The 68909-nt window shown below is 47.3% G+C and overlaps 7 protein-coding genes across 13 annotated transcripts; all 7 read left to right on the plus strand.

The window, feature by feature from the left end:
* The first annotated feature begins 9380 nt into the window (after positions 1 to 9380).
* LOC149913101 (uncharacterized) lies at positions 9381 to 10794 on the plus strand. Its single transcript, XM_090131032.1, has 2 exons — positions 9381 to 9593; positions 9892 to 10794. Exon 2 carries the CDS (start codon positions 9935 to 9937, stop codon positions 10475 to 10477), a length of 543 nt encoding a protein of 180 aa, XP_089987158.1. The 5' UTR covers positions 9381 to 9593; positions 9892 to 9934; the 3' UTR covers positions 10478 to 10794.
* Positions 10795 to 13607: 2813 nt separating this feature from the next.
* On the plus strand, positions 13608 to 16940 carry LOC116239106 (uncharacterized). Of its 2 annotated transcripts, none has more exons than XM_090131024.1 (2): positions 13608 to 13775; positions 16038 to 16940. In XM_090131024.1, the coding sequence occupies exon 2, from the start codon at positions 16081 to 16083 to the stop codon at positions 16621 to 16623; it is 543 nt and encodes a 180-aa protein (XP_089987150.1). In that variant the 5' UTR covers positions 13608 to 13775; positions 16038 to 16080; the 3' UTR covers positions 16624 to 16940. The 2 variants fall into 2 exon arrangements, with proteins under 2 accessions (XP_089987150.1, XP_031464977.1); XM_031609117.2 differs by lacking the exon at positions 13608 to 13775 and adding an exon at positions 15527 to 15739.
* A 2813-nt stretch (positions 16941 to 19753) lies between these two features.
* LOC149913102 (uncharacterized) lies at positions 19754 to 23086 on the plus strand. Of its 2 annotated transcripts, none has more exons than XM_090131025.1 (2): positions 19754 to 19921; positions 22184 to 23086. In XM_090131025.1, exon 2 carries the CDS (start codon positions 22227 to 22229, stop codon positions 22767 to 22769), a length of 543 nt encoding a protein of 180 aa, XP_089987151.1. In that variant the 5' UTR covers positions 19754 to 19921; positions 22184 to 22226; the 3' UTR covers positions 22770 to 23086. The 2 variants fall into 2 exon arrangements, with proteins under 2 accessions (XP_089987151.1, XP_089987152.1); XM_090131026.1 differs by lacking the exon at positions 19754 to 19921 and adding an exon at positions 21673 to 21885.
* A 2961-nt stretch (positions 23087 to 26047) lies between these two features.
* On the plus strand, positions 26048 to 29248 carry LOC149913103 (uncharacterized). 2 transcript variants are annotated; one of them, XM_090131030.1, is made up of 2 exons: positions 26048 to 26083; positions 28346 to 29248. In XM_090131030.1, exon 2 carries the CDS (start codon positions 28389 to 28391, stop codon positions 28929 to 28931), a length of 543 nt encoding a protein of 180 aa, XP_089987156.1. In that variant the 5' UTR covers positions 26048 to 26083; positions 28346 to 28388; the 3' UTR covers positions 28932 to 29248. The 2 variants fall into 2 exon arrangements, with proteins under 2 accessions (XP_089987156.1, XP_089987155.1); XM_090131029.1 differs by lacking the exon at positions 26048 to 26083 and adding an exon at positions 27835 to 28047.
* A 2947-nt stretch (positions 29249 to 32195) lies between these two features.
* LOC149913104 (uncharacterized) lies at positions 32196 to 35410 on the plus strand. Of its 2 annotated transcripts, none has more exons than XM_090131034.1 (2): positions 32196 to 32245; positions 34508 to 35410. In XM_090131034.1, the coding sequence occupies exon 2, from the start codon at positions 34551 to 34553 to the stop codon at positions 35091 to 35093; it is 543 nt and encodes a 180-aa protein (XP_089987160.1). In that variant the 5' UTR covers positions 32196 to 32245; positions 34508 to 34550; the 3' UTR covers positions 35094 to 35410. The 2 variants fall into 2 exon arrangements, with proteins under 2 accessions (XP_089987160.1, XP_089987159.1); XM_090131033.1 differs by lacking the exon at positions 32196 to 32245 and adding an exon at positions 33997 to 34209.
* Positions 35411 to 38223: 2813 nt separating this feature from the next.
* LOC149913105 (uncharacterized) lies at positions 38224 to 41556 on the plus strand. 2 transcript variants are annotated; one of them, XM_090131022.1, is made up of 2 exons: positions 38224 to 38391; positions 40654 to 41556. In XM_090131022.1, exon 2 carries the CDS (start codon positions 40697 to 40699, stop codon positions 41237 to 41239), a length of 543 nt encoding a protein of 180 aa, XP_089987148.1. In that variant the 5' UTR covers positions 38224 to 38391; positions 40654 to 40696; the 3' UTR covers positions 41240 to 41556. The 2 variants fall into 2 exon arrangements, with proteins under 2 accessions (XP_089987148.1, XP_089987149.1); XM_090131023.1 differs by lacking the exon at positions 38224 to 38391 and adding an exon at positions 40143 to 40355.
* Positions 41557 to 44503: 2947 nt separating this feature from the next.
* Positions 44504 to 47718, plus strand: LOC149913106 (uncharacterized). Of its 2 annotated transcripts, none has more exons than XM_090131028.1 (2): positions 44504 to 44553; positions 46816 to 47718. In XM_090131028.1, the coding sequence occupies exon 2, from the start codon at positions 46859 to 46861 to the stop codon at positions 47399 to 47401; it is 543 nt and encodes a 180-aa protein (XP_089987154.1). In that variant the 5' UTR covers positions 44504 to 44553; positions 46816 to 46858; the 3' UTR covers positions 47402 to 47718. The 2 variants fall into 2 exon arrangements, with proteins under 2 accessions (XP_089987154.1, XP_089987153.1); XM_090131027.1 differs by lacking the exon at positions 44504 to 44553 and adding an exon at positions 46305 to 46517.
* Positions 47719 to 68909: the final 21191 nt, after the last annotated feature.

Raw genomic sequence — 68909 nt, forward strand, 5'->3', positions numbered from 1 at the left:
AGCATTAGAATAATAAAAATATTATTATACAAACTGTAAGGGCATACACATTAGTTGACTATGAAGCTGTAGAAAAATCAAAGATCCACTTAGAATAAATTAAGTTAGACATATTCATGAAAGGTAAGGAAGTATGACAATGTTAGGGAAAAGGAAACAAACAAAAAAATGTTTCATATTCTCATTATTATTGGGAGATACAGGAGAAAAAGTCCAAAAAGAACTGTCCATCCTGAAACACTATTCCTTGTTAGGGTTATAACTGATCTTATACATGCTTAGCAGGTTTTGAGGGATGATACCTGCAGCACAAATGCCTCTCAAAAGCTGGACTTTTGCCATATAACAACAGTTGTGTGAGTTAATTAAGACTATTATACTATGTGTAATTCAGTTCAAGTCACTAGAACAAAAACTGTAAATTTTGTAGACAAGATAATAGTTAAACTGACATGTTCTAGAAGGTTGGAAAATATTTTGTGATAGTTAGCCAATACTAAAATCTCTAAATTTCTAGTAAGAAGTTTTAACAAATATAGATTAATTTATCCTCTGAAAAAAGCCCGAAGATTGCATGTGATTCTGCATTTCATGTTGATAAATGTAGTTAGGTATTGTAATAGCACAAGAGAAAAAGGCCAACTGATCACTGAATCACAGAATCATAGAATCCCAGAATTGCAGGGGTTGGAAAGGGACATCAAGAGATCATCAAATCCAGCCTCCCTACCAAAGCAGGTACCCTACAGGTCACACAAGTAGGCATCCAGACAGGTCTTAAATATCTCCATAGAAGATTCCACAACCTCTCTGGGAAATCTGTTCCAATGCTTTCTTACTCTTACCATAAAGAGTAGAATCATAGAATCATAGAATCATAGAATCATAGAGTAGATCAGTTGGAAAAGACCTACAAGATCATCAAATTCAATCACAACCTAACCATACTGCCCTAACTCGAACAACCCATCACTAAGTCATGTCCCTGAGCACCACATCCAAATGGTTTTTAAACATATTCAGGGATGGTGACTCAACCACCTCCCTGGGGAGCCTATTCCAGTGCATAACAACCCTTTCTATAAAAAAGTTTTTCCTGATATCCAACCTAAGCTTCCGCTGGTGAAAGTTGAGGCCATTTCCCCTTGTCCTGTCACATATCACCGGTGAGAAGAGATCAACCCTGCTCTCACTGCAGTCACCATTCAGGTATTTTAAGAGAGCAGCAAGGTCTCCCCTCAGCCTCCTCTTCCCCAGACTAAACAGCCCCAGTTCCTTTAGTTTCTCCTCTTAAGGCATATTCTCCAAGTCCTTCACAAGCTTTGTTGCCCTTCTATGGACCTACTCCAGCACCTCAATGTCCTTTCTGCACTGAGATGCCCAAAACTGAACACAGTACTCGAGGTGAGGCCTCACCAGTGCTGAGTACAGGGGGAGAATTATTTCCCAAGTCCTGCTCTCCACACCATTTCTCATACCAGCCAGGATGCCATTGGCCTTCTTGGCCTCCTGCGCACACTTCTGGCTCATATTCAGCCTACTGTCCATCAATACACCAGGGTTCCTTTCCATCAGGCCGCTTTCTAGCCACTACATCCCCAGCCTGTAGGGTTGCCTGGGGTTGTTGTGAACAAAATGCAGGACCTGACAATTGTCGCTATTGAATCTCATGCAGTTTTTCTTGGCCTACTGATCCAGTATATCCTCTGTAGTGCCTTTCTACCCTCTGGCAGATCAACACTCCCTCCCATGAAGTTATTCCATGTGTTGGTATAGAACTGCCTATGGTCAAGTTTTAGGCCATTACTCCTTGTCCTATCACTACGCACCACCAAGAAGATCTTGGCCTCATCCATTTGCCTCCCACCTCTCTTTAGATATTTATAAACACTTCTCAGATGCCCTTTCAGTCTTCTTTTCCCCAGGCTGAACAGAACTAGGTAACTCAATCTTTCCTCACACAGGAGATGCTTGAGGCCCTTAACATTGTTGTGGCATTTAGCTGGACTCACTCAAGGAGATCCTTGTCTTTTTTAAACTGAGAAGCCCAGAAATGGGCTTATTCTAAATATGGCCTTACCAGGACAGAGCAGAGGGGGAGGATCACCTCCCTTGACCTGCTGGGCATGTTCTTTTCAATGCCCCACAGGATGCCACTGGCCTACTTGCCCAATGACATATCACAGGTTCCTGCAAAGTTTGTCTTTTTATTCTGGGCCAGTTGGGCTATCTTGCATGCATCACATAGAGCATGTCCTAAAGAAACTTGGAATACTCATGTATACTTTAGTTATCATAAATGAATACACATGTATATTAAATGTATATACTGGAGGGGCACCTTTTATCAAGGTTGGATTGTCAGGTAATCTTGACATCTAACAGCACAAGCCTCTACTTTTTTGAATAAGTAGCAGGCTCTAGGAATTCAAGTGCAGAACAAGGCACTTCAGTTCACAGACACCACAAGAAGTTGGAAAAGCTGTTGATAGATGGGTTCTACACAACAGACATGCCTCCAGGTGAAGAGGTTCTCAGATAATGATGGACAGCTGCAACTGCCCTCTTTATATGCCCTCCACAGATAATAGAAACCCCCTAGAAGCTCACTTGCTTCAGTCATGCAGTAGAACTCATTCAGTGACTCATATCACCTATGAAACATAGGAAGTGTTACATTCAGAGAATTAACTCAATGGGTAAGCAGAATAAAGAACAAAGAATAAATTCTCCAGTGGTTCCACTCTATAAATAGTTCCCATTAATTCTCTCTAACCTTGAGAGAATCAAATGTTTTGATTGTTTGAATCTGTGTTTTGCTTTTTTGTTGTTAGAGTGCTTCTGAATACATAAATCATATTTCCTTCACTGTTGTTTTCCTGTTTATCCTTGTATTTCCATTTGAATCATAGAATCACAGAATCATAGAATGGTGTGGGTAGACCATCTAATTCTAACTTCCTGCTAAGAGCAGGGCTGTCCTCCACTGGATCAGGCTGCCCCAGAGCCCCATCCAACCTGAACTTAAACACCTCCAAAGATGGGGCATCCACAGCGTCTCAGGGCAATCAGTTCCAGTGTTCTACCAATCTCTAAGTCAAATTTTTTCTCCTAATATCTGATCTAAATCTATGCTCTTTTAGGATGAGGGGAAATGGTTTTAAACTATTACTACCTACTTAGGAAAAAAGTCTGTCTCCCTCCTGTCTACTGTCACTAATTATGCAGGAGAAGAGGCTGACCTCCACCTCACCACAACCTCTTTTCAGATATTTGTGGAGATCAATAATGTCTCTCTTGTGCCTCCACTTCTCTACTTCCAGTTCCCTCTGCCACTTCTCATAAGACTTGTGTTCCAGATCTCTCACCAGCTTCCCTGCCCTTCTCTGGACATGCTTCATGGCCTTGATCTCCTTGTAATGAGCAGCCCGAAACTGAACACAGTACTCAAGATGTGGCCTCACTCTTAAAGAGGGGCAATCGCCCCCTGCTCCTAATGGCAACACTATTTCTGATCCAGGCTGGGATGCCATTGGTGTTCTCGGCCACCTAAGGACACTGCTGGCTTATGTTTACCTGAGCATTGGTAACATCCATTTCTTCAGCATCCATTTCTTCCACAGTTTTTCAGCCACTTTACCCCAACCCTGTAGCATTGCCTGGGGGGTTGCTGTGAGCAGTGTGCAGAACCCGGCACCTGGTCTTGTTGAACTTCATCCCATTGGCCTCAGCCTAGCAATCCAGTCTGTCCAGATCCTTCTGTAGAGTGTTCCTACCCCCCAGATCAACACTTTGTCCCAGCTTGGAGTCACCTGCAAACTTCCTGAGCATGCACTCAATTCTGTTGTCCAGGTCATCAATGAAGATATTAAACAGGACAGGGCCCAGTACCGACCCCTGAGAAACATCACTCATGACCAGTCACCAAGTATCTCCCAGGAGGATGACCTTCTCAGGCTTCTTCCTAGCAAGGACCGCTGGCCAGTAGTTCCCCAAATCTTTTTTCCTGTAGTTCCCCAGATGTTTTTCTTTCTCCACTCACTGAGGACTTCACATGATAGCCACGAACTGTCAAATATGAAAGAGAGCAGTATGGCAATTCCACCAGCTTTTTCCTTCAGACTCTGGGATAGACATACCATAGACTTATACACATTCAGTCTCATCAGGTGGTCTCAAAATTGCTCTTTGCTTACAGTGGTAGGGATTTTGTTCCCCTAACTCCCACCTAGATGTTCAGGAACATGAGATATTTGGGAAGCCTGACTGCTAATGAAGTGTCCTGCAAACAACTTGTTGAGTACCTCAGCGTTCTCTTTGCCTGTTGTTGCTAATTCGTTGCATTCTCATTTATGAGAGGGAAACACTCTCCTTGGCCTTTCTATTCTGACTAATGTACACACAGAATCTCTTCCTGTTATTTTTTACATTGCTTGCCAAGTTCAGTTCCATCTGTTCTTTGGCTTTCCAGATTCCATCTCTGCACATCCAAACGATATCCCTCTATTTTTCCCAGGCCACATGCTCCTGATTCCACTGCCTGCACATTTCCTTTCTAACAGTTTTACCATCAGATTCTTGCTCAGTCAAGCCAGTTTCCTGCCTCCTCTGTCTTATTTCTTACATGTAGGAAATAGAGAACTCTTGTGCTTCAAGAAAAGCATCCTTGAGGATTTGCTAGATCTGCTCCATTTCTTTGTCCATAAGAGCAGCTTCCCAGCAGATCTCATCCACTAATTCTTTAAACAGCTGGAAGTCATTTCTTCTGAATTTCAGCATCCTGACTTTGATCTTTGCCAGGCCCATACTCCTCAAGATCACAAACTCAACTACAGCATGGTCACTACATCCCAAACTGTATCCACTCTTAACCTCTTTAATCTGCACTGGTGAGCATCAGGTCCAGTAACGCTTCACCTCTGGTTGTTTTTTTCTAATATTTGGACAAGGAAGTTATTTTCAACGCACTCTGGGAGTCTCCTGGATTGCTTACAGCCTGTCACATTACTCTCCAGCAGACAGCTGAGTGGTTGAAATCTCCCATTAGGATGAGAGCCTATGAGTGCAGTGCTTTTTGTAGCTGAAGAAAGAAGGCTTTGTCAACTGGTTCCTGCTGGTCAGGCTGTCTGTAACAGGCCCCAGCCATCAGATATCCTTAATTGATCTGGTCCTTAATTTTTAACCGCAATCTCTCAACCTATTTATTCTGTTTCTCAGAGGCAGTTCTTTGCAGTCTATCAATTTCTTATGCAGAATGCAAAACCTCCACCCTTCTTTCCCTTCTCATGTCTTCTGAAAGGCCTGTAGTCCTCAATTGTAGTCTTCCGGTTGTGTGATTTGTCCCATTATATTTCTGTGATAGCAGTTAGGTCATAGTGCCTTCCACCTCCTCCTGCTTACTTCCCATGCAGTGTCCATTGGTGTAGAGGTATTTCGCTGGCATTATTGTCACATCATCTTCTTAGGAGCAGTGGTGAGATATATAAATGTGGTATAACAGCCACTAACAGTCACTATCACGCAGTCAGCCCAAGTGCTGACACATTCTGAAGCAGAACAGGAGATCATGGTATGTAGTGGAATTCCTGCAACAGAGGAGACCTTAGGATGAGGAGAGAGTTGACAGGAGATTTCAGGAGCTTCGAGCCTTCAAGAGAGCAGTTGAGGAGGCATGGACATGTCCAGGAGCAGAGGCAACCACTTCAGCCTGCACTAAGGCAGTGCCAGTTACCAGTAACACAGTTACCAGGGCAGGCCAGCAGGGTGTGCACAGCATGCTGGTTTGCATGGGAGGGCCACTTTCTTCCTTTTTAGAGCAGCAGGCAGCCTCACTCTATTAAAACAGACTTGGTGACCACCTGCATAATGTTGGACTGAGGTTGAAATCCAGGCTGGGGGGCCATATTTACACTCAGAGGACCTCTCAAGTAACAGAGCTGCCAAACCTTTTTATGCAGAGAACTCCAGAATCTGGAAATCCTCCAAAGGCCTGAAAGCAAAGAGTACTATGGCTGCAAGCTTGCCCAGCTCGATGAACTTTTTGTGCAGGTGGTCAGAATCACAAAAATCACAGTGAGTGCATGAGGATATCACCAAGCAGCATTGCATCTGTAAATCTGAGATTGATAAGTGGTGTTGTGCAGTGACACAGACAGCCCTGTCTTAAGTAAGTTCCTGCAAAAGGAAGGTAAGTCAGCTTGTAGCCCTGATGTGACAGATTGCAATGGTATACAAGATAAAGGAGACTGGATCCTTCCCTCTTCTTGGAGCAGGAGGAAGAGTCTTCTCCTTGCTCCTGAAGTGCACCTCTACAACAGATAGGAGGCTTTGGGTATGTGAGCAGATTACATACTCAAAGTTTGACCAATCCCAATTAAAACACAGAAAAAAAAAACTGTTGAGAAAAAGCCCAGTTTAGGTATATATATATGTCAGTATCTGAAACATGATCCTCGTTATCCTTTAACTTTTGCAATGTACAAAGGCAGATCTGAAAGTAATGCCTTCTATTTTATTATGATGGTTCACAACATCAGAGACAGATGTGGTGGTATACAGCAGTACAGGTTGAATCTTCCCAGCAGCATTCTTTACCTTTTGTTGCCATGTAAAAGATAGCAGCAGACAGGCAGTCCAACAAAATGTCATCTTACATGGAAGTGCAGATGAAGCAAAGATGTGTCACTGAATCCCTCCATGCAGAAAAATGGCACTCACTGACATTCACTGATGCTTGCTGAATGTTCACAGAGATCAAACAATGAGCATAAGTGAGGGTGAGTGATATGTTTCAGGAGTGGTGACAATTATGGTGGTTACTTCTGCTGGTGCAGATATTGAAGAGCATGGCATAAAGGCTTCTGCTCATTACTGACATAGTTAATGGTGAAGACTATATTGAAAAAGAGTGTTTTGTAGCTGACAACTTGCTTTATCAAATAGTATGATTGTGTTCTGTGTATCTGTTATAGCAAAATGTTCAGGAACTTCCTGAAACCAAACCTCAACTGCCACATTTTTAGGCAGGCACACACTCTGAATTGTCCCATATTTCTTGCCAGATCTTTCTACCTAGAAGAGAACACTGTTAGATTTGTTGTCGGGGAGGAAGCCAACAGTTGTCTCGGTATCCAGAGCGAAAAGAGATACTGTTCCTGCATGCCGGACCTGGGAGAACTACCTGCAAGAACAGCCGTGACATTCCCTGTCTGCCAGCGCAGTCCACATGGCTCCTTAGCAGCACGTTTCGAACATGAAGATGGTGGTCCCGCAGCTCCAGCTGGTGGCAGCCTCCTGAAGACAGGATCAAATTAATATATTCCAGAACCAGAATAACATAGTCAACAGACCAGGCTGGTGAAAGCCCATGCACCTCTCCTTTGGACATTCCCCAGGACACACTGGGACGGCCTTTGCACTTCTCCTCAAGCTCCACAACATCTATGAAAGCCCAGATGCTCTCACCTTGAAAGGAGCATCTTCAGCCCTCACGCATTTCTGCGGCTGGACTATCTCACAGAATCACAGAATCACACAGAATCACAGAATCGTAGGGGTTGGAAGGGACCTCCAGAGATCATCGAGTCCAACCCCCCTGCCAAAGCAGGCTCCCTACACCAGGTTGCACAGGTAGGCGTCCAGGCGGGTCTTGAATATCTCCAGAGAAGGAAAGTCCACAACCTCCCTGGGCAGCCTGTTCCAGTGCTCCGTCACCCTCACCGTAAAGAAGTTCTTGCGCACATTGGTGCGGAACTTCCTATGCTCCAGCTTCTGGCCATTTCCCCTTGTCCTGTCTCCGCACACTGCTGAAAAGAGTCTGGCCTCGCCACTTTGCCCCCCACACCTTAGATATTTATAGACCTGGATCAGGTCCCCTCTCCGTCTTCTCTTCTCAAGGCTAAACAGACCCAGATCACTTAGCCTTTCTTCATAGGGGAGATGCTCCAGGCCCTTCACCATCTTTGTGGCTCTCTGCTGGACTCTTTCCAAGAGATCCCTGTCTTTTTTGTACTGGGGAGCCCAGAACTGGACACAGAAAGAAAAAGATCCGGGTTTGCCACCCAGGGGGAACACTCAGGGTGTATCTCAATGTCTACACATCTCCAAAGGGAGGCTGTGAAGAATAGTGAGCTGGGCTCTTTCCAGCAGTAGCCAGTGACAAGAGGCAGCGCGCATAAGAAGAAACACAGGAGGTTCCTCTTGAACATCAGGAATTATATGACAGGCCCTTCACCCTGGCATCAGTTACCTGGAGAGGGTGTGGGGTTTCCTCCACTGGAGGTCTTTGACAGATAAAACCTGTCTGGGCATGGTTTGGGACAGCACTAGAGCAGGCTGGCCCTGCTCCAGGGGGGAGGTGGAAGGGCTGGACAAGGCGCTCGCCAGGGGTCCCTTTCAACCTCTGCTATCTCTGGGGTCTCTGGGGCTTTCCCACTGGTGACGAGATACCAGTTCTTCTCCTCAGTCAGGCCTCTGAGCAGTTGAGCCACGGCACTCTGCTGGCACCGAGGGAGGAGGCCGCCACGGTTCCCCTGCATCCTCTGCTCTGCTGCCCAGCACCGGGCCCATGTGCTCAGGGACACCAGGCTGGTGACAAGCAGAAACCACATGGCCAGCAAGGACGCGTGAAGCACCCTTTGCCCCTCTGGGGCACTTGCCTACCACTTGCCTAACGGTCTACGGGCTGGTTCGGCCAGGTTCCGTGACTGATGGGGCAGGGGGACCCATGGACCCTGGGAAAGGAAAAAGTGAAAAAGTGGGAAGGGCGGGGAAATGGGCCTAAAACAAAACACTGGCAGTGATCCGAGGAGGAAAGGTAATTCACTAAATAAGGTATGGGAATGCAAGATAACACAGTGCAAAACAATATAATTGTAGTTGAAGGCAACCAATCAAATAAAGTGAGAAAGTGTCCAAAACCAGAAAGCCTTACTCTAATGCTGAAGGTGAGGCGGCTAGGGAGCAAGACGGCGCAGAGACGAGCGGAAAAGGAAAAAGAGGCGTCTTGTGACCTGCCAAGAGTTTTATCTTTATCTCTCCTCTGAAAGGAAGACAGAAACAGAGCATTGAACAGTCCTTTGGTATATGTAGTTCTTCTGCTTGTCTGAGACAGGTATACCCACAACTGGAGCAATAACTCTTTAACTCCCAGTGCACTCCATGATGTTATGCCATGATGTTACACCCATAACCAAGATCATCAAACCATGGCGCTCACTTGGTGGTCCTCCTGGCCCCTGTGATGTCAGAATGCAGTGACTGTGACTGCCCACGGCCTCACCACTCTGCACCACTCCCCGGGTCCCTCCCCGCACAGTTGGGCCACTGCTCCTACGGGTGCACAGGCACAGTGTACAGGTCGGAGCAGGACCGTGGGCAAGCGCTGAGGCTTGGCTTTCTGGAGAGCAGCAGCTCTGTTGGCTGAGCTAAGGCAGTTTCTGGTGGCGTGGCTCAGTCCTCTGCTGAGCTGTGAGGCGCCACAGGTCCTACAGGGCATCTGTCCTGGGGACACGGGCAAGAGGAGGTGCTGGAGCTGTTGGCACCTCTGAAGACTTTCCAAGAGTTTGTCTGTCTTCCTTGAGCACCTCCTTCAGGTACTCTCTTGACCAAATGGAGTCCTGCTGCTTGTCTGAGAGATAACGCAAGGGTCTGGTTAGTCTGGGCCTGGGGGCAGCCAAGGGACCAGGCATGGAGGGAGGTGAGCCCTTGGGTCTGCCTGGCCCAAGGGCTGCTGCTTCTGTCAGCCCTCAAGGAGATGCTTTGGAAGGTTCTCCCCTTTCCTCCCCTCCCCTCTCTCAGTACTTTCTTGGGTTTTCTTCGCTTTCCACTTTGGAGCATGAGGCAAGGCTCAGGCCATTGGCACCTCTTTATTTTCTTTTTTTCTTCCCACAGATTAGGTTCTGAGGAATCTCTGGAGGAGAGGGGCAGTGTTGCAATGGCCAGCAGGAGCCATCTGCAGAAGGAAGACCCATCGGAGGCACCAGAAGACTATCGCTGCGCCATCTGCCTGGACAACATCAGCAACATGGCGTGCGTGGACCCGTGCTTCCATCGCTTCTGTTCTGGCTGCATCCAGCGGTGGGCTACCATGAGAGCTGTGTGCCCACTCTGCAGGCAGCCTATTGACCGTGTCCTGCACACGGTGAGAGCAGATGATGACTACCAGGAGTACGTAGTCAGCTCATCCTCCCGTAGGCAGAGAAGAAGAGCCAGGGAGAGGACCAGGAGCAGGTCCCCGCTGCGGCACAGGCAGTCCAGGAACAGTGGCTTCCCAATGAGGAGGAGCTCCGTAGGCAGCGGCCAAGTCTCACGGGGTGACGCAGCTCCAAGTGCTCCTGCAGCGAGCACTTCTGGGGAGCAAAGCCCACCGAGCAGAGCAGAGCGCATCGTCAGCCCTGGTGACGGAGCGTACGTCCGCATTGGCGCGCTGCAGCTGCCACCTCTGCGGATCCAGGTCCCCAGTCGGAGAGCCCAGTAAACATCTGGATGCTTTGCAGGGCGGGGGTTTTACCAAACCAAAGAACAATCCCATGCAAGGAATACTTTCCAGCGTTGTCTCAAGGGCACGGGAAATCAAGAGGGAGGACCTCCTGGAGCGTGCATTTAATGGCAGTGCTGCAACTGGGAATATTTCACTCCCTCAGCCCCAGCAGCCTGAGCCCTTCCATCATGCTTCTCTACAACACCAGGAGCCTGTGATTGTGGCTGGGAGGCAGAAGGAGGCCGATCATCTCCTCACTGACCAGGAGACTGGGGATGATAATGATGATGACGATTAAAGAATACAGGAAACAAGTAGCGTGCAGCGTAGTTGTTCCACACCCACCCGGGCGATACCCAGCCAGTTCCCAGGCAGCAGTCCCTGCCACCAGCAGGTTCAGTTCTCTCCCGCCTTCTTGTGAACTGCCAGCCTCTCTCAGGCAGGGCAAGTCCTTGAGTGTAAGCACCTGTTGGCAAGAAGTAACACACTGGGGCATGATCAACGGTATTCTCATCCTAAACCCAAATCGCAGCACCATGCCAGCTGCTGGGATGAAAGCTAACTCTATCCCAGCCAAAACCAGGACAATGCCCTCCCCTCATTTTATATCATCTCCAGCATGCTCAGGTCCCATACGTTCCAAGTCATCCAAATCACCATCAGATTTCCTGTCTTTTGATACAAACACAGAGACAGCATTCCCATAGTCTATGGGTTATCACTCAGAAATGTCCATGGGGTTCATTTAGCCGTGGTCAAAGAGTCAAAGGTCACACACCTCCAAGGCCTTGAAGGAGCTACTCCCAGCATGCTCCTGCATCTTTCACTCTCTGAGTGCGAGGCCTGTCTAGCATAGGGAAGTTCCTGGTCTGCTCTTGTGACAGAGCAGACACATGCATCAGCATGCTGGAGCTGCCTCCTCTACGGTCTAGCTACAGACATCTAGCCAGTACTTTCTATCCAATGAGTCCCCAGCAAGTTCCATAATAAGTGTTCTGTTTTCAAAGCTTCGGGTTCTTCAAACAGCAGCTCCCACCAGGCTCCTGCACTCAGCCCTTTTAGGATCAGAATTCATCTGACCACAGGGGAGCACCTCTTCAGGTGCATCCTGATCTACGTGTTGGTTGTTCTGTCCAGCAGCAACTCATGAAGATGGCTAACATGTGATGTACACTCGGTCGCCGTGGTTCATTTGCCTTCATCTCTTTCTGCAGGGCCTTTCTCAGGGTAGGGTCAGGTACGAGGCCTATCTGTGGCTTTTCAGAAGCTGTAGGATTTGGCACACTGTTCATAGAAGTAGTCAGACCTATCACAGGGCTTTGTAGCATTTGCGATATTTGAGAAATGAGCTGGAGCTTTGGAAAGGCCTGCCAGTGGTTGAGAAGCTGCAGTGCTGTCCAAAGCCACTTGAAACTCTGCTGGGCCTCAGGGTTTGCAGAAGCTGCTGGACCTGTCAGTGGGCTTTGAGCAGCTGCAGGGCCAGTCACAGGCATTGTAGTAGCTGGAGGGCCTGTCAGAGGCACTGGAAATGTTGCATGGCCTGTGGTACACTTTGTAAAAGCTGCAGGGCTTGTCACAGGTATTAGAGCAGCTGCAGAGGCTGTCACAAGGTTTGGATCAGCTGCAGGGCCTGTTACAGGTGCTGGAGCAGCTGCAGGGCCCCTCAGGGGGGCTTAGGTAGCTTCAGCTACTATCACAGGTGTTGGAGTAGCTGCAGATTCTGTGGCAAGGGTAGATCTGCCTGAATCTTCTTTAAAGGATACCAGGATCAAAGACTGCTAATTTACAGTGTCAAGACCTTGAGCTGGCTCTTGGTTGAGGACGGATATTTTAGATATTCTATATCTTTCCCAAATAGTATGAGCAGCTCAAAAGGAGCAAAGTTGTAGGGTAGGTTGTTTCTCAAAAGGGCAGTGGAATTTCCCATTTTTTTTCCAGTTTCCACATAAACTTGGACAAACCAATGCAAAAAGCTTCCAGGAGTGTCTACTTCCCCAGTGTATCCTTTCAAGATGTGAACAAAGAAATAAGACGGATGTGTCCATTGCAACTGTAAAGACAGTTTTTATCAGAACTAAAGCTAGAATAATGGTGTTTTAAAACATTAATGATGAAGTGGAACTTAAAAGTGCTATTATTTTTTTTATTGCATTTATGTTGGTAAGCTGAACCCACTCTTGTTTCCAGACTAGCAGCCATCAGAGACAGATGTGGTGGTATACAGCAGTACAGGTTGAATCTTCCCAGCAGCATTCTTTACCTTTTGTTGCCATGTAAAAGATAGCAGCAGACAGGCAGTCCAACAAAATGTCATCTTACATGGAAGTGCAGATGAAGCAAAGATGTGTCACTGAATCCCTCCATGCAGAAAAATGGCACTCACTGACATTCACTGATGCTTGCTGAATGTTCACAGAGATCAAACAATGAGCATAAGTGAGGGTGAGTGATATGTTTCAGGAGTGGTGACAATTATGGTGGTTACTTCTGCTGGTGCAGATATTGAAGAGCATGGCATAAAGGCTTCTGCTCATTACTGACATAGTTAATGGTGAAGACTATATTGAAAAAGAGTGTTTTGTAGCTGACAACTTGCTTTATCAAATAGTATGATTGTGTTCTGTGTATCTGTTATAGCAAAATGTTCAGGAACTTCCTGAAACCAAACCTCAACTGCCACATTTTTAGGCAGGCACACACTCTGAATTGTCCCATATTTCTTGCCAGATCTTTCTACCTAGAAGAGAACACTGTTAGATTTGTTGTCGGGGAGGAAGCCAACAGTTGTCTCGGTATCCAGAGCGAAAAGAGATACTGTTCCTGCATGCCGGACCTGGGAGAACTACCTGCAAGAACAGCCGTGACATTCCCTGTCTGCCAGTGCAGTCCACATGGCTCCTTAGCAGCACGTTTCGAACATGAAGATGGTGGTCCCGCAGCTCCAGCTGGTGGCAGCCTCCTGAAGACAGGATCAAATTAATATATTCCAGAACCAGAATAACATAGTCAACAGACCAGGCTGGTGAAAGCCCATGCACCTCTCCTTTGGACATTCCCCAGGACACACTGGGACGGCCTTTGCACTTCTCCTCAAGCTCCACAACATCTATGAAAGCCCAGATGCTCTCACCCTGAAAGGAGCATCTTCAGCCCTCACGCATTTCTGCGGCTGGACTATCTCACAGAATCACAGAATCACACAGAATCACAGAATCGTAGGGGTTGGAAGGGACCTCCAGAGATCATCGAGTCCAACCCCCCTGCCAAAGCAGGCTCCCTACACCAGGTTGCACAGGTAGGCGTCCAGGCGGGTCTTGAATATCTCCAGAGAAGGAAAGTCCACAACCTCCCTGGGCAGCCTGTTCCAGTGCTCCGTCACCCTCACCGTAAAGAAGTTCTTGCGCACATTGGTGCGGAACTTCCTATGCTCCAGCTTCTGGCCATTTCCCCTTGTCCTGTCTCCGCACACTGCTGAAAAGAGTCTGGCCTCGCCACTTTGCCCCCCACACCTTAGATATTTATAGACCTGGATCAGGTCCCCTCTCCGTCTTCTCTTCTCAAGGCTAAACAGACCCAGATCACTTAGCCTTTCTTCATAGGGGAGATGCTCCAGGCCCTTCACCATCTTTGTGGCTCTCTGCTGGACTCTTTCCAAGAGATCCCTGTCTTTTTTGTACTGGGGAGCCCAGAACTGGACACAGAAAGAAAAAGATCCGGGTTTGCCACCCAGGGGGAACACTCAGGGTGTATCTCAATGTCTACACATCTCCAAAGGGAGGCTGTGAAGAATAGTGAGCTGGGCTCTTTCCAGCAGTAGCCAGTGACAAGAGGCAGCGCGCATAAGAAGAAACACAGGAGGTTCCTCTTGAACATCAGGAATTATATGACAGGCCCTTCACCCTGGCATCAGTTACCTGGAGAGGGTGTGGGGTTTCCTCCACTGGAGGTCTTTGACAGATAAAACCTGTCTGGGCATGGTTTGGGACAGCACTAGAGCAGGCTGGCCCTGCTCCAGGGGGGAGGTGGAAGGGCTGGACAAGGCGCTCGCCAGGGGTCCCTTTCAACCTCTGCTATCTCTGGGGTCTCTGGGGCTTTCCCACTGGTGACGAGATACCAGTTCTTCTCCTCAGTCAGGCCTCTGAGCAGTTGAGCCACGGCACTCTGCTGGCACCGAGGGAGGAGGCCGCCACGGTTCCCCTGCATCCTCTGCTCTGCTGCCCAGCACCGGGCCCATGTGCTCAGGGACACCAGGCTGGTGACAAGCAGAAACCACATGGCCAGCAAGGACGCGTGAAGCACCCTTTGCCCCTCTGGGGCACTTGCCTACCACTTGCCTAACGGTCTACGGGCTGGTTCGGCCAGGTTCCGTGACTGATGGGGCAGGGGGACCCATGGACCCTGGGAAAGGAAAAAGTGAAAAAGTGGGAAGGGCGGGGAAATGGGCCTAAAACAAAACACTGGCAGTGATCCGAGGAGGAAAGGTAATTCACTAAATAAGGTATGGGAATGCAAGATAACACAGTGCAAAACAATATAATTGTAGTTGAAGGCAACCAATCAAATAAAGTGAGAAAGTGTCCAAAACCAGAAAGCCTTACTCTAATGCTGAAGGTGAGGCGGCTAGGGAGCAAGACGGCGCAGAGACGAGCGGAAAAGGAAAAAGAGGCGTCTTGTGACCTGCCAAGAGTTTTATCTTTATCTCTCCTCTGAAAGGAAGACAGAAACAGAGCATTGAACAGTCCTTTGGTATATGTAGTTCTTCTGCTTGTCTGAGACAGGTATACCCACAACTGGAGCAATAACTCTTTAACTCCCAGTGCACTCCATGATGTTATGCCATGATGTTACACCCATAACCAAGATCATCAAACCATGGCGCTCACTTGGTGGTCCTCCTGGCCCCTGTGATGTCAGAATGCAGTGACTGTGACTGCCCACGGCCTCACCACTCTGCACCACTCCCCGGGTCCCTCCCCGCACAGTTGGGCCACTGCTCCTACGGGTGCACAGGCACAGTGTACAGGTCGGAGCAGGACCGTGGGCAAGCGCTGAGGCTTGGCTTTCTGGAGAGCAGCAGCTCTGTTGGCTGAGCTAAGGCAGTTTCTGGTGGCGTGGCTCAGTCCTCTGCTGAGCTGTGAGGCGCCACAGGTCCTACAGGGCATCTGTCCTGGGGACACGGGCAAGAGGAGGTGCTGGAGCTGTTGGCACCTCTGAAGACTTTCCAAGAGTTTGTCTGTCTTCCTTGAGCACCTCCTTCAGGTACTCTCTTGACCAAATGGAGTCCTGCTGCTTGTCTGAGAGATAACGCAAGGGTCTGGTTAGTCTGGGCCTGGGGGCAGCCAAGGGACCAGGCATGGAGGGAGGTGAGCCCTTGGGTCTGCCTGGCCCAAGGGCTGCTGCTTCTGTCAGCCCTCAAGGAGATGCTTTGGAAGGTTCTCCCCTTTCCTCCCCTCCCCTCTCTCAGTACTTTCTTGGGTTTTCTTCGCTTTCCACTTTGGAGCATGAGGCAAGGCTCAGGCCATTGGCACCTCTTTATTTTCTTTTTTTCTTCCCACAGATTAGGTTCTGAGGAATCTCTGGAGGAGAGGGGCAGTGTTGCAATGGCCAGCAGGAGCCATCTGCAGAAGGAAGACCCATCGGAGGCACCAGAAGACTATCGCTGCGCCATCTGCCTGGACAACATCAGCAACATGGCGTGCGTGGACCCGTGCTTCCATCGCTTCTGTTCTGGCTGCATCCAGCGGTGGGCTACCATGAGAGCTGTGTGCCCACTCTGCAGGCAGCCTATTGACCGTGTCCTGCACACGGTGAGAGCAGATGATGACTACCAGGAGTACGTAGTCAGCTCATCCTCCCGTAGGCAGAGAAGAAGAGCCAGGGAGAGGACCAGGAGCAGGTCCCCGCTGCGGCACAGGCAGTCCAGGAACAGTGGCTTCCCAATGAGGAGGAGCTCCGTAGGCAGCGGCCAAGTCTCACGGGGTGACGCAGCTCCAAGTGCTCCTGCAGCGAGCACTTCTGGGGAGCAAAGCCCACCGAGCAGAGCAGAGCGCATCGTCAGCCCTGGTGACGGAGCGTACGTCCGCATTGGCGCGCTGCAGCTGCCACCTCTGCGGATCCAGGTCCCCAGTCGGAGAGCCCAGTAAACATCTGGATGCTTTGCAGGGCGGGGGTTTTACCAAACCAAAGAACAATCCCATGCAAGGAATACTTTCCAGCGTTGTCTCAAGGGCACGGGAAATCAAGAGGGAGGACCTCCTGGAGCGTGCATTTAATGGCAGTGCTGCAACTGGGAATATTTCACTCCCTCAGCCCCAGCAGCCTGAGCCCTTCCATCATGCTTCTCTACAACACCAGGAGCCTGTGATTGTGGCTGGGAGGCAGAAGGAGGCCGATCATCTCCTCACTGACCAGGAGACTGGGGATGATAATGATGATGACGATTAAAGAATACAGGAAACAAGTAGCGTGCAGCGTAGTTGTTCCACACCCACCCGGGCGATACCCAGCCAGTTCCCAGGCAGCAGTCCCTGCCACCAGCAGGTTCAGTTCTCTCCCGCCTTCTTGTGAACTGCCAGCCTCTCTCAGGCAGGGCAAGTCCTTGAGTGTAAGCACCTGTTGGCAAGAAGTAACACACTGGGGCATGATCAACGGTATTCTCATCCTAAACCCAAATCGCAGCACCATGCCAGCTGCTGGGATGAAAGCTAACTCTATCCCAGCCAAAACCAGGACAATGCCCTCCCCTCATTTTATATCATCTCCAGCATGCTCAGGTCCCATACGTTCCAAGTCATCCAAATCACCATCAGATTTCCTGTCTTTTGATACAAACACAGAGACAGCATTCCCATAGTCTATGGGTTATCACTCAGAAATGTCCATGGGGTTCATTTAGCCGTGGTCAAAGAGTCAAAGGTCACACACCTCCAAGGCCTTGAAGGAGCTACTCCCAGCATGCTCCTGCATCTTTCACTCTCTGAGTGCGAGGCCTGTCTAGCATAGGGAAGTTCCTGGTCTGCTCTTGTGACAGAGCAGACACATGCATCAGCATGCTGGAGCTGCCTCCTCTACGGTCTAGCTACAGACATCTAGCCAGTACTTTCTATCCAATGAGTCCCCAGCAAGTTCCATAATAAGTGTTCTGTTTTCAAAGCTTCGGGTTCTTCAAACAGCAGCTCCCACCAGGCTCCTGCACTCAGCCCTTTTAGGATCAGAATTCATCTGACCACAGGGGAGCACCTCTTCAGGTGCATCCTGATCTACGTGTTGGTTGTTCTGTCCAGCAGCAACTCATGAAGATGGCTAACATGTGATGTACACTCGGTCGCCGTGGTTCATTTGCCTTCATCTCTTTCTGCAGGGCCTTTCTCAGGGTAGGGTCAGGTACGAGGCCTATCTGTGGCTTTTCAGAAGCTGTAGGATTTGGCACACTGTTCATAGAAGTAGTCAGACCTATCACAGGGCTTTGTAGCATTTGCGATATTTGAGAAATGAGCTGGAGCTTTGGAAAGGCCTGCCAGTGGTTGAGAAGCTGCAGTGCTGTCCAAAGCCACTTGAAACTCTGCTGGGCCTCAGGGTTTGCAGAAGCTGCTGGACCTGTCAGTGGGCTTTGAGCAGCTGCAGGGCCAGTCACAGGCATTGTAGTAGCTGGAGGGCCTGTCAGAGGCACTGGAAATGTTGCATGGCCTGTGGTACACTTTGTAAAAGCTGCAGGGCTTGTCACAGGTATTAGAGCAGCTGCAGAGGCTGTCACAAGGTTTGGATCAGCTGCAGGGCCTGTTACAGGTGCTGGAGCAGCTGCAGGGCCCCTCAGGGGGGCTTAGGTAGCTTCAGCTACTATCACAGGTGTTGGAGTAGCTGCAGATTCTGTGGCAAGGGTAGATCTGCCTGAATCTTCTTTAAAGGATACCAGGATCAAAGACTGCTAATTTACAGTGTCAAGACCTTGAGCTGGCTCTTGGTTGAGGACGGATATTTTAGATATTCTATATCTTTCCCAAATAGTATGAGCAGCTCAAAAGGAGCAAAGTTGTAGGGTAGGTTGTTTCTCAAAAGGGCAGTGGAATTTCCCATTTTTTTTCCAGTTTCCACATAAACTTGGACAAACCAATGCAAAAAGCTTCCAGGAGTGTCTACTTCCCCAGTGTATCCTTTCAAGATGTGAACAAAGAAATAAGACGGATGTGTCCATTGCAACTGTAAAGACAGTTTTTATCAGAACTAAAGCTAGAATAATGGTGTTTTAAAACATTAATGATGAAGTGGAACTTAAAAGTGCTATTATTTTTTTTATTGCATTTATGTTGGTAAGCTGAACCCACTCTTGTTTCCAGACTAGCAGCCATCAGAGACAGATGTGGTGGTATACAGCAGTACAGGTTGAATCTTCCCAGCAGCATTCTTTACCTTTTGTTGCCATGTAAAAGATAGCAGCAGACAGGCAGTCCAACAAAATGTCATCTTACATGGAAGTGCAGATGAAGCAAAGATGTGTCACTGAATCCCTCCATGCAGAAAAATGGCACTCACTGACATTCACTGATGCTTGCTGAATGTTCACAGAGATCAAACAATGAGCATAAGTGAGGGTGAGTGATATGTTTCAGGAGTGGTGACAATTATGGTGGTTACTTCTGCTGGTGCAGATATTGAAGAGCATGGCATAAAGGCTTCTGCTCATTACTGACATAGTTAATGGTGAAGACTATATTGAAAAAGAGTGTTTTGTAGCTGACAACTTGCTTTATCAAATAGTATGATTGTGTTCTGTGTATCTGTTATAGCAAAATGTTCAGGAACTTCCTGAAACCAAACCTCAACTGCCACATTTTTAGGCAGGCACACACTCTGAATTGTCCCATATTTCTTGCCAGATCTTTCTACCTAGAAGAGAACACTGTTAGATTTGTTGTCGGGGAGGAAGCCAACAGTTGTCTCGGTATCCAGAGCGAAAAGAGATACTGTTCCTGCATGCCGGACCTGGGAGAACTACCTGCAAGAACAGCCGTGACATTCCCTGTCTGCCAGTGCAGTCCACATGGCTCCTTAGCAGCACGTTTCGAACATGAAGATGGTGGTCCCGCAGCTCCAGCTGGTGGCAGCCTCCTGAAGACAGGATCAAATTAATATATTCCAGAACCAGAATAACATAGTCAACAGACCAGGCTGGTGAAAGCCCATGCACCTCTCCTTTGGACATTCCCCAGGACACACTGGGACGGCCTTTGCACTTCTCCTCAAGCTCCACAACATCTATGAAAGCCCAGATGCTCTCACCCTGAAAGGAGCATCTTCAGCCCTCACGCATTTCTGCGGCTGGACTATCTCACAGAATCACAGAATCACACAGAATCACAGAATCGTAGGGGTTGGAAGGGACCTCCAGAGATCATCGAGTCCAACCCCCCTGCCAAAGCAGGCTCCCTACACCAGGTTGCACAGGTAGGCGTCCAGGCGGGTCTTGAATATCTCCAGAGAAGGAAAGTCCACAACCTCCCTGGGCAGCCTGTTCCAGTGCTCCGTCACCCTCACCGTAAAGAAGTTCTTGCGCACATTGGTGCGGAACTTCCTATGCTCCAGCTTCTGGCCATTTCCCCTTGTCCTGTCTCCGCACACTGCTGAAAAGAGTCTGGCCTCGCCACTTTGCCCCCCACACCTTAGATATTTATAGACCTGGATCAGGTCCCCTCTCCGTCTTCTCTTCTCAAGGCTAAACAGACCCAGATCACTTAGCCTTTCTTCATAGGGGAGATGCTCCAGGCCCTTCACCATCTTTGTGGCTCTCTGCTGGACTCTTTCCAAGAGATCCCTGTCTTTTTTGTACTGGGGAGCCCAGAACTGGACACAGAAAGAAAAAGATCCGGGTTTGCCACCCAGGGGGAACACTCAGGGTGTATCTCAATGTCTACACATCTCCAAAGGGAGGCTGTGAAGAATAGTGAGCTGGGCTCTTTCCAGCAGTAGCCAGTGACAAGAGGCAGCGCGCATAAGAAGAAACACAGGAGGTTCCTCTTGAACATCAGGAATTATATGACAGGCCCTTCACCCTGGCATCAGTTACCTGGAGAGGGTGTGGGGTTTCCTCCACTGGAGGTCTTTGACAGATAAAACCTGTCTGGGCATGGTTTGGGACAGCACTAGAGCAGGCTGGCCCTGCTCCAGGGGGGAGGTGGAAGGGCTGGACAAGGCGCTCGCCAGGGGTCCCTTTCAACCTCTGCTATCTCTGGGGTCTCTGGGGCTTTCCCACTGGTGACGAGATACCAGTTCTTCTCCTCAGTCAGGCCTCTGAGCAGTTGAGCCACGGCACTCTGCTGGCACCGAGGGAGGAGGCCGCCACGGTTCCCCTGCATCCTCTGCTCTGCTGCCCAGCACCGGGCCCATGTGCTCAGGGACACCAGGCTGGTGACAAGCAGAAACCACATGGCCAGCAAGGACGCGTGAAGCACCCTTTGCCCCTCTGGGGCACTTGCCTACCACTTGCCTAACGGTCTACGGGCTGGTTCGGCCAGGTTCCGTGACTGATGGGGCAGGGGGACCCATGGACCCTGGGAAAGGAAAAAGTGAAAAAGTGGGAAGGGCGGGGAAATGGGCCTAAAACAAAACACTGGCAGTGATCCGAGGAGGAAAGGTAATTCACTAAATAAGGTATGGGAATGCAAGATAACACAGTGCAAAACAATATAATTGTAGTTGAAGGCAACCAATCAAATAAAGTGAGAAAGTGTCCAAAACCAGAAAGCCTTACTCTAATGCTGAAGGTGAGGCGGCTAGGGAGCAAGACGGCGCAGAGACGAGCGGAAAAGGAAAAAGAGGCGTCTTGTGACCTGCCAAGAGTTTTATCTTTATCTCTCCTCTGAAAGGAAGACAGAAACAGAGCATTGAACAGTCCTTTGGTATATGTAGTTCTTCTGCTTGTCTGAGACAGGTATACCCACAACTGGAGCAATAACTCTTTAACTCCCAGTGCACTCCATGATGTTATGCCATGATGTTACACCCATAACCAAGATCATCAAACCATGGCGCTCACTTGGTGGTCCTCCTGGCCCCTGTGATGTCAGAATGCAGTGACTGTGACTGCCCACGGCCTCACCACTCTGCACCACTCCCCGGGTCCCTCCCCGCACAGTTGGGCCACTGCTCCTACGGGTGCACAGGCACAGTGTACAGGTCGGAGCAGGACCGTGGGCAAGCGCTGAGGCTTGGCTTTCTGGAGAGCAGCAGCTCTGTTGGCTGAGCTAAGGCAGTTTCTGGTGGCGTGGCTCAGTCCTCTGCTGAGCTGTGAGGCGCCACAGGTCCTACAGGGCATCTGTCCTGGGGACACGGGCAAGAGGAGGTGCTGGAGCTGTTGGCACCTCTGAAGACTTTCCAAGAGTTTGTCTGTCTTCCTTGAGCACCTCCTTCAGGTACTCTCTTGACCAAATGGAGTCCTGCTGCTTGTCTGAGAGATAACGCAAGGGTCTGGTTAGTCTGGGCCTGGGGGCAGCCAAGGGACCAGGCATGGAGGGAGGTGAGCCCTTGGGTCTGCCTGGCCCAAGGGCTGCTGCTTCTGTCAGCCCTCAAGGAGATGCTTTGGAAGGTTCTCCCCTTTCCTCCCCTCCCCTCTCTCAGTACTTTCTTGGGTTTTCTTCGCTTTCCACTTTGGAGCATGAGGCAAGGCTCAGGCCATTGGCACCTCTTTATTTTCTTTTTTTCTTCCCACAGATTAGGTTCTGAGGAATCTCTGGAGGAGAGGGGCAGTGTTGCAATGGCCAGCAGGAGCCATCTGCAGAAGGAAGACCCATCGGAGGCACCAGAAGACTATCGCTGCGCCATCTGCCTGGACAACATCAGCAACATGGCGTGCGTGGACCCGTGCTTCCATCGCTTCTGTTCTGGCTGCATCCAGCGGTGGGCTACCATGAGAGCTGTGTGCCCACTCTGCAGGCAGCCTATTGACCGTGTCCTGCACACGGTGAGAGCAGATGATGACTACCAGGAGTACGTAGTCAGCTCATCCTCCCGTAGGCAGAGAAGAAGAGCCAGGGAGAGGACCAGGAGCAGGTCCCCGCTGCGGCACAGGCAGTCCAGGAACAGTGGCTTCCCAATGAGGAGGAGCTCCGTAGGCAGCGGCCAAGTCTCACGGGGTGACGCAGCTCCAAGTGCTCCTGCAGCGAGCACTTCTGGGGAGCAAAGCCCACCGAGCAGAGCAGAGCGCATCGTCAGCCCTGGTGACGGAGCGTACGTCCGCATTGGCGCGCTGCAGCTGCCACCTCTGCGGATCCAGGTCCCCAGTCGGAGAGCCCAGTAAACATCTGGATGCTTTGCAGGGCGGGGGTTTTACCAAACCAAAGAACAATCCCATGCAAGGAATACTTTCCAGCGTTGTCTCAAGGGCACGGGAAATCAAGAGGGAGGACCTCCTGGAGCGTGCATTTAATGGCAGTGCTGCAACTGGGAATATTTCACTCCCTCAGCCCCAGCAGCCTGAGCCCTTCCATCATGCTTCTCTACAACACCAGGAGCCTGTGATTGTGGCTGGGAGGCAGAAGGAGGCCGATCATCTCCTCACTGACCAGGAGACTGGGGATGATAATGATGATGACGATTAAAGAATACAGGAAACAAGTAGCGTGCAGCGTAGTTGTTCCACACCCACCCGGGCGATACCCAGCCAGTTCCCAGGCAGCAGTCCCTGCCACCAGCAGGTTCAGTTCTCTCCCGCCTTCTTGTGAACTGCCAGCCTCTCTCAGGCAGGGCAAGTCCTTGAGTGTAAGCACCTGTTGGCAAGAAGTAACACACTGGGGCATGATCAACGGTATTCTCATCCTAAACCCAAATCGCAGCACCATGCCAGCTGCTGGGATGAAAGCTAACTCTATCCCAGCCAAAACCAGGACAATGCCCTCCCCTCATTTTATATCATCTCCAGCATGCTCAGGTCCCATACGTTCCAAGTCATCCAAATCACCATCAGATTTCCTGTCTTTTGATACAAACACAGAGACAGCATTCCCATAGTCTATGGGTTATCACTCAGAAATGTCCATGGGGTTCATTTAGCCGTGGTCAAAGAGTCAAAGGTCACACACCTCCAAGGCCTTGAAGGAGCTACTCCCAGCATGCTCCTGCATCTTTCACTCTCTGAGTGCGAGGCCTGTCTAGCATAGGGAAGTTCCTGGTCTGCTCTTGTGACAGAGCAGACACATGCATCAGCATGCTGGAGCTGCCTCCTCTACGGTCTAGCTACAGACATCTAGCCAGTACTTTCTATCCAATGAGTCCCCAGCAAGTTCCATAATAAGTGTTCTGTTTTCAAAGCTTCGGGTTCTTCAAACAGCAGCTCCCACCAGGCTCCTGCACTCAGCCCTTTTAGGATCAGAATTCATCTGACCACAGGGGAGCACCTCTTCAGGTGCATCCTGATCTACGTGTTGGTTGTTCTGTCCAGCAGCAACTCATGAAGATGGCTAACATGTGATGTACACTCGGTCGCCGTGGTTCATTTGCCTTCATCTCTTTCTGCAGGGCCTTTCTCAGGGTAGGGTCAGGTACGAGGCCTATCTGTGGCTTTTCAGAAGCTGTAGGATTTGGCACACTGTTCATAGAAGTAGTCAGACCTATCACAGGGCTTTGTAGCATTTGCGATATTTGAGAAATGAGCTGGAGCTTTGGAAAGGCCTGCCAGTGGTTGAGAAGCTGCAGTGCTGTCCAAAGCCACTTGAAACTCTGCTGGGCCTCAGGGTTTGCAGAAGCTGCTGGACCTGTCAGTGGGCTTTGAGCAGCTGCAGGGCCAGTCACAGGCATTGTAGTAGCTGGAGGGCCTGTCAGAGGCACTGGAAATGTTGCATGGCCTGTGGTACACTTTGTAAAAGCTGCAGGGCTTGTCACAGGTATTAGAGCAGCCGCAGAGGCTGTCACAAGGTTTGGATCAGCTGCAGGGCCTGTTACAGGTGCTGGAGCAGCTGCAGGGCCCCTCAGGGGGGCTTAGGTAGCTTCAGCTACTATCACAGGTGTTGGAGTAGCTGCAGATTCTGTGGCAAGGGTAGATCTGCCTGAATCTTCTTTAAAGGATACCAGGATCAAAGACTGCTAATTTACAGTGTCAAGACCTTGAGCTGGCTCTTGGTTGAGGACGGATATTTTAGATATTCTATATCTTTCCCAAATAGTATGAGCAGCTCAAAAGGAGCAAAGTTGTAGGGTAGGTTGTTTCTCAAAAGGGCAGTGGAATTTCCCATTTTTTTTCCAGTTTCCACATAAACTTGGACAAACCAATGCAAAAAGCTTCCAGGAGTGTCTACTTCCCCAGTGTATCCTTTCAAGATGTGAACAAAGAAATAAGACGGATGTGTCCATTGCAACTGTAAAGACAGTTTTTATCAGAACTAAAGCTAGAATAATGGTGTTTTAAAACATTAATGATGAAGTGGAACTTAAAAGTGCTATTATTTTTTTTATTGCATTTATGTTGGTAAGCTGAACCCACTCTTGTTTCCAGACTAGCAGCCATCAGAGACAGATGTGGTGGTATACAGCAGTACAGGTTGAATCTTCCCAGCAGCATTCTTTACCTTTTGTTGCCATGTAAAAGATAGCAGCAGACAGGCAGTCCAACAAAATGTCATCTTACATGGAAGTGCAGATGAAGCAAAGATGTGTCACTGAATCCCTCCATGCAGAAAAATGGCACTCACTGACATTCACTGATGCTTGCTGAATGTTCACAGAGATCAAACAATGAGCATAAGTGAGGGTGAGTGATATGTTTCAGGAGTGGTGACAATTATGGTGGTTACTTCTGCTGGTGCAGATATTGAAGAGCATGGCATAAAGGCTTCTGCTCATTACTGACATAGTTAATGGTGAAGACTATATTGAAAAAGAGTGTTTTGTAGCTGACAACTTGCTTTATCAAATAGTATGATTGTGTTCTGTGTATCTGTTATAGCAAAATGTTCAGGAACTTCCTGAAACCAAACCTCAACTGCCACATTTTTAGGCAGGCACACACTCTGAATTGTCCCATATTTCTTGCCAGATCTTTCTACCTAGAAGAGAACACTGTTAGATTTGTTGTCGGGGAGGAAGCCAACAGTTGTCTCGGTATCCAGAGCGAAAAGAGATACTGTTCCTGCATGCCGGACCTGGGAGAACTACCTGCAAGAACAGCCGTGACATTCCCTGTCTGCCAGTGCAGTCCACATGGCTCCTTAGCAGCACGTTTCGAACATGAAGATGGTGGTCCCGCAGCTCCAGCTGGTGGCAGCCTCCTGAAGACAGGATCAAATTAATATATTCCAGAACCAGAATAACATAGTCAACAGACCAGGCTGGTGAAAGCCCATGCACCTCTCCTTTGGACATTCCCCAGGACACACTGGGACGGCCTTTGCACTTCTCCTCAAGCTCCAGAATAGCATCCCCTCAGAACATCTATGAAAGCCCAGATGCTCTCACCCTGAAAGGAGCATCTTCAGCCCTCACGCATTTCTGCGGCTGGACTATCTCACAGAATCACAGAATCACACAGAATCACAGAATCGTAGGGGTTGGAAGGGACCTCCAGAGATCATCGAGTCCAACCCCCCTGCCAAAGCAGGCTCCCTACACCAGGTTGCACAGGTAGGCGTCCAGGCGGGTCTTGAATATCTCCAGAGAAGGAAAGTCCACAACCTCCCTGGGCAGCCTGTTCCAGTGCTCCGTCACCCTCACCGTAAAGAAGTTCTTGCGCACATTGGTGCGGAACTTCCTATGCTCCAGCTTCTGGCCATTTCCCCTTGTCCTGTCTCCGCACACTGCTGAAAAGAGTCTGGCCTCGCCACTTTGCCCCCCACACCTTAGATATTTATAGACCTGGATCAGGTCCCCTCTCCGTCTTCTCTTCTCAAGGCTAAACAGACCCAGATCACTTAGCCTTTCTTCATAGGGGAGATGCTCCAGGCCCTTCACCATCTTTGTGGCTCTCTGCTGGACTCTTTCCAAGAGATCCCTGTCTTTTTTGTACTGGGGAGCCCAGAACTGGACACAGAAAGAAAAAGATCCGGGTTTGCCACCCAGGGGGAACACTCAGGGTGTATCTCAATGTCTACACATCTCCAAAGGGAGGCTGTGAAGAATAGTGAGCTGGGCTCTTTCCAGCAGTAGCCAGTGACAAGAGGCAGCGCGCATAAGAAGAAACACAGGAGGTTCCTCTTGAACATCAGGAATTATATGACAGGCCCTTCACCCTGGCATCAGTTACCTGGAGAGGGTGTGGGGTTTCCTCCACTGGAGGTCTTTGACAGATAAAACCTGTCTGGGCATGGTTTGGGACAGCACTAGAGCAGGCTGGCCCTGCTCCAGGGGGGAGGTGGAAGGGCTGGACAAGGCGCTCGCCAGGGGTCCCTTTCAACCTCTGCTATCTCTGGGGTCTCTGGGGCTTTCCCACTGGTGACGAGATACCAGTTCTTCTCCTCAGTCAGGCCTCTGAGCAGTTGAGCCACGGCACTCTGCTGGCACCGAGGGAGGAGGCCGCCACGGTTCCCCTGCATCCTCTGCTCTGCTGCCCAGCACCGGGCCCATGTGCTCAGGGACACCAGGCTGGTGACAAGCAGAAACCACATGGCCAGCAAGGACGCGTGAAGCACCCTTTGCCCCTCTGGGGCACTTGCCTACCACTTGCCTAACGGTCTACGGGCTGGTTCGGCCAGGTTCCGTGACTGATGGGGCAGGGGGACCCATGGACCCTGGGAAAGGAAAAAGTGAAAAAGTGGGAAGGGCGGGGAAATGGGCCTAAAACAAAACACTGGCAGTGATCCGAGGAGGAAAGGTAATTCACTAAATAAGGTATGGGAATGCAAGATAACACAGTGCAAAACAATATAATTGTAGTTGAAGGCAACCAATCAAATAAAGTGAGAAAGTGTCCAAAACCAGAAAGCCTTACTCTAATGCTGAAGGTGAGGCGGCTAGGGAGCAAGACGGCGCAGAGACGAGCGGAAAAGGAAAAAGAGGCGTCTTGTGACCTGCCAAGAGTTTTATCTTTATCTCTCCTCTGAAAGGAAGACAGAAACAGAGCATTGAACAGTCCTTTGGTATATGTAGTTCTTCTGCTTGTCTGAGACAGGTATACCCACAACTGGAGCAATAACTCTTTAACTCCCAGTGCACTCCATGATGTTATGCCATGATGTTACACCCATAACCAAGATCATCAAACCATGGCGCTCACTTGGTGGTCCTCCTGGCCCCTGTGATGTCAGAATGCAGTGACTGTGACTGCCCACGGCCTCACCACTCTGCACCACTCCCCGGGTCCCTCCCCGCACAGTTGGGCCACTGCTCCTACGGGTGCACAGGCACAGTGTACAGGTCGGAGCAGGACCGTGGGCAAGCGCTGAGGCTTGGCTTTCTGGAGAGCAGCAGCTCTGTTGGCTGAGCTAAGGCAGTTTCTGGTGGCGTGGCTCAGTCCTCTGCTGAGCTGTGAGGCGCCACAGGTCCTACAGGGCATCTGTCCTGGGGACACGGGCAAGAGGAGGTGCTGGAGCTGTTGGCACCTCTGAAGACTTTCCAAGAGTTTGTCTGTCTTCCTTGAGCACCTCCTTCAGGTACTCTCTTGACCAAATGGAGTCCTGCTGCTTGTCTGAGAGATAACGCAAGGGTCTGGTTAGTCTGGGCCTGGGGGCAGCCAAGGGACCAGGCATGGAGGGAGGTGAGCCCTTGGGTCTGCCTGGCCCAAGGGCTGCTGCTTCTGTCAGCCCTCAAGGAGATGCTTTGGAAGGTTCTCCCCTTTCCTCCCCTCCCCTCTCTCAGTACTTTCTTGGGTTTTCTTCGCTTTCCACTTTGGAGCATGAGGCAAGGCTCAGGCCATTGGCACCTCTTTATTTTCTTTTTTTCTTCCCACAGATTAGGTTCTGAGGAATCTCTGGAGGAGAGGGGCAGTGTTGCAATGGCCAGCAGGAGCCATCTGCAGAAGGAAGACCCATCGGAGGCACCAGAAGACTATCGCTGCGCCATCTGCCTGGACAACATCAGCAACATGGCGTGCGTGGACCCGTGCTTCCATCGCTTCTGTTCTGGCTGCATCCAGCGGTGGGCTACCATGAGAGCTGTGTGCCCACTCTGCAGGCAGCCTATTGACCGTGTCCTGCACACGGTGAGAGCAGATGATGACTACCAGGAGTACGTAGTCAGCTCATCCTCCCGTAGGCAGAGAAGAAGAGCCAGGGAGAGGACCAGGAGCAGGTCCCCGCTGCGGCACAGGCAGTCCAGGAACAGTGGCTTCCCAATGAGGAGGAGCTCCGTAGGCAGCGGCCAAGTCTCACGGGGTGACGCAGCTCCAAGTGCTCCTGCAGCGAGCACTTCTGGGGAGCAAAGCCCACCGAGCAGAGCAGAGCGCATCGTCAGCCCTGGTGACGGAGCGTACGTCCGCATTGGCGCGCTGCAGCTGCCACCTCTGCGGATCCAGGTCCCCAGTCGGAGAGCCCAGTAAACATCTGGATGCTTTGCAGGGCGGGGGTTTTACCAAACCAAAGAACAATCCCATGCAAGGAATACTTTCCAGCGTTGTCTCAAGGGCACGGGAAATCAAGAGGGAGGACCTCCTGGAGCGTGCATTTAATGGCAGTGCTGCAACTGGGAATATTTCACTCCCTCAGCCCCAGCAGCCTGAGCCCTTCCATCATGCTTCTCTACAACACCAGGAGCCTGTGATTGTGGCTGGGAGGCAGAAGGAGGCCGATCATCTCCTCACTGACCAGGAGACTGGGGATGATAATGATGATGACGATTAAAGAATACAGGAAACAAGTAGCGTGCAGCGTAGTTGTTCCACACCCACCCGGGCGATACCCAGCCAGTTCCCAGGCAGCAGTCCCTGCCACCAGCAGGTTCAGTTCTCTCCCGCCTTCTTGTGAACTGCCAGCCTCTCTCAGGCAGGGCAAGTCCTTGAGTGTAAGCACCTGTTGGCAAGAAGTAACACACTGGGGCATGATCAACGGTATTCTCATCCTAAACCCAAATCGCAGCACCATGCCAGCTGCTGGGATGAAAGCTAACTCTATCCCAGCCAAAACCAGGACAATGCCCTCCCCTCATTTTATATCATCTCCAGCATGCTCAGGTCCCATACGTTCCAAGTCATCCAAATCACCATCAGATTTCCTGTCTTTTGATACAAACACAGAGACAGCATTCCCATAGTCTATGGGTTATCACTCAGAAATGTCCATGGGGTTCATTTAGCCGTGGTCAAAGAGTCAAAGGTCACACACCTCCAAGGCCTTGAAGGAGCTACTCCCAGCATGCTCCTGCATCTTTCACTCTCTGAGTGCGAGGCCTGTCTAGCATAGGGAAGTTCCTGGTCTGCTCTTGTGACAGAGCAGACACATGCATCAGCATGCTGGAGCTGCCTCCTCTACGGTCTAGCTACAGACATCTAGCCAGTACTTTCTATCCAATGAGTCCCCAGCAAGTTCCATAATAAGTGTTCTGTTTTCAAAGCTTCGGGTTCTTCAAACAGCAGCTCCCACCAGGCTCCTGCACTCAGCCCTTTTAGGATCAGAATTCATCTGACCACAGGGGAGCACCTCTTCAGGTGCATCCTGATCTACGTGTTGGTTGTTCTGTCCAGCAGCAACTCATGAAGATGGCTAACATGTGATGTACACTCGGTCGCCGTGGTTCATTTGCCTTCATCTCTTTCTGCAGGGCCTTTCTCAGGGTAGGGTCAGGTACGAGGCCTATCTGTGGCTTTTCAGAAGCTGTAGGATTTGGCACACTGTTCATAGAAGTAGTCAGACCTATCACAGGGCTTTGTAGCATTTGCGATATTTGAGAAATGAGCTGGAGCTTTGGAAAGGCCTGCCAGTGGTTGAGAAGCTGCAGTGCTGTCCAAAGCCACTTGAAACTCTGCTGGGCCTCAGGGTTTGCAGAAGCTGCTGGACCTGTCAGTGGGCTTTGAGCAGCTGCAGGGCCAGTCACAGGCATTGTAGTAGCTGGAGGGCCTGTCAGAGGCACTGGAAATGTTGCATGGCCTGTGGTACACTTTGTAAAAGCTGCAGGGCTTGTCACAGGTATTAGAGCAGCCGCAGAGGCTGTCACAAGGTTTGGATCAGCTGCAGGGCCTGTTACAGGTGCTGGAGCAGCTGCAGGGCCCCTCAGGGGGGCTTAGGTAGCTTCAGCTACTATCACAGGTGTTGGAGTAGCTGCAGATTCTGTGGCAAGGGTAGATCTGCCTGAATCTTCTTTAAAGGATACCAGGATCAAAGACTGCTAATTTACAGTGTCAAGACCTTGAGCTGGCTCTTGGTTGAGGACGGATATTTTAGATATTCTATATCTTTCCCAAATAGTATGAGCAGCTCAAAAGGAGCAAAGTTGTAGGGTAGGTTGTTTCTCAAAAGGGCAGTGGAATTTCCCATTTTTTTTCCAGTTTCCACATAAACTTGGACAAACCAATGCAAAAAGCTTCCAGGAGTGTCTACTTCCCCAGTGTATCCTTTCAAGATGTGAACAAAGAAATAAGACGGATGTGTCCATTGCAACTGTAAAGACAGTTTTTATCAGAACTAAAGCTAGAATAATGGTGTTTTAAAACATTAATGATGAAGTGGAACTTAAAAGTGCTATTATTTTTTTTATTGCATTTATGTTGGTAAGCTGAACCCACTCTTGTTTCCAGACTAGCAGCCATCAGAGACAGATGTGGTGGTATACAGCAGTACAGGTTGAATCTTCCCAGCAGCATTCTTTACCTTTTGTTGCCATGTAAAAGATAGCAGCAGACAGGCAGTCCAACAAAATGTCATCTTACATGGAAGTGCAGATGAAGCAAAGATGTGTCACTGAATCCCTCCATGCAGAAAAATGGCACTCACTGACATTCACTGATGCTTGCTGAATGTTCACAGAGATCAAACAATGAGCATAAGTGAGGGTGAGTGATATGTTTCAGGAGTGGTGACAATTATGGTGGTTACTTCTGCTGGTGCAGATATTGAAGAGCATGGCATAAAGGCTTCTGCTCATTACTGACATAGTTAATGGTGAAGACTATATTGAAAAAGAGTGTTTTGTAGCTGACAACTTGCTTTATCAAATAGTATGATTGTGTTCTGTGTATCTGTTATAGCAAAATGTTCAGGAACTTCCTGAAACCAAACCTCAACTGCCACATTTTTAGGCAGGCACACACTCTGAATTGTCCCATATTTCTTGCCAGATCTTTCTACCTAGAAGAGAACACTGTTAGATTTGTTGTCGGGGAGGAAGCCAACAGTTGTCTCGGTATCCAGAGCGAAAAGAGATACTGTTCCTGCATGCCGGACCTGGGAGAACTACCTGCAAGAACAGCCGTGACATTCCCTGTCTGCCAGTGCAGTCCACATGGCTCCTTAGCAGCACGTTTCGAACATGAAGATGGTGGTCCCGCAGCTCCAGCTGGTGGCAGCCTCCTGAAGACAGGATCAAATTAATATATTCCAGAACCAGAATAACATAGTCAACAGACCAGGCTGGTGAAAGCCCATGCACCTCTCCTTTGGACATTCCCCAGGACACACTGGGACGGCCTTTGCACTTCTCCTCAAGCTCCAGAATAGCATCCCCTCAGAACATCTATGAAAGCCCAGATGCTCTCACCCTGAAAGGAGCATCTTCAGCCCTCACGCATTTCTGCGGCTGGACTATCTCACAGAATCACAGAATCACACAGAATCACAGAATCGTAGGGGTTGGAAGGGACCTCCAGAGATCATCGAGTCCAACCCCCCTGCCAAAGCAGGCTCCCTACACCAGGTTGCACAGGTAGGCGTCCAGGCGGGTCTTGAATATCTCCAGAGAAGGAAAGTCCACAACCTCCCTGGGCAGCCTGTTCCAGTGCTCCGTCACCCTCACCGTAAAGAAGTTCTTGCGCACATTGGTGCGGAACTTCCTATGCTCCAGCTTCTGGCCATTTCCCCTTGTCCTGTCTCCGCACACTGCTGAAAAGAGTCTGGCCTCGCCACTTTGCCCCCCACACCTTAGATATTTATAGACCTGGATCAGGTCCCCTCTCCGTCTTCTCTTCTCAAGGCTAAACAGACCCAGATCACTTAGCCTTTCTTCATAGGGGAGATGCTCCAGGCCCTTCACCATCTTTGTGGCTCTCTGCTGGACTCTTTCCAAGAGATCCCTGTCTTTTTTGTACTGGGGAGCCCAGAACTGGACACAGAAAGAAAAAGATCCGGGTTTGCCACCCAGGGGGAACACTCAGGGTGTATCTCAATGTCTACACATCTCCAAAGGGAGGCTGTGAAGAATAGTGAGCTGGGCTCTTTCCAGCAGTAGCCAGTGACAAGAGGCAGCGCGCATAAGAAGAAACACAGGAGGTTCCTCTTGAACATCAGGAATTATATGACAGGCCCTTCACCCTGGCATCAGTTACCTGGAGAGGGTGTGGGGTTTCCTCCACTGGAGGTCTTTGACAGATAAAACCTGTCTGGGCATGGTTTGGGACAGCACTAGAGCAGGCTGGCCCTGCTCCAGGGGGGAGGTGGAAGGGCTGGACAAGGCGCTCGCCAGGGGTCCCTTTCAACCTCTGCTATCTCTGGGGTCTCTGGGGCTTTCCCACTGGTGACAAGATACCAGTTCTTCTCCTCAGTCAGGCCTCTGAGCAGTTGAGCCACGGCACTCTGCTGGCACCGAGGGAGGAGGCCGCCACGGTTCCCCTGCATCCTCTGCTCTGCTGCCCAGCACCGGGCCCATGTGCTCAGGGACACCAGGCTGGTGACAAGCAGAAACCACATGGCCAGCAAGGACGCGTGAAGCACCCTTTGCCCCTCTGGGGCACTTGCCTACCACTTGCCTAACGGTCTACGGGCTGGTTCGGCCAGGTTCCGTGACTGATGGGGCAGGGGGACCCATGGACCCTGGGAAAGGAAAAAGTGAAAAAGTGGGAAGGGCGGGGAAATGGGCCTAAAACAAAACACTGGCAGTGATCCGAGGAGGAAAGGTAATTCACTAAATAAGGTATGGGAATGCAAGATAACACAGTGCAAAACAATATAATTGTAGTTGAAGGCAACCAATCAAATAAAGTGAGAAAGTGTCCAAAACCAGAAAGCCTTACTCTAATGCTGAAGGTGAGGCGGCTAGGGAGCAAGACGGCGCAGAGACGAGCGGAAAAGGAAAAAGAGGCGTCTTGTGACCTGCCAAGAGTTTTATCTTTATCTCTCCTCTGAAAGGAAGACAGAAACAGAGCATTGAACAGTCCTTTGGTATATGTAGTTCTTCTGCTTGTCTGAGACAGGTATACCCACAACTGGAGCAATAACTCTTTAACTCCCAGTGCACTCCATGATGTTATGCCATGATGTTACACCCATAACCAAGATCATCAAACCATGGCGCTCACTTGGTGGTCCTCCTGGCCCCTGTGATGTCAGAATGCAGTGACTGTGACTGCCCACGGCCTCACCACTCTGCACCACTCCCCGGGTCCCTCCCCGCACAGTTGGGCCACTGCTCCTACGGGTGCACAGGCACAGTGTACAGGTCGGAGCAGGACCGTGGGCAAGCGCTGAGGCTTGGCTTTCTGGAGAGCAGCAGCTCTGTTGGCTGAGCTAAGGCAGTTTCTGGTGGCGTGGCTCAGTCCTCTGCTGAGCTGTGAGGCGCCACAGGTCCTACAGGGCATCTGTCCTGGGGACACGGGCAAGAGGAGGTGCTGGAGCTGTTGGCACCTCTGAAGACTTTCCAAGAGTTTGTCTGTCTTCCTTGAGCACCTCCTTCAGGTACTCTCTTGACCAAATGGAGTCCTGCTGCTTGTCTGAGAGATAACGCAAGGGTCTGGTTAGTCTGGGCCTGGGGGCAGCCAAGGGACCAGGCATGGAGGGAGGTGAGCCCTTGGGTCTGCCTGGCCCAAGGGCTGCTGCTTCTGTCAGCCCTCAAGGAGATGCTTTGGAAGGTTCTCCCCTTTCCTCCCCTCCCCTCTCTCAGTACTTTCTTGGGTTTTCTTCGCTTTCCACTTTGGAGCATGAGGCAAGGCTCAGGCCATTGGCACCTCTTTATTTTCTTTTTTTCTTCCCACAGATTAGGTTCTGAGGAATCTCTGGAGGAGAGGGGCAGTGTTGCAATGGCCAGCAGGAGCCATCTGCAGAAGGAAGACCCATCGGAGGCACCAGAAGACTATCGCTGCGCCATCTGCCTGGACAACATCAGCAACATGGCGTGCGTGGACCCGTGCTTCCATCGCTTCTGTTCTGGCTGCATCCAGCGGTGGGCTACCATGAGAGCTGTGTGCCCACTCTGCAGGCAGCCTATTGACCGTGTCCTGCACACGGTGAGAGCAGATGATGACTACCAGGAGTACGTAGTCAGCTCATCCTCCCGTAGGCAGAGAAGAAGAGCCAGGGAGAGGACCAGGAGCAGGTCCCCGCTGCGGCACAGGCAGTCCAGGAACAGTGGCTTCCCAATGAGGAGGAGCTCCGTAGGCAGCGGCCAAGTCTCACGGGGTGACGCAGCTCCAAGTGCTCCTGCAGCGAGCACTTCTGGGGAGCAAAGCCCACCGAGCAGAGCAGAGCGCATCATCAGCCCTGGTGACGGAGCGTACGTCCGCATTGGCGCGCTGCAGCTGCCACCTCTGCGGATCCAGGTCCCCAGTCGGAGAGCCCAGTAAACATCTGGATGCTTTGCAGGGCGGGGGTTTTACCAAACCAAAGAACAATCCCATGCAAGGAATACTTTCCAGCGTTGTCTCAAGGGCACGGGAAATCAAGAGGGAGGACCTCCTGGAGCGTGCATTTAATGGCAGTGCTGCAACTGGGAATATTTCACTCCCTCAGCCCCAGCAGCCTGAGCCCTTCCATCATGCTTCTCTACAACACCAGGAGCCTGTGATTGTGGCTGGGAGGCAGAAGGAGGCCGATCATCTCCTCACTGACCAGGAGACTGGGGATGATAATGATGATGACGATTAAAGAATACAGGAAACAAGTAGCGTGCAGCGTAGTTGTTCCACACCCACCCGGGCGATACCCAGCCAGTTCCCAGGCAGCAGTCCCTGCCACCAGCAGGTTCAGTTCTCTCCCGCCTTCTTGTGAACTGCCAGCCTCTCTCAGGCAGGGCAAGTCCTTGAGTGTAAGCACCTGTTGGCAAGAAGTAACACACTGGGGCATGATCAACGGTATTCTCATCCTAAACCCAAATCGCAGCACCATGCCAGCTGCTGGGATGAAAGCTAACTCTATCCCAGCCAAAACCAGGACAATGCCCTCCCCTCATTTTATATCATCTCCAGCATGCTCAGGTCCCATACGTTCCAAGTCATCCAAATCACCATCAGATTTCCTGTCTTTTGATACAAACACAGAGACAGCATTCCCATAGTCTATGGGTTATCACTCAGAAATGTCCATGGGGTTCATTTAGCCGTGGTCAAAGAGTCAAAGGTCACACACCTCCAAGGCCTTGAAGGAGCTACTCCCAGCATGCTCCTGCATCTTTCACTCTCTGAGTGCGAGGCCTGTCTAGCATAGGGAAGTTCCTGGTCTGCTCTTGTGACAGAGCAGACACATGCATCAGCATGCTGGAGCTGCCTCCTCTACGGTCTAGCTACAGACATCTAGCCAGTACTTTCTATCCAATGAGTCCCCAGCAAGTTCCATAATAAGTGTTCTGTTTTCAAAGCTTCGGGTTCTTCAAACAGCAGCTCCCACCAGGCTCCTGCACTCAGCCCTTTTAGGATCAGAATTCATCTGACCACAGGGGAGCACCTCTTCAGGTGCATCCTGATCTACGTGTTGGTTGTTCTGTCCAGCAGCAACTCATGAAGATGGCTAACATGTGATGTACACTCGGTCGCCGTGGTTCATTTGCCTTCATCTCTTTCTGCAGGGCCTTTCTCAGGGTAGGGTCAGGTACGAGGCCTATCTGTGGCTTTTCAGAAGCTGTAGGATTTGGCACACTGTTCATAGAAGTAGTCAGACCTATCACAGGGCTTTGTAGCATTTGCGATATTTGAGAAATGAGCTGGAGCTTTGGAAAGGCCTGCCAGTGGTTGAGAAGCTGCAGTGCTGTCCAAAGCCACTTGAAACTCTGCTGGGCCTCAGGGTTTGCAGAAGCTGCTGGACCTGTCAGTGGGCTTTGAGCAGCTGCAGGGCCAGTCACAGGCATTGTAGTAGCTGGAGGGCCTGTCAGAGGCACTGGAAATGTTGCATGGCCTGTGGTACACTTTGTAAAAGCTGCAGGGCTTGTCACAGGTATTAGAGCAGCTGCAGAGGCTGTCACAAGGTTTGGATCAGCTGCAGGGCCTGTTACAGGTGCTGGAGCAGCTGCAGGGCCCCTCAGGGGGGCTTAGGTAGCTTCAGCTACTATCACAGGTGTTGGAGTAGCTGCAGATTCTGTGGCAAGGGTAGATCTGCCTGAATCTTCTTTAAAGGATACCAGGATCAAAGACTGCTAATTTACAGTGTCAAGACCTTGAGCTGGCTCTTGGTTGAGGACGGATATTTTAGATATTCTATATCTTTCCCAAATAGTATGAGCAGCTCAAAAGGAGCAAAGTTGTAGGGTAGGTTGTTTCTCAAAAGGGCAGTGGAATTTCCCATTTTTTTTCCAGTTTCCACATAAACTTGGACAAACCAATGCAAAAAGCTTCCAGGAGTGTCTACTTCCCCAGTGTATCCTTTCAAGATGTGAACAAAGAAATAAGACGGATGTGTCCATTGCAACTGTAAAGACAGTTTTTATCAGAACTAAAGCTAGAATAATGGTGTTTTAAAACATTAATGATGAAGTGGAACTTAAAAGTGCTATTATTTTTTTTATTGCATTTATGTTGGTAAGCTGAACCCACTCTTGTTTCCAGACTAGCAGCCATCAGAGACAGATGTGGTGGTATACAGCAGTACAGGTTGAATCTTCCCAGCAGCATTCTTTACCTTTTGTTGCCATGTAAAAGATAGCAGCAGACAGGCAGTCCAACAAAATGTCATCTTACATGGAAGTGCAGATGAAGCAAAGATGTGTCACTGAATCCCTCCATGCAGAAAAATGGCACTCACTGACATTCACTGATGCTTGCTGAATGTTCACAGAGATCAAACAATGAGCATAAGTGAGGGTGAGTGATATGTTTCAGGAGTGGTGACAATTATGGTGGTTACTTCTGCTGGTGCAGATATTGAAGAGCATGGCATAAAGGCTTCTGCTCATTACTGACATAGTTAATGGTGAAGACTATATTGAAAAAGAGTGTTTTGTAGCTGACAACTTGCTTTATCAAATAGTATGATTGTGTTCTGTGTATCTGTTATAGCAAAATGTTCAGGAACTTCCTGAAACCAAACCTCAACTGCCACATTTTTAGGCAGGCACACACTCTGAATTGTCCCATATTTCTTGCCAGATCTTTCTACCTAGAAGAGAACACTGTTAGATTTGTTGTCGGGGAGGAAGCCAACAGTTGTCTCGGTATCCAGAGCGAAAAGAGATACTGTTCCTGCATGCCGGACCTGGGAGAACTACCTGCAAGAACAGCCGTGACATTCCCTGTCTGCCAGTGCAGTCCACATGGCTCCTTAGCAGCACGTTTCGAACATGAAGATGGTGGTCCCGCAGCTCCAGCTGGTGGCAGCCTCCTGAAGACAGGATCAAATTAATATATTCCAGAACCAGAATAACATAGTCAACAGACCAGGCTGGTGAAAGCCCATGCACCTCTCCTTTGGACATTCCCCAGGACACACTGGGACGGCCTTTGCACTTCTCCTCAAGCTCCACAACATCTATGAAAGCCCAGATGCTCTCACCCTGAAAGGAGCATCTTCAGCCCTCACGCATTTCTGCGGCTGGACTATCTCACAGAATCACAGAATCACACAGAATCACAGAATCGTAGGGGTTGGAAGGGACCTCCAGAGATCATCGAGTCCAACCCCCCTGCCAAAGCAGGCTCCCTACACCAGGTTGCACAGGTAGGCGTCCAGGCGGGTCTTGAATATCTCCAGAGAAGGAAAGTCCACAACCTCCCTGGGCAGCCTGTTCCAGTGCTCCGTCACCCTCACCGTAAAGAAGTTCTTGCGCACATTGGTGCGGAACTTCCTATGCTCCAGCTTCTGGCCATTTCCCCTTGTCCTGTCTCCGCACACTGCTGAAAAGAGTCTGGCCTCGCCACTTTGCCCCCCACACCTTAGATATTTATAGACCTGGATCAGGTCCCCTCTCCGTCTTCTCTTCTCAAGGCTAAACAGACCCAGATCACTTAGCCTTTCTTCATAGGGGAGATGCTCCAGGCCCTTCACCATCTTTGTGGCTCTCTGCTGGACTCTTTCCAAGAGATCCCTGTCTTTTTTGTACTGGGGAGCCCAGAACTGGACACAGAAAGAAAAAGATCCGGGTTTGCCACCCAGGGGGAACACTCAGGGTGTATCTCAATGTCTACACATCTCCAAAGGGAGGCTGTGAAGAATAGTGAGCTGGGCTCTTTCCAGCAGTAGCCAGTGACAAGAGGCAGCGCGCATAAGAAGAAACACAGGAGGTTCCTCTTGAACATCAGGAATTATATGACAGGCCCTTCACCCTGGCATCAGTTACCTGGAGAGGGTGTGGGGTTTCCTCCACTGGAGGTCTTTGACAGATAAAACCTGTCTGGGCATGGTTTGGGACAGCACTAGAGCAGGCTGGCCCTGCTCCAGGGGGGAGGTGGAAGGGCTGGACAAGGCGCTCGCCAGGGGTCCCTTTCAACCTCTGCTATCTCTGGGGTCTCTGGGGCTTTCCCACTGGTGACGAGATACCAGTTCTTCTCCTCAGTCAGGCCTCTGAGCAGTTGAGCCACGGCACTCTGCTGGCACCGAGGGAGGAGGCCGCCACGGTTCCCCTGCATCCTCTGCTCTGCTGCCCAGCACCGGGCCCATGTGCTCAGGGACACCAGGCTGGTGACAAGCAGAAACCACATGGCCAGCAAGGACGCGTGAAGCACCCTTTGCCCCTCTGGGGCACTTGCCTACCACTTGCCTAACGGTCTACGGGCTGGTTCGGCCAGGTTCCGTGACTGATGGGGCAGGGGGACCCATGGACCCTGGGAAAGGAAAAAGTGAAAAAGTGGGAAGGGCGGGGAAATGGGCCTAAAACAAAACACTGGCAGTGATCCGAGGAGGAAAGGTAATTCACTAAATAAGGTATGGGAATGCAAGATAACACAGTGCAAAACAATATAATTGTAGTTGAAGGCAACCAATCAAATAAAGTGAGAAAGTGTCCAAAACCAGAAAGCCTTACTCTAATGCTGAAGGTGAGGCGGCTAGGGAGCAAGACGGCGCAGAGACGAGCGGAAAAGGAAAAAGAGGCGTCTTGTGACCTGCCAAGAGTTTTATCTTTATCTCTCCTCTGAAAGGAAGACAGAAACAGAGCATTGAACAGTCCTTTGGTATATGTAGTTCTTCTGCTTGTCTGAGACAGGTATACCCACAACTGGAGCAATAACTCTTTAACTCCCAGTGCACTCCATGATGTTATGCCATGATGTTACACCCATAACCAAGATCATCAAACCATGGCGCTCACTTGGTGGTCCTCCTGGCCCCTGTGATGTCAGAATGCAGTGACTGTGACTGCCCACGGCCTCACCACTCTGCACCACTCCCCGGGTCCCTCCCCGCACAGTTGGGCCACTGCTCCTACGGGTGCACAGGCACAGTGTACAGGTCGGAGCAGGACCGTGGGCAAGCGCTGAGGCTTGGCTTTCTGGAGAGCAGCAGCTCTGTTGGCTGAGCTAAGGCAGTTTCTGGTGGCGTGGCTCAGTCCTCTGCTGAGCTGTGAGGCGCCACAGGTCCTACAGGGCATCTGTCCTGGGGACACGGGCAAGAGGAGGTGCTGGAGCTGTTGGCACCTCTGAAGACTTTCCAAGAGTTTGTCTGTCTTCCTTGAGCACCTCCTTCAGGTACTCTCTTGACCAAATGGAGTCCTGCTGCTTGTCTGAGAGATAACGCAAGGGTCTGGTTAGTCTGGGCCTGGGGGCAGCCAAGGGACCAGGCATGGAGGGAGGTGAGCCCTTGGGTCTGCCTGGCCCAAGGGCTGCTGCTTCTGTCAGCCCTCAAGGAGATGCTTTGGAAGGTTCTCCCCTTTCCTCCCCTCCCCTCTCTCAGTACTTTCTTGGGTTTTCTTCGCTTTCCACTTTGGAGCATGAGGCAAGGCTCAGGCCATTGGCACCTCTTTATTTTCTTTTTTTCTTCCCACAGATTAGGTTCTGAGGAATCTCTGGAGGAGAGGGGCAGTGTTGCAATGGCCAGCAGGAGCCATCTGCAGAAGGAAGACCCATCGGAGGCACCAGAAGACTATCGCTGCGCCATCTGCCTGGACAACATCAGCAACATGGCGTGCGTGGACCCGTGCTTCCATCGCTTCTGTTCTGGCTGCATCCAGCGGTGGGCTACCATGAGAGCTGTGTGCCCACTCTGCAGGCAGCCTATTGACCGTGTCCTGCACACGGTGAGAGCAGATGATGACTACCAGGAGTACGTAGTCAGCTCATCCTCCCGTAGGCAGAGAAGAAGAGCCAGGGAGAGGACCAGGAGCAGGTCCCCGCTGCGGCACAGGCAGTCCAGGAACAGTGGCTTCCCAATGAGGAGGAGCTCCGTAGGCAGCGGCCAAGTCTCACGGGGTGACGCAGCTCCAAGTGCTCCTGCAGCGAGCACTTCTGGGGAGCAAAGCCCACCGAGCAGAGCAGAGCGCATCGTCAGCCCTGGTGACGGAGCGTACGTCCGCATTGGCGCGCTGCAGCTGCCACCTCTGCGGATCCAGGTCCCCAGTCGGAGAGCCCAGTAAACATCTGGATGCTTTGCAGGGCGGGGGTTTTACCAAACCAAAGAACAATCCCATGCAAGGAATACTTTCCAGCGTTGTCTCAAGGGCACGGGAAATCAAGAGGGAGGACCTCCTGGAGCGTGCATTTAATGGCAGTGCTGCAACTGGGAATATTTCACTCCCTCAGCCCCAGCAGCCTGAGCCCTTCCATCATGCTTCTCTACAACACCAGGAGCCTGTGATTGTGGCTGGGAGGCAGAAGGAGGCCGATCATCTCCTCACTGACCAGGAGACTGGGGATGATAATGATGATGACGATTAAAGAATACAGGAAACAAGTAGCGTGCAGCGTAGTTGTTCCACACCCACCCGGGCGATACCCAGCCAGTTCCCAGGCAGCAGTCCCTGCCACCAGCAGGTTCAGTTCTCTCCCGCCTTCTTGTGAACTGCCAGCCTCTCTCAGGCAGGGCAAGTCCTTGAGTGTAAGCACCTGTTGGCAAGAAGTAACACACTGGGGCATGATCAACGGTATTCTCATCCTAAACCCAAATCGCAGCACCATGCCAGCTGCTGGGATGAAAGCTAACTCTATCCCAGCCAAAACCAGGACAATGCCCTCCCCTCATTTTATATCATCTCCAGCATGCTCAGGTCCCATACGTTCCAAGTCATCCAAATCACCATCAGATTTCCTGTCTTTTGATACAAACACAGAGACAGCATTCCCATAGTCTATGGGTTATCACTCAGAAATGTCCATGGGGTTCATTTAGCCGTGGTCAAAGAGTCAAAGGTCACACACCTCCAAGGCCTTGAAGGAGCTACTCCCAGCATGCTCCTGCATCTTTCACTCTCTGAGTGCGAGGCCTGTCTAGCATAGGGAAGTTCCTGGTCTGCTCTTGTGACAGAGCAGACACATGCATCAGCATGCTGGAGCTGCCTCCTCTACGGTCTAGCTACAGACATCTAGCCAGTACTTTCTATCCAATGAGTCCCCAGCAAGTTCCATAATAAGTGTTCTGTTTTCAAAGCTTCGGGTTCTTCAAACAGCAGCTCCCACCAGGCTCCTGCACTCAGCCCTTTTAGGATCAGAATTCATCTGACCACAGGGGAGCACCTCTTCAGGTGCATCCTGATCTACGTGTTGGTTGTTCTGTCCAGCAGCAACTCATGAAGATGGCTAACATGTGATGTACACTCGGTCGCCGTGGTTCATTTGCCTTCATCTCTTTCTGCAGGGCCTTTCTCAGGGTAGGGTCAGGTACGAGGCCTATCTGTGGCTTTTCAGAAGCTGTAGGATTTGGCACACTGTTCATAGAAGTAGTCAGACCTATCACAGGGCTTTGTAGCATTTGCGATATTTGAGAAATGAGCTGGAGCTTTGGAAAGGCCTGCCAGTGGTTGAGAAGCTGCAGTGCTGTCCAAAGCCACTTGAAACTCTGCTGGGCCTCAGGGTTTGCAGAAGCTGCTGGACCTGTCAGTGGGCTTTGAGCAGCTGCAGGGCCAGTCACAGGCATTGTAGTAGCTGGAGGGCCTGTCAGAGGCACTGGAAATGTTGCATGGCCTGTGGTACACTTTGTAAAAGCTGCAGGGCTTGTCACAGGTATTAGAGCAGCCGCAGAGGCTGTCACAAGGTTTGGATCAGCTGCAGGGCCTGTTACAGGTGCTGGAGCAGCTGCAGGGCCCCTCAGGGGGGCTTAGGTAGCTTCAGCTACTATCACAGGTGTTGGAGTAGCTGCAGATTCTGTGGCAAGGGTAGATCTGCCTGAATCTTCTTTAAAGGATACCAGGATCAAAGACTGCTAATTTACAGTGTCAAGACCTTGAGCTGGCTCTTGGTTGAGGACGGATATTTTAGATATTCTATATCTTTCCCAAATAGTATGAGCAGCTCAAAAGGAGCAAAGTTGTAGGGTAGGTTGTTTCTCAAAAGGGCAGTGGAATTTCCCATTTTTTTTCCAGTTTCCACATAAACTTGGACAAACCAATGCAAAAAGCTTCCAGGAGTGTCTACTTCCCCAGTGTATCCTTTCAAGATGTGAACAAAGAAATAAGACGGATGTGTCCATTGCAACTGTAAAGACAGTTTTTATCAGAACTAAAGCTAGAATAATGGTGTTTTAAAACATTAATGATGAAGTGGAACTTAAAAGTGCTATTATTTTTTTTATTGCATTTATGTTGGTAAGCTGAACCCACTCTTGTTTCCAGACTAGCAGCCATCAGAGACAGATGTGGTGGTATACAGCAGTACAGGTTGAATCTTCCCAGCAGCATTCTTTACCTTTTGTTGCCATGTAAAAGATAGCAGCAGACAGGCAGTCCAACAAAATGTCATCTTACATGGAAGTGCAGATGAAGCAAAGATGTGTCACTGAATCCCTCCATGCAGAAAAATGGCACTCACTGACATTCACTGATGCTTGCTGAATGTTCACAGAGATCAAACAATGAGCATAAGTGAGGGTGAGTGATATGTTTCAGGAGTGGTGACAATTATGGTGGTTACTTCTGCTGGTGCAGATATTGAAGAGCATGGCATAAAGGCTTCTGCTCATTACTGACATAGTTAATGGTGAAGACTATATTGAAAAAGAGTGTTTTGTAGCTGACAACTTGCTTTATCAAATAGTATGATTGTGTTCTGTGTATCTGTTATAGCAAAATGTTCAGGAACTTCCTGAAACCAAACCTCAACTGCCACATTTTTAGGCAGGCACACACTCTGAATTGTCCCATATTTCTTGCCAGATCTTTCTACCTAGAAGAGAACACTGTTAGATTTGTTGTCGGGGAGGAAGCCAACAGTTGTCTCGGTATCCAGAGCGAAAAGAGATACTGTTCCTGCATGCCGGACCTGGGAGAACTACCTGCAAGAACAGCCGTGACATTCCCTGTCTGCCAGTGCAGTCCACATGGCTCCTTAGCAGCACGTTTCCAACATGAAGATGGTGGTCCCGCAGCTCCAGCTGGTGGCAGCCTCCTGAAGACAGGATCAAATTAATATATTCCAGAACCAGAATAACATAGTCAACAGACCAGGCTGGTGAAAGCCCATGCACCTCTCCTTTGGACATTCCCCAGGACACACTGGGACGGCCTTTGCACTTCTCCTCAAGCTCCAGAATAGCATCCCCTCAGAACATCTATGAAAGCCCAGATGCTCTCACCCTGAAAGGAGCATCTTCAGCCCTCACGCATTTCTGCGGCTGGACTATCTCACAGAATCACAGAATCACACAGAATCACAGAATCGTAGGGGTTGGAAGGGACCTCCAGAGATCATCGAGTCCAACCCCCCTGCCAAAGCAGGCTCCCTACACCAGGTTGCACAGGTAGGCGTCCAGGCGGGTCTTGAATATCTCCAGAGAAGGAAAGTCCACAACCTCCCTGGGCAGCCTGTTCCAGTGCTCCGTCACCCTCACCGTAAAGAAGTTCTTGCGCACATTGGTGCGGAACTTCCTATGCTCCAGCTTCTGGCCATTTCCCCTTGTCCTGTCTCCGCACACTGCTGAAAAGAGTCTGGCCTCGCCACTTTGCCCCCCACACCTTAGATATTTATAGACCTGGATCAGGTCCCCTCTCCGTCTTCTCTTCTCAAGGCTAAACAGACCCAGATCACTTAGCCTTTCTTCATAGGGGAGATGCTCCAGGCCCTTCACCATCTTTGTGGCTCTCTGCTGGACTCTTTCCAAGAGATCCCTGTCTTTTTTGTACTGGGGAGCCCAGAACTGGACACAGAAAGAAAAAGATCCGGGTTTGCCACCCAGGGGGAACACTCAGGGTGTATCTCAATGTCTACACATCTCCAAAGGGAGGCTGTGAAGAATAGTGAGCTGGGCTCTTTCCAGCAGTAGCCAGTGACAAGAGGCAGCGCGCATAAGAAGAAACACAGGAGGTTCCTCTTGAACATCAGGAATTATATGACAGGCCCTTCACCCTGGCATCAGTTACCTGGAGAGGGTGTGGGGTTTCCTCCACTGGAGGTCTTTGACAGATAAAACCTGTCTGGGCATGGTTTGGGACAGCACTAGAGCAGGCTGGCCCTGCTCCAGGGGGGAGGTGGAAGGGCTGGACAAGGCGCTCGCCAGGGGTCCCTTTCAACCTCTGCTATCTCTGGGGTCTCTGGGGCTTTCCCACTGGTGACAAGATACCAGTTCTTCTCCTCAGTCAGGCCTCTGAGCAGTTGAGCCACGGCACTCTGCTGGCACCGAGGGAGGAGGCCGCCACGGTTCCCCTGCATCCTCTGCTCTGCTGCCCAGCACCGGGCCCATGTGCTCAGGGACACCAGGCTGGTGACAAGCAGAAACCACATGGCCAGCAAGGACGCGTGAAGCACCCTTTGCCCCTCTGGGGCACTTGCCTACCACTTGCCTAACGGTCTACGGGCTGGTTCGGCCAGGTTCCGTGACTGATGGGGCAGGGGGACCCATGGACCCTGGGAAAGGAAAAAGTGAAAAAGTGGGAAGGGCGGGGAAATGGGCCTAAAACAAAACACTGGCAGTGATCCGAGGAGGAAAGGTAATTCACTAAATAAGGTATGGGAATGCAAGATAACACAGTGCAAAACAATATAATTGTAGTTGAAGGCAACCAATCAAATAAAGTGAGAAAGTGTCCAAAACCAGAAAGCCTTACTCTAATGCTGAAGGTGAGGCGGCTAGGGAGCAAGACGGCGCAGAGACGAGCGGAAAAGGAAAAAGAGGCGTCTTGTGACCTGCCAAGAGTTTTATCTTTATCTCTCCTCTGAAAGGAAGACAGAAACAGAGCATTGAACAGTCCTTTGGTATATGTAGTTCTTCTGCTTGTCTGAGACAGGTATACCCACAACTGGAGCAATAACTCTTTAACTCCCAGTGCACTCCATGATGTTATGCCATGATGTTACACCCATAACCAAGATCATCAAACCATGGCGCTCACTTGGTGGTCCTCCTGGCCCCTGTGATGTCAGAATGCAGTGACTGTGACTGCCCACGGCCTCACCACTCTGCACCACTCCCCGGGTCCCTCCCCGCACAGTTGGGCCACTGCTCCTACGGGTGCACAGGCACAGTGTACAGGTCGGAGCAGGACCGTGGGCAAGCGCTGAGGCTTGGCTTTCTGGAGAGCAGCAGCTCTGTTGGCTGAGCTAAGGCAGTTTCTGGTGGCGTGGCTCAGTCCTCTGCTGAGCTGTGAGGCGCCACAGGTCCTACAGGGCATCTGTCCTGGGGACACGGGCAAGAGGAGGTGCTGGAGCTGTTGGCACCTCTGAAGACTTTCCAAGAGTTTGTCTGTCTTCCTTGAGCACCTCCTTCAGGTACTCTCTTGACCAAATGGAGTCCTGCTGCTTGTCTGAGAGATAACGCAAGGGTCTGGTTAGTCTGGGCCTGGGGGCAGCCAAGGGACCAGGCATGGAGGGAGGTGAGCCCTTGGGTCTGCCTGGCCCAAGGGCTGCTGCTTCTGTCAGCCCTCAAGGAGATGCTTTGGAAGGTTCTCCCCTTTCCTCCCCTCCCCTCTCTCAGTACTTTCTTGGGTTTTCTTCGCTTTCCACTTTGGAGCATGAGGCAAGGCTCAGGCCATTGGCACCTCTTTATTTTCTTTTTTTCTTCCCACAGATTAGGTTCTGAGGAATCTCTGGAGGAGAGGGGCAGTGTTGCAATGGCCAGCAGGAGCCATCTGCAGAAGGAAGACCCATCGGAGGCACCAGAAGACTATCGCTGCGCCATCTGCCTGGACAACATCAGCAACATGGCGTGCGTGGACCCGTGCTTCCATCGCTTCTGTTCTGGCTGCATCCAGCGGTGGGCTACCATGAGAGCTGTGTGCCCACTCTGCAGGCAGCCTATTGACCGTGTCCTGCACACGGTGAGAGCAGATGATGACTACCAGGAGTACGTAGTCAGCTCATCCTCCCGTAGGCAGAGAAGAAGAGCCAGGGAGAGGACCAGGAGCAGGTCCCCGCTGCGGCACAGGCAGTCCAGGAACAGTGGCTTCCCAATGAGGAGGAGCTCCGTAGGCAGCGGCCAAGTCTCACGGGGTGACGCAGCTCCAAGTGCTCCTGCAGCGAGCACTTCTGGGGAGCAAAGCTCACCGAGCAGAGCAGAGCGCATCGTCAGCCCTGGTGACGGAGCGTACGTCCGCATTGGCGCGCTGCAGCTGCCACCTCTGCGGATCCAGGTCCCCAGTCGGAGAGCCCAGTAAACATCTGGATGCTTTGCAGGGCGGGGGTTTTACCAAACCAAAGAACAATCCCATGCAAGGAATACTTTCCAGCGTTGTCTCAAGGGCACGGGAAATCAAGAGGGAGGACCTCCTGGAGCGTGCATTTAATGGCAGTGCTGCAACTGGGAATATTTCACTCCCTCAGCCCCAGCAGCCTGAGCCCTTCCATCATGCTTCTCTACAACACCAGGAGCCTGTGATTGTGGCTGGGAGGCAGAAGGAGGCCGATCATCTCCTCACTGACCAGGAGACTGGGGATGATAATGATGATGACGATTAAAGAATACAGGAAACAAGTAGCGTGCAGCGTAGTTGTTCCACACCCACCCGGGCGATACCCAGCCAGTTCCCAGGCAGCAGTCCCTGCCACCAGCAGGTTCAGTTCTCTCCCGCCTTCTTGTGAACTGCCAGCCTCTCTCAGGCAGGGCAAGTCCTTGAGTGTAAGCACCTGTTGGCAAGAAGTAACACACTGGGGCATGATCAACGGTATTCTCATCCTAAACCCAAATCGCAGCACCATGCCAGCTGCTGGGATGAAAGCTAACTCTATCCCAGCCAAAACCAGGACAATGCCCTCCCCTCATTTTATATCATCTCCAGCATGCTCAGGTCCCATACGTTCCAAGTCATCCAAATCACCATCAGATTTCCTGTCTTTTGATACAAACACAGAGACAGCATTCCCATAGTCTATGGGTTATCACTCAGAAATGTCCATGGGGTTCATTTAGCCGTGGTCAAAGAGTCAAAGGTCACACACCTCCAAGGCCTTGAAGGAGCTACTCCCAGCATGCTCCTGCATCTTTCACTCTCTGAGTGCGAGGCCTGTCTAGCATAGGGAAGTTCCTGGTCTGCTCTTGTGACAGAGCAGACACATGCATCAGCATGCTGGAGCTGCCTCCTCTACGGTCTAGCTACAGACATCTAGCCAGTACTTTCTATCCAATGAGTCCCCAGCAAGTTCCATAATAAGTGTTCTGTTTTCAAAGCTTCGGGTTCTTCAAACAGCAGCTCCCACCAGGCTCCTGCACTCAGCCCTTTTAGGATCAGAATTCATCTGACCACAGGGGAGCACCTCTTCAGGTGCATCCTGATCTACGTGTTGGTTGTTCTGTCCAGCAGCAACTCATGAAGATGGCTAACATGTGATGTACACTCGGTCGCCGTGGTTCATTTGCCTTCATCTCTTTCTGCAGGGCCTTTCTCAGGGTAGGGTCAGGTACGAGGCTTTTCAAAGAAAAACAGGCTTTTTGCTAATTCAGTTATTATTACAGGGAAAAAAGAAACAAACCCACACCCAAGCAACAAAAGCTATAATAGAATCATAGAATCACAAGGTTGGAAAGGATCTACAAGATCATCTAGTCTAACTGTCCACCCATTACCATAAGCTACTCATAGACTCACAGAATCACCAAGGTTGGAAAAGACCCACAAAATCACCCAGTCCAACCATCCACCCATCAGCAATAGTTCTCACTAAACCATGTCCCTCATCTCAACATCCAAAATCAACGAGTGCTGCTGTAAAGAGTTATTTAAATCTCAGAACATTATTAAGAACAAGTATAAGAGGAAATAGAAGAAGGACTAAGGAGGAATAAAGTTTTTTGGCTGGAACGTTTTGTTTCATAAAGACGGCATCTGTACTCCTTAGAAGCACTAAAGGAGGGAAAGATCACTCTGGTGAAGTTGCATTTTTCTGGTTTGATATTCTCTTTTGCCTTCAATTTCAGGTATCATTTCAAAAACTTATTCTATACTTTAAAAAAAATGAACATGAAGATAAATTACCATTTAAGTTCTCCAGACATGTTTTAATATGAAATGATTTTCTAAATTCACTATTACAGTAAGTTTAAAAGTTAAATAACAGATTTTTCACTAATTAAAAAAAAAAAACAAGATCGTGCCTTTTCAAAGAGGTATTCAGTATGTGAGTACTTAGTTCTTTGAGTGAGAGATGGCTTTTATTTACACTTACTTCCCTGAAAAATGCTTGATTTTCTTCGTTTTCAGTATTTTAGTGGTCCTGTGCCTTTTTGAAATGAATAAATTACCATGTTTTTGCAACAGTTATTTTTTCATCATGTAAAAATCCCTAGTGAAATACCTTATTATAAATATAATGATAGCCATCTCATTCTATTTTTTTTTTTACTTTTTTAATTTTAATTTTAATTTTTTTAATTTCAGTCCCATTACAACTGCCTAAATTGGAGCTTAGGGCATTATTTTTCAATCATATTAAAGCTGCTATTTTGTTTATCATATCATCAGAATAGATAACCTCAGCAGATAGTAGGGAAAAATCATATAACACTTTTTACAGGGTCAGTGAGAGGGCTTAGCAAGGTCTTGAGCACATTAGTGCACTATTCATTGTGTCCTCAGTTTCTTTAATGAAAACTTATCTGGCAGACATTCAGTTTACAGAGCGCCATCTTCTTTATAGAAGTAATACTGAAGCTGAATGTAAAAACACATTCTGAAAGCCAGAAAGACCCCATTATACAATAGTTTCTGCAAATACTTCTGATATATGTATGTGGTCTCCTAAAGCTTCTTTCATGTCACTGGTAGTTCTTCCCTCCTTGACATTTTGAAGTTTGTGAATGGAATAAACAGCAGATGTTTCATGATTATTTTTAAGATTATTTCTCTAGTTGCTCTTGGAAACTATGAAAAAAAAAAAAAGATGCAGAAAAAAAATCACTGAGCAGACCTTACACTGAAATGCCCTGCTCTCCAGTCTGGGGCTTATTCCAGTAGCAATTTCTAGTAGGCTGAAAATAAATTCTTTTTGAATGATGTATCACGTTATGTCTTTTCATGTTTAAAGCCACATCACTAGGGTTTTCCTTCCTCCCTTCCTCCCTTCCTCCCTTCCTCCCTTCCTCCCTTCCTCCCTTCCTCCCTTCCTCCCTTCCTCCCTTCCTTCCTTCCTTCCTTCCTTCCTTCCTTCCTTCCTTCCTTCCTTCCTTCCTTCCTTCCTTCCTTCCTTCCTTCCTTCCTTCCTTCCTTCCTTCCTTCCTTCCTTCCTTCCTTCCTTCCTTCCTTCCTTCCTTCCTTCCTTCCTTCCGTGATTAAGTCTTTATACCAATGATTATAGCAAGTGGAGTTAAGTTGGAGTTAACTTCCTCTAGAGCAGCCTGCTGAAGAGAGTGACATTCAACTTTAAAAAGCTCCCGCAGCCGGATCACTCCAAATGCCATTGTTCATTTCCAACTGAAAACTGACAGGCATCAAAACTGATGGCAATAAGCAGTGACATAGGCTTCAGTCCTCCAAAACACTATTATCCACTGCAATATTTTATATAACCACTAGGGCATTAAGGATTAATATCCAAAAATATTTTCATCCAGGCTCTTCTGTAGCAAACAGACACAATTCTCAGTACACAGCTCCCCTGCTTGATGCCAAAACAGTAAAGAGGACTCGAGGGTCTGCTAGTTGAGATGGCTCTGCCCAATCCAGTCATATACATAATGTAGAAAAGGGTAAGGTCCCCATAATACATGTAAAGAACACACTGGAGAAAACTGTGTGGGTTATCCTGGCCTCGGGCAAAGTTAAGCCTATTCATGGAGTTGCTTTTTCTCAGGGACCTGGATTTACTTGGTGGATAACGCAAGAAAATGGGAACATTCAGTGTGTACTTTAGGGGAACTTGATGCTGAGAGAAAATAGTCTATACTTGCATATATATACGTATGTAATGCTAATTCTTATTGATATGATTTGTATGTGTATATATTTATGTTCTTTTTAAGTATAATGTAATGATGTGGAATTAAAGGTGGATACTGTCCATATCATGACATCATGTGGTATGCTGTTTATTGTTTAAGCACAGTGCCAGGTACACTTCCTGGATCCTGTACTTCTAGCAGCCTCAGCTATTCTCATATGAATCCCCATAGTTCAGTGATTCCACAATTCATTGTTAACCTCACTAAAAGAAATTGCTTCATATTGAACTATACTGTGAAAATTATCCATAAATGTAATATATGGATATTCTTTCTTTTATAGTTAAGGATTTTTATACTGAGGAATTAAGAACTTACTTCTAACGTGATGGAAAATCTTTGTAAAAATTATGCACTTTGAATACAGCTTGAACTGTGAAGTTCCTGTTATGTTTTCTTAGGAAAATGAATTTTGTTGAAATGTGTGCCCACATCCTGTGATCCTATGACAACCCTTGAATACTCTGGCCAAGTTCAGCCACAGCTGATCAAAAAACAAACAAACAAAAAAACCCACAAAAATTCTTCCAGTGCTTCCCACATAAAGAAAACCAATCCCCCACCTCCTCACCCTCCTTAAAAAAGAAAACAAACCTTTTAGGTAGGCTGTTTATTTCATATCAGCTAAAAAAATGGGAGGAAAAACGTCAATCAGAGCTCACACTTCAATCTTCAACCCATGAGAAACAGGGCTAACTTGAGGCCGGTGTTCACGGAATCATGGTAAGTGAGGTTGTGGTGAAAGGTCTACCCAGGAGGTTGTCTAGAGTGAGGTGGACGACTCCACACCTCGAGACTGCCTCTGCTGAGAAGGAAAGAAGGGTAATTGTAAATGAATGACTTCTTAGGGAAATGGAAGGCCATCTGTGTCAGCCAGACCCTATCCATTGGGAATTGAGCTGCCTCCCTGGGGCTCAGTTCAGGGACATTACTAGGAAACTCTAGTCTGATTTCTCCCTCTAATTATTATCTGCTACTGGTAGTTCAGGCAGACAGCCATAAGGTTGCTTAGAGAACTCCAGTAGCTATCAAAAGTGACTCCAGGACAGTGGGGTGGTTAGCTGATAGAGCATGAGTACAGATGGTGTTTTCCTCTGTCCCTTCAGTGGCATCAAGGGATACTGAGAGGAGCAGGAAAACTCAACTCATAAGTATGTGGCTGAAAGGCTAATGCAATTGCAGAATTTATTTATTTTTTACCATGGGATGATATTCTTGGTGCCTGGTCTGATATCTGCACATGGGTCTCACTAGTCTCAAAGGGGAAAGAGATCCTAGCCTATGAGCTGGCAGGTCTCACTGAGAGGGCTTCAAACTGAGTATGAGGAAGAAAGGCAATAAAACCAAGTTTGATAGAGATGATCTGATAATGATGATGTGTTGGGAGTGAGGCAAGGAGCTCAGATGAAGTATATCTACACCAGTGCATGCAGCATAGAGAACAAACAGGAGGAGCTAGAAGTCACGGTGTGAAAGGCTAACTATGCCTTAGTTGCCATTACAGAAACATGGTGGGATTGTTCCTGTAAATGGAGTGCTGCGATGGATGGCTATAAGCTCTTCAGAAGAGATATGCAAGGAAAGAGGGGTGGTGGTATAACTCCCCATGTTAGAGAGTATTTCACTGTTGTTGAGCTCAGGGCTGAGAATGATAAAGTTGAGTCTCTCAGGTAAGGATCAAGGGGAGGGCCAGCAAGGCTGACATCCTGGTGGGGGTCTGTAATTGATCACCTAACAAGGATGAAGAGATGGATGAGGTGTTGTATGAGCAGCTGGTAGGTCTCTTATTCTCATGGAGGACTTCAGCTTCCCTGATATGTGCCGGAAATATAATATGGCACAGAAAAACAGTCTAGGAGGCTTCTAGAGTGTGTGGAAGATAGTTTCCTGATGCAGCTGGTAACAGAGTCTACCAGGGGAGGTGCTGTGCTAGATCTGCTGATCACAGACAGGGAAGAATTGGTGGGAAATGGAAAAGTCAGGAGCTGCCTTGAACAGAGTGACAATGAAATGGTAGAGTTCTCAATTCTTGGTGAGGTCAGAGGGTGGGGCAGCAAAACTGCTACCTTGAACTTTCTGGAGGGTGGACTTTGAACTGTTCAGGACACTGGTAGGGAAGGTTTCTTGAGATTCAGTCCTAACTGATAAAGGGGCCCAGCTGATTTCTCCTCAAGAAGGATGTTGTGAAGACGCAGGAGCAGACTATTCCCCTGAAAGCTGAGCCAGTGGGAAAGAAGATCAATGAACAAAGAACTTTTTCTAAGGCTTCAGGAGAAGAAGTGAATCTTCTTCCTGTGAAAGAAAGAATGGGCAACTTGAGGAGAGTACAGAGAATTTGTTAGGATCTGCAAAGAGAAAATTAGAAAGGCAAAAGCTCAGCTTGAACTCAACTTGGCCATTGGGGTAAAAGTGAACAAAAAACTTATTTACAAATACATTAGCAGTAACAGGAGGGCTAAGAGGGTGGCAGAGAACGTACCATTGAGGATAAGGAAAAGAATGAGGTTCTCAATGCTTTCTGTACATGTGTCTTTAAAACTCGGACCAGTTATCCTTAGGGTACTCTACCCCCTGAGCTCCAAGTCTCAGACAGGGAGCAGAATACAGCCCCCATGATCCAGGTAGAAACAGCTAAAGACCTGCTACTCCACCTGGACTGCCACACATCCATGGGGTCAAATGAGATCCACCTGATGGCTCTGAGGGAGCTGGCAGAGGTGACAGCCAAGCTGCTTTCCATCGCCTAACAGCATTTCTGGTCAACCAGAGCGGACCCAGAGGACTCTTGTTTTGCCACTGTGTCTCTCATCTGGAAATGAGACTGCAGATGAGGATCTGGGGACTGCAGGCTGTCAGCCTGACCGTGGTGCCAGGAAAGGTTATGGAGAAGATCATCTTGAGGGAGATCACATAGCATGTGTGGGACAACTGGGGAATCAGGTCCAGCCAGCATGGGTTAATGAAAGACAGGTCCTGTTTCACCAACTTGATTTCCTTCTATGATAGGGTTAAACCCGCCTGATGGATGAGGGAAAGACCGTTGACATAGTCTACCTAGACTTCAGCAAAGCCTTTGACACTCTCCCACAGTATTCTCCTAGAGAACTTGGTAGGCCATGGATTGGACAGGTACACTCTTGGCTGGGTAGAGCTGGAGGGCTGGGGGCCAAAGAGCAGTGGTGAACGGAACTAAATCCAGCTGGCGACTGGCCATGAGTGATATTCCTTGAGGGTCAGTATTGCGCCCTGCACTGTTCAATATTTTTATTGATGACGTGGATGAGGGCATTGAGTGCACGATCGGAAAGTTTGTAGATGTTACCAATCTGGGAGGAAGTGTCAGTGAGCTGTCCTCACATTAAAGATGGAGACAATAAAATGAACGACATTAAAATCCCCTTCCTATCTATATTTCAATGCACTGTTATAGACAGGAATATCAGTGACCTGAGAAGCCCCAGGAACAGAGAACAGAAAGGGTATCAGGTAGCTAAGTGTGCTTGTTCATGCCAGGAGATACAAGAAAAACGCCAGGTAATATCAGACAGCTAGGATCACTTTAATTTACAGTACATATGAGTCCTAACAAACTGACTGGTTTCAGGTTAACTTCGAATAAGCACCTGAGCTGCTGGGCTCTATAGTCATTACTTCCAAAGCAAAGGCTATTGGATAAAACTATTTATCAAAGTATCAGTACTGTTGTTCATGCTAACAGTACTGCTAATGTACACTACTTTTTTTTTAAGAGGACTTTAAAATAAAGTGGCCTGTGCCATAAAATAGAAACCATCTGGTGAGCACAAGTGAATAATCAAATGCAAGAGACTCAGAGATCATTAATAAGAAGCTCATTCTTCTCTTATTTATCTATTTGTGCAAGGCTCTGATTTCATTAGCAATGCTATGTTTTTTTCTTTTCATGGAAACATAGAATGACTTGGGCTGGAAGAGACCTCAAGGATCATCAAATTGCCACAGGCAGGATTGCCAACATGTAGATCAAGTGCTGGATCAGGTTGCCCAAGGCCCCATCCACGCTGGTCTTGAACACCTCCAGGAATGGGGCATCCACAGCATTTCTGGGCAGCCTATGCCAGAACTTCATTACCCTCTCAGTGAAAAACTTCCACCCTAATCTAATCTGAATCTTCCCTCCTTAGTTTAAAATCATTTCCCCTTGTTCATTCACAATCTATCTGTGTAAAAAGTTTTTTCCTAAAAGAAAGCAGAACAAGTATATGACCTGGGCAACTTGGTCTAGTTGACCCTGCTTCGAGCAGGGGAGTTGGACCTGCAGACTTCTAGAGGTCACTTCCAACCTCAGCTACTCTGCGATCTCACAGCACCATTACAGAGATATGTATTTGCTCACATACAACTATTTCCTGGCAACAAACAAACAATAAAAAAACATTCTGGCAAGAAAAAAAATCTTAAGAATTTCCATTAAAAAACAAAACAAAACAAAGAAACAAGCAACATTGAGAAGAGAGTTTGAACTTGTAACATTTTCCAGCAATTTCAGAGGCAGGAACTGCTGAGAGGTAGAGATTCAGTCTCTGTTTCCATCTGTATTTCTAGTTAATATTCAACTTAAGTGATGTTCATTGGATTACTACAACTTCAAAAGACCACCATCCAAATTTCTTTTTCTCATTTGTATCTAACTGCCTAGACTTGGGAACGAGATTTTCTCACCTTGCGCAGAATTGAGAATGGGGCATTTTAGGACAAAAAAAAAAGAAAAGAAAAAAAGTCTCTTAATGTACACAGATTAATCATTGATTGTTTTTTATTGCTTAAAATAGGGTAGGGTTTATTTAGTCAAAGACTAAATCAGTCCTCTTTTTCCCTTGCCATGAAAAAGGAATTGTGTCTGTGGTTTGAGCCATGCATTCCTTCAGTTGAAGGGCAAAATAACCTATATCACATACTTAAATGCAGCCAAGAGATAGGTTTTTGCCTCCAGTATGCCTATATGCTGGGGGAAATTCTAGTCTTCAGAGTGCAGTTTTGTCAGCTGTCCTCTCCAACACAGGCAGTTTGGGTAGCCTTGAAGGAACTGGAATAAAAAACTGCAAGTTCTTCAGTTTCTGCTTTCAAATAGAAACCAGGGACATTTTATAATCTGGGAGTTAATACTATTGTCCAGTGCTGTCTGAAGAAAGTTATGCACATGCAGCCTGCACTTTGTGTAACAGGGAGGTCAAGAATAACATCGTCCTAATCTTTTAAAAATAAAAATGGAAAAAAAAAAAAAAAGAAAGAAGCAGAAAAATAAAGTGAATTCACAAAGGACTTACTTGAAAGCTAGTACCAGAAGAGTTTACTTCTAGCTTCAGGCTGTTGCTCTGTACCCCAGAAACTTTCCCAAAAACACAGGTAATTTATCCGTGGAAATTTAAATATGAAATGAAACTAAGGAAATGTGATCCCAACAAATATCCACATTGCAGTAACTTTGGCTGATATGTTTCCATGGGTTGGAGTTATTGCTTGTCTTTCTCACAGTAACATCAAAACGTATGACCCATGCTGAAATAACTAATTTTAACTGAATTTAATTTGCAAATGGATTAACTAGGGTTGCATGTGAATAGCAGCTAACTGCTTATGGGATGCGTAAGAGTCCAATTACAAGTATCTCATGTGCAGCTGTCCAGTCTGAATGGGGAACAGTAATTTTATGAAAAAATTAGGCCCATGACTGCCTTTCCACCTTGTTCTTAAGTTCTCTCAAGATGAAGCCTCTTCCTGCTATGTATTGTTATGCCAGGAGAGGAAAAAAACATGTGCATTGTAATGAAGTGTAACAATTTTTATTTTTAATATTCTGAGTATTCCACCTATGGATGCTCATATTGAAACTGCATCTGCCAGTATATTCCCTAAACTTGAAAGGTCATCCTAATTGCAGCTGTAGGGAGCTGATGAAGGAGAAATTTAAGCTTCTGGTCATTAGCTGTATCCGATTCTCCCTGTTTCTATTCCTATATTCACCTCAGAGGCTCTTGAAAAAGCACAGTTGACACTTTGCCTGTGAACAACACAGCTATTCATGGTAAGAGCAGGAGACTACCCCAGAGACTCAGTTTTCTTGAATACTTAACAAAATCTAGGATTAATAAGTAGCTACAGCAATGACATAGAAAGAAAGATATGCATTTGGATTTAGTTGGCTAGAAGAACTCATGCACCAATTGCTGTAGTGCAGTACTAGTGAATACCAAAACACATTATGGAACAATCTAGACAAAGCAAGAATATTATGTTCCAGTGTGAATGAGTACGCTCAAAGGAGAGAAAAATAGAAGGCTAGGGAATGATCACATCTTTCACATGTGCTTTATATTAGACACATTGGCTTTTCAACAAGGCAGGTAATTCAAACTCATTCAGTGAATCTGAGAACTGTAGGAAAGGGCAGGTTTAAAGAGCTATTATAGAATTTCAGTATTAATTCACAATACATCTTAATTCCTAAAGGAGGTATCATTTTTGTGCCTATAAACCCATGTATAAAAATCCTTGACATTTTACCCAATGAGATACTAATTAAATAACATCTTTTGAAGATCTGTATATTTGCACTGTGGAGAAAATCAAGGTTCTTAAAAAGAAAAGACAAGGCTTTTTTAGTAACATAAAGACTCATTATTACTCAGCAGTCTGCAAATCTTAAAGAAGGCTTACCTCTGCTTATAGAGCTGTAGAACATATTTGTAAAGTAATTTTGATACTTGCTTGTGCTTATTTGCATTTTTCTATCCGTGTACGTAAAAGAGGAGCTTGAGATTTCATGATAACACTTCCGTAGCAACTTCTAAGCCTTGAAAGTTAGCCATTTATCTTAAGTGAATTACAACATCAAGTCTGGTGGTTCAGAACTGATACAAATGGAAGATCTAAGCAAGATTGGTAGTATCCTGGTCTTAGAAAAAACTTCATGTCCTTAAGCAAGCTTCAAATTTTGATGTTATATCAAATCTGCTTGGGAGACAGGAATGCCAAACATCCTGCAGACTGTAGTCAGCATCTTACAAGGTCATCTCAGGTAATTACTGCTTCTCTCACTCTCTTCTGTGAAATCTTCTGTAGCAGTTACTCTTTACTGTTGTTCAGCAGTCAAGAGAGCTCTGACAAAGAAGTGCCAAATAGATTCCTCTGGGCTCAAAACACTTTACTGCAGAAGACCTTTCCTCATCTTCTGTACCCTGATTATTAAGGTTACAGGAGGATGGAGAGCATGGATGTCCAACCTTTTGTCCTAACTGGGCTGCAACTGAATGAAGAAGAATTGTCTCAGGTTGCATATAAAATATAGTTTATGTATATAAGGAACAAAACATTTTATTTTTTAATGTTTTTTATTAAAATATATTTATATAAACATATTTATACAAAACATATTTATATAAAAAAGAACAGCAAAAACATAAAACTAGTGGAATATTTGACCTTGTTTTTGAGAAATCAGTGCATCAGTCTGTTTCAATGACATTGGTTGCAATTTTTAGTGAGTTCTCAAGGAGTTCAACAGAGATTTTTGATGCAGTTTTCCTTTTCCAATGCTTAATTCTTGATGGTGGTGCCTGGAAAGAAGGTAACATCACACTCATTTTTAAAAAGGGTAAAAAAAGATGACCCCAGGAACAACTGACCTGTCAGTCTCACCTCTGTGCCAGGGAAGATCTTAGAGCAGATCCTTCTGGAAGCTGTGCTAAGGCACATGGAAGTCAAGGAGTAAATACAGGAGAACCAGAATGGCTTCACCAAAGACAAATCCTGCTTAACTAGCCTAGTGGCCTTCTATGATGTTGTCACTGCACTGATGGACAGATGTCATCTATCTTGACTTCAGTAAGGCCTTTGATGCAGTACCCCACGACATCCTTCTCCCTGTATTGGAAAGATATGGATTTGATAGGTGGAGTGTTTGAAGGACAAAGAATTGACTGCAGAATCGAGTCCTGAGAGTGGTGGTCAATGGCTCAGTGTCTAGATGGAGATTGGCGATGAGGGGTTGATGCTGGGGCTAATAATCTTCATTTCATATGTGACATTGACAGTGGTATCAAATGCATTCTCAGCAAGTTTGCTGATGACACCAAGCTGTGGAAGTGCAGTTGACACACCAAAGGGATGGGATGGGATGCCATCCAGAAGGACCGAGACAGGCTTGAACAGTGGGCCCAGGTGAACCTCATGAGGTTCAGCAAATCCAAGTGCAAGGTCCTGCATCTGAGTTGAGGCAACTCCCATTACCAATACAAACTGGGGAATGAAAGAAGTCAGTGCAGCCCTGCTGAAAAAGACCTGGGGTACTGGTGGATGGGAAGCTGGAGATGAGCCAGCAATGTGCCCTCGCTGCCCTGGAAGCCAACCATATCCTGATTGCATCAAAAGATGCATGGCCAGCAGGTCAATGAAGGTGATCCTGTTCCTCTGTGTTGGTGAGGCCTCACCAGGAGTACTGAGTCTAGATGTGGAGTCCTTAGTACCGGAGAGACATGGAACCTGTTGGAGCACATCCAGAGGAGCGCCACAAAAATGATCTACAGAGTGGAACACCTCTCCTATGGGGACAGGCTGAGAGAGCTGGGGCTGTTCAGCCTGGAGAAGAGAAGGCTGCAAGGTGACCTGAGAGCGGCCTTTCAGTATCTAAAGGAAAGAAGGGGACGGACTCTTAGTAGAGTCTGTGGTGATAGAACAAGGAGACATAGCTTCAAGCTCAAATGATAGATTTAGGTTAGATATAAAGAAAAAATATTTTACAGTGAGGGTGTTGGGGCACTGGAAGTTGTAGCCTAGTGATGTGGTTGATGCCTCGTCCCTGGAGACTTTCAAGGCAGGGCTGGATAAGGCCTTGGGCTGTCTGATCTAGCTGTAGTGTCCCTGTTCATTGCAGAGGAGTTGGACTAGATGGACTAGATGGCCTTCAGAGCTCCCTTCCAACTCTAAGGATTCTATGATTCTAAACAGTTGTCCACAAATGTGCATACTGCCAAAAAAAAAAAAAAAAAAAAAAAAAAGGTGACATGAATAAGGTGTGATTGTAAAGATAGGGATATTTTTCTCTGATTAGAGAAGTCTTATAGAAGTCTGGTAAAGGTATATGATCAAATTTTTGAGTTGAATATCAGGTTTCACTATTCCATTTGAAAATTTGTAGGTCATGTATTTATGTCAACTGAAAATGAAGCTAAAAAAACCACCAACTATATATACATATATATATATATTTTTTTTTTTTAAACCTTGAAACCTATTCTCAAATTCCTTTATCAAAATGTAAAACTTTTGAACTTTTTATTCTTTTCTGTTCACAGGACTCTTTTTAACCAATGCATCAAAATGCATAACATTATTTGCTATAACTTGAGTTAGCACTACACTGCACCCTCCCTGTGCACTGATTTTAGCTGAGACAGTGATGATCACACACTGATGTATGGTTGTTGTGAGCGATAGGTGTGTGCCTGGGCCAGCCTGGGCTGCTCGATAGGGCACCCCCATGATGGCAGAGGGCAGGGTGTTAGCACAGGATGGGCTGATCCAGGCGTTATGCAGTCTGTGGGAATCAGGTTGGACATGCATGGTGAAGAGTCTGCAGTTTCCTAAAGACAGCAGCTGCTCTTGTTTTCTCCATTCCTAGAAGCAGCAAGAACACTCTTTGCTCTAAAAAGCAACATTCATGAAAGCTGGCTGTTCTGTCATTATTCTGTTGTGGAATGTTTTCATTTTCATTTACTCATCTACTTTGGTCCTGTCCAAAGGGAAGGCAAAACAATGTGCAGAGTAACACTGATCCACGGACAGTGATCCCTGTCCGTTTCTAACACTTGGGAGGTGAAGGAAGATTGTCCTCACCCTCTATGAAGTGAACTATCCAGGCTATAAAAATGAATTAGTGTTGACATGAAAAGGCTTTTGTGCACAGCCAGGAGGATTTCATTGCTATTTTGAGAAAAAGCTGAAACTGACACATCTGTATTTTGATATACAAGCTGGGTATTTGAATAGTACTCCCTTACAAGGTGGACACAGTCATGCTAGACTAGAGTGATTACGTTATTGCACATAACACAGATCATGAGAAGACAGTGTAGTTGATGATAGTTTTATAGAATTATAGAATAATTTAAGTTGGAAAGACCTCTAAGATCATCAAGTCCAACTGTCAATTAAGCACTGCCATGTCTACCACTAAACCATGTTCCTAAACACTGCATCTACAGATCTTTTAAAATCAGTAACTCACGTACTTCCCTGGGTTAGCTTCACAACCTTTTCAGTGAGGAAATTTTTCCTAATATCCAACTTAAGTCTTTCCCTGCAACTTGAGGCCATTTCCTTTGTTCTATCACTTGTTGCTTGGGAAAAGAGACCAACACTTGTCTCACTACAGCCTCCTTTGAGGCAGGTGTGGAGAGTGATAAGGTCTGCCTTGTTTTTTTTCTTTAGACTAAATGACCCTAGTTCTCTCAGCAGCTCTTCATAAGACTTGTGCTCTCAATCCTTCTCTGAGCACACTCCAGTATCTCAGTGTCTTTGTTTGTAGTGAGGAATCCCAAACTCAATACCGTATTTGAGAAGCAGCCTTACCAAGTGCAGGAAAAGAATCACTTCCCTGGTCCTCCTGGCTTCATACTGTTGGCATTGGCTACATGGGCACACTCCTGGCTCCTATTAAGCTGTTGACCAATACCACAAGTCCTCTTCCACCAGACAAGTTATTAGATACTTTCTCTATATAATGTCCCAGAAATGACTGCTGCATTCCATTGTTCTCTGGTTAACCAGACAGCTGATTGCAATTGCTTTATTTTCTTGATAGATAACATACACTTAGTCCCCACTTAGTTCCCTGCTAACTGAGCAGCTTGCAGCTTGTTGCACTGAAGAAGGAAAAATAAATTCATAATGGGAAAAAAGCTGGTTGCATATTAAATCACAGTTATTAGAGAATACTGTTCTTCAGTAGTCTATGAAAGGTAATTTTGTTACAAACAACAAGCGCGAGGTAGTGTATGAGATGCAGATGACATGCAAAAGGAAAGAAAAATAACTAAGGACTGTTCTTGCCACAGAAAGTACCAGCACATAAAGGATTTTAATGAGACAGCAGTTCTGAGACTGTCACCTTCTCTGTTTTTATGAAACAAACAGGAGACAGATCCTCAGTTCTTTTTTCTCCTCTTCTGACAGCAGAGAAAGATCATGACAATAATTGCTTCTCTAAAATCTGTGTGATGAGACTCAATATTTGAAGTTATCTCTACTGGAGTTAAAAAAATAAAAAAATAAAAAAATAAAAAAATAAAAATTGAGGCTGGCACAGTAAGGATTATATAACTCCCAGAAATCTTACTTTGTGTTTTGATTACATATTTTTTTTAATATAGGAATCTGTAATTAGTTCACAGATAAACAAGCACAGTTTCAAGACATCTACTACATCTTTTAAGCCTTAAAAATATGGAGGGGAATAGTTGTTTGCTAGAAACTAGTATAGCTAGACTGGACTGTCTGATTTTAGAAGACGTAAGAGGAGAATTTCACCACACATACACGTATCAATGAAATGAAATTCAGAATTAAAGATCTCATTATGGTTTTCAGTACCTAAAGGGGACCTACAAAAAGCTGGAGGGGGACATTTTACGAGCAATAGGAGAAGCAGTAATGGCTTTAAATGGCTTTCAATCAAAAAAGATTAGATTTAGATTAGACCTGATGTATAGATTCTTCCATTTGAGGGTGGTGAGATGCTGGAATAGGTTGCCCAGAGAATCTGTGGATGCCCCATCCATGGAAATGTTCCAGGCCAGGTTGGATTGCTTTGATCCTGATCTAGTGGGAGGTGCCCCTGCCTATATGCCCACTCTATGATTCTATGATAATCAGTCTTGACATCTGTGCAGGCACACATGCATTGAAAATGTCCAGAAAAGTATAAACATGTACAGTACAAACTGTTAAGATAAAAGAAACAGTATTCTCTCAATTCTCTGTAGTACAGTAAGTGAAAAATTGTTTCAGCCTTTTTGCACCAAGCAGTGTGCATCTCTAGTTGTTGAATTCAATATGTGAATTGCACGTAGAGGTTACCCCCAGAACAGAAAAGAACTATATTTTGATTGTAACCACCCGCTTTATTTGCTAAGTTAATTTATGGAATGTATCATTTCAGTAATTTAAAGGAAGATGATTCTATATCAAATGACAGCTTACTATGATATTTAATTATAAGCATACAAAATACCTAATTACTTAGGTATCTTCTCTTCTTTTATGAGTGTTAGCAATCTCTTAGACTAGATATAAGGAAGAAATTCTTTACTGTGAGGATGGTGAGACACTGGAAATGGTTCCCCAGTGAGGTTGTGGATGCCCCGCCTTGGAAGCATTCCAGGACAGGCTGGATGGGGCTTTGAGCAGCCTGGCCAAGTGGGAGGTATCCCTGCCTACAGCAGGGGGTTGGAACAAGATAATATAGAAGGTCCCTTCCAGCTCAAACCATTCTAAGATTCTATGAACAATCTCCTGATTGAAATAAAATTGTTCATACACCTAAAAATTGAATACCAATTACATTCTTACTTGATCTTGTGTATTAGGTCTTAAAGAAATCCCTTTTTTTTTGTACTGGATTTCATGTAAAGAAGCCCTGTTATACTTTAAAATGCTATCTGGAAATTTAAGTGAACACAGACTAAAGGTCTTAGAATGGAAGAGCACAGCTGAGGAAGAAGAGTAGAGAACAAATTTATTTATTTTTCCCTTCACTCAACCTATAAGACCTTGATTAATACACGTTTTTCAGTTGCCATAATTATGAAATTTCTGAGCCCTCTGTGGAAAGTATCACACTAATGAAAGATGAAAGTGCAAAATACTTTTTTTGCATACTTTTTAGTTTGTATTTTCATCTGTATTAATGAAATCTTAAGAATTAGACCAACTAAATAATTGAGTCATTCCCCCTACTGACATCTCTGAATAATTCCTTATATTTTCAGGTCCTGAAAATGCAGCATTTACATACAGATGACAAAATACATTTTAATGAGCCAGATTCTTTCTCCTATGCAATTTAAGCAGAACTGTTCAGATTAAGGCAGCTCTGTCACAACAGAAGACTTCTAAGGGAATATATACTGCAGCTAAGATGGGTGTGTCTTACAGAATCAAATAGTGAACTGAAACAAGTTATTATTATGCATTTCAGTATCTGATAGAAAGAGGAGACACATTAATTAGGATCAATCAGCACACCTTCTATAGATTAGTGTAGACATGAGGCAAGGTGTTCCTGGGAGTAGGATAAGGTAACCTTGGATGAACTCTACTTGCTGTCACTCACTTAAAGATCAGTGGCAAACCACCATTAGTTTAGTCCCGAGTCACTTTGCCATTAATAAACAGCTCAAACTACCATGTGGTTGGATTTGTAACCTAAGAATTTGTAACTATCAGTGAATAATAAGATTAAGATGAATTTGTAGTTCAGAAGATGGTTGTCAAGACTGACCTTTTGACAAAACATCAAACTTTCAGTGTGAAGTTACAGTCAGTGTCTCAAGGTTTAATACAAGCCAAGTCAGATAATCATGGAATCATAGAAAGGTTTGGGTTGGAAGGGACCAATGAAATAATCTAGTTCCACCTCACTTGTTATAGGCAAGTGAGGTTATAGGCAAGGACATCTGTATCTAGACCAGTTCCTCTACGCCCAAAAAAACATATTTACAGCTCAAAAGCCAGAATACAAGAGTGAAAGCAGAAACTGAAGCTCTATGCCTCTTCCTGCCTTCAGCATTAAACACTATCTTTCACATAATTTTAAATAAAATCTTATTTTTTCTCCAGATGTGGCTTTGCACTACAATTCAAGAAACATCCAAAATCTTGCTATTACTTTTCTACTTTCTTAAGATGTTCAGACATGGCAACATTCTCATGATAAACAGCAAGTGAGCTTCCATGAATATACATGCAATGTTTTCACTGAACATGTTCCTCAGAATTTACGTAGATCAGACACTGTGCACTGTAGGCTGCAGTAGATTACTATAGACCACTACTGAGATAAAGAGAAGGGTGTGACAATGGGAAACTGCAGTAACAGTTGTAGGAATATTTGGACAGTATTTAACAGAAACAATTGTTCTAGAGATTTGACAACATCCACTTCACTATTTGTTATTCTGACAAAATTACTTCTAGAGCATTAAGTTACATGAATATCTTTTTTTTTTTTTTTGCATAATTTTTACACCTCTGAACAATGTTGACATAGTGATATATCAAATTGCTGGTAATAGAAGTAAAACAGATTCTGCATTGTTTTCCTTCTTATATGGAACGGTATATATAAGCCTACTATGATTTCCACAGACTCACAGAACATCCTGGATTGAGAGGGCCTTAAAGACCATCTAGTTCCAACCTCCTGCCATAAGCAGGGTTGCCATCCACCAGCTCAGGCTGTCCATGGCTGCATCCAACTTGGCCTTGAATGCCTCCAGGGATGGGGCATCCACAGCTTCTATGGACAGCCTGTGCCAGGGCCTCACCTCTCTCATAGTGAAGAATTTCTTTCAAACACCTTATCTAAATCTACCCTCTACTAAATTTTCATGAGCTAGAGCTTTTTCTTAATAGAACGGATTAACAAATAACTGGCTCTGCATAACAGAAAAGGATAAATCACAAATAAAGATATGAAGCGTTATGATCTATCAGCAGTTTTTCCAAAATAGCTACAAGTAAGATATCCAAGCAATTCCAATATATATGAATAGTTGGAAACTGAAGGCTAAGAAGAAAGTACTTAAATACACTGTGCAGTTGATCTATTAGCAAACACTCTCTCTTCATTTGTTCCTAATTTATAATCTTGTCTTCATAAAATATATTTTTCAATATATTGACTTGATGAAAGTATTCTAAATTTACTACATTGTTTTCAAAATCCATGAGTTTTTTTTCCTGTTATTCATTTACACGCAATGGAGGAGTACCTCATGTAAATTGTGAAGCAGTGGTGTAGCATTAATGGGAGCTTTATTAAAGGCAGATTAATTCCATGAGGTGAACACATATCACTGTCCAAAACTCACCTTCATCTACTGTTACATGGAGAAGCACACTGTGCAATTCTAGATAGTATAAACTACCTTAAGCAACAGCTGACTTATTTAATACATTACAGAAAGGCATGATATTGGCCAGGATAAAAGCTTGCTCTCCAGTGTAATTTGCTCCTCTCTGTATACATCAAGAGGCATCAAGCATATAATGTTTCACACCTTCATCTCAGAAATCAGATTCATCATGCACCATGCAAGAGCAAAGAAAAATAAATTAAAAAAAACAGCAGGACCAACATCACACAAAATAAATGGGGATTTTGATGATCCCACCATTGAAACCTGTGCATATCCCACTGAACCAGAGGCAGTATGGTTAGTTCTATCATTGTGTTTATTTTATGTAACCATCATGTAGTGCATGTTCTCCTTTTCCATGACAGCACTTTGGCGAGTCACCGCTCTGTTTCCTCATACACTGTGATATCAAATGTTCCTTAGAATTCCCTTCCTATTTTTGATGGTCTCCCTGCAGATCCTGGGCACCACGTGGAACAGATCTCCCTGTGCAGCCATGGAGAAGCCCATAGTACAGCAGTGGATGAGGCCTGAAGGAGGCTGCAGCCCATGGAGAGCATCAGGCAGGAGAGTCCTGGGTTGGATCTGTGGGGATCAGGCTGTGCTGGGATAGGTGGGCTGGGGGAGCTGCCACCCATGGAACTGTGCTGGTGCAGCACATGAAGGATTGGCCTCGTGGTATAGAGCTGGGTTGGAGTGGTACTTGGAGAACTGCAGCCTATGATGAGTCCATGGGGATCAGTTTGGGAAGGATAGCATCCCACGAGAGGGACCCTATTGAGCAGGAACAGAGGGAGACCATGGGGGAGCAGGAGAAATGAAGAATTATGGACTGCTTCATCTCTGTGTTATGCTTCACCTCCCCCATGAGCTGCCTGGGAGGAGACAAAGGTTGATGAGAGGAAGGTACTTTTGTTTGCTTTTAGTTCTCATTCCCTAAGTCTATTAGTAATAGGAAAGAAATTGCATTGATCTTCCTGTGCTGAGTTTGCTTTCCCCATGATGGTGATTGCTAAGCGATCTCCCTGTCCTCTCACGTGAGCCCTTTTTTATTGTATTTTCTTCCCCTCTTCTGTTGAGGATGGGGAGCAAGAGAGCAGCTACCCTTCAGGGTGAGACACTGTATTTCCTCAAAATCTTTTGATTCAGTCTGAAGCAGGGAAAAAATGCTCAAGTATTTGTAGCATTTGGCCATATTTGAAGGCATTACCACCTTTCCATTACATTTTTCTGTCTGCTAATTGATTTGCTACTTGACAGTTGCTCAGTTACTGCAGGGGGTGTTATTCAATCAAAATGGAGCTGATAAGATTCACACAGCTCTATTCCAAGCTAGCAGTAGCAAATGGGGGAGTCAGCTATTTTTGGTGGCCATACAGCTTTGCTTCTTTTTTTTTTTTTTTTTTTTTGAAGTTACAAAGCAGTAATACAGAGTCCATCTTTTATTCATGATACATTGAAGACATGAAGAAAGCTTAATTTCATTGCTTCAGAGGTTGAAATACTCCATGCATAACAGCTGTATGATACTCTGGTATTTCAACAGTAAAGTAACTGTCTCCTTGGGATTTTACTACCATCACTACCTATGATCAATATCTCTTTTTCTTTTGATAGAGAAAAAAATTATCCTTGTGCACACTTGGAGAAGTGTCATGGTAAGCATTCCCATGATCCATCTAAAAATGCGTAACTGCATGATATGAGCTTGATGGTAGTGGTCAACTATTTTATCTTGTTTTTAACAGGCCTGCAGGAGAATTTAGCAAAAAGTATGCAAATGAAAAACTAGTTTCCCAAGGGATACACACCTGTCAAAAATAATTCTTTCTGTCTAAACTGTAGTTGATGAACAAATGATTCAGTGAAATACATTCCATGCTTCCATTCACTGCCATCTGTGAATAGCAAGATACTTTCTTTGTTCCCAGCTACAAAGCTCAAGCATGCAGATAACCACACAAAGGAAGGAGGAAAGTGAATGCTGCAAGGAATATATATGGCTGCATTTCATGTGTGCATGTATTTGTACATAAATGGCTAACAGTATTTAACATTTATCAGAATTAAGGAAAGGATGCATTGGTAACAGGAAAAATGCAATGCAAGACAAATAAAGATGCTTTTTTGTTTGTTTGTTTGTTTGTTTGTTTGTTTGTATTTTGTTTTTCATGAAATTCCATGTCATCTCAGGGAGCAGCTCTTTTGCCAGAACCTACTAAGTCTTCTCCACATGTTTTCTAGATCATAGAATTGTAGAATCATAGAATCATTTGTGTTAGAAGGGACTCTTAACATAATCTAATTCCAACCCCCTGCTGTCAGCAGGGACACCTCCCACTAGATCAGGCTGCTCAAAGTAAATCTGTGTATCACAAATATTTTATGCAGACCAAATCAAAACCATTATTTATCTGCGTGCAATTCCTTCTGAAACAATTCTTTAGATTTTGTATTCTTTTTAATTAGGGCACTATTCATTTCATGAAATAAAAATCAAGTAGTTGCAGTGTTCACCTACAAGAAATGGTGTCGATGCTTCAATAAACAGCATCT

Source organism: Phasianus colchicus, chromosome Z, assembly GCF_987193195.1.
Source record: "Phasianus colchicus chromosome Z, bPhaCol1.hap1.1, whole genome shotgun sequence".
Taxonomy (NCBI): domain Eukaryota; kingdom Metazoa; phylum Chordata; class Aves; order Galliformes; family Phasianidae; genus Phasianus; species Phasianus colchicus.

Bases quoted from the DNA above. Each gene is read 5' to 3' on its own strand.
- LOC149913101 (XM_090131032.1), top strand. From the start codon at position 9,935: ATGGCCAGCAGGAGCCATCTGCAGAAGGAAGACCCATCGGAGGCACCA.
- LOC116239106 (XM_090131024.1), top strand. From the start codon at position 16,081: ATGGCCAGCAGGAGCCATCTGCAGAAGGAAGACCCATCGGAGGCACCA.
- LOC149913102 (XM_090131025.1), top strand. From the start codon at position 22,227: ATGGCCAGCAGGAGCCATCTGCAGAAGGAAGACCCATCGGAGGCACCA.
- LOC149913103 (XM_090131030.1), top strand. From the start codon at position 28,389: ATGGCCAGCAGGAGCCATCTGCAGAAGGAAGACCCATCGGAGGCACCA.
- LOC149913104 (XM_090131034.1), top strand. From the start codon at position 34,551: ATGGCCAGCAGGAGCCATCTGCAGAAGGAAGACCCATCGGAGGCACCA.
- LOC149913105 (XM_090131022.1), top strand. From the start codon at position 40,697: ATGGCCAGCAGGAGCCATCTGCAGAAGGAAGACCCATCGGAGGCACCA.
- LOC149913106 (XM_090131028.1), top strand. From the start codon at position 46,859: ATGGCCAGCAGGAGCCATCTGCAGAAGGAAGACCCATCGGAGGCACCA.